At 36.5% G+C, this 64916-nt stretch overlaps 1 protein-coding gene across 3 annotated transcripts; it reads left to right on the top strand.

Annotated features, from left to right (window-relative positions):
- Positions 1-6371: 6371 nt before the first annotated feature.
- Positions 6372-43055, top strand: LOC140155479 (uncharacterized). Of its 3 annotated transcripts, none has more exons than XM_072178344.1 (16): positions 6372-6405; positions 12633-12684; positions 18322-18372; positions 20185-20373; positions 21377-21463; positions 22663-22806; positions 26953-27034; positions 28384-28427; positions 29566-29721; positions 30551-30663; positions 33956-34179; positions 35626-35702; positions 37328-37415; positions 39037-39069; positions 39703-39827; positions 41894-43055. In XM_072178344.1, exons 1-16 carry the CDS (start codon positions 6403-6405, stop codon positions 41974-41976), a joined length of 1551 nt encoding a protein of 516 aa, XP_072034445.1. In that variant the 5' UTR covers positions 6372-6402; the 3' UTR covers positions 41977-43055. The 3 variants fall into 3 exon arrangements, with proteins under 3 accessions (XP_072034445.1, XP_072034444.1, XP_072034446.1); XM_072178343.1 differs by lacking the exon at positions 6372-6405 and adding an exon at positions 11780-11979; XM_072178345.1 differs by lacking the exons at positions 6372-6405; positions 22663-22806 and adding an exon at positions 11781-11979.
- The last annotated feature ends 21861 nt before the right edge of the window (positions 43056-64916 follow it).

The raw sequence follows: 64916 nt of genomic DNA, 5'->3' as shown, positions 1-64916 counted from the left end.
GAGTGAGTCAGTGAGTCAGACAAACGTAAAGGACCCAAGACATTTAATTTTTTGAAGGTCTATGTGTGTGAGTGAGTCAGTGAGTCAGACAAACGTAAAGGACCCAAGACATGCCAAGTGTCTTGAAGGTCTATGTGTGTGAGTGAGTCAGTGAGTCAGACAAACGTAAAGGACCCAAGACATGCGAAGTGTCTTAAAGGTCTGTGTGTGAGTGAGTCAGTGAGTCAGACAAACGTAAAGGACCCAAGACATGCCAAGTGTCTTGAAGGTCTGTGTGTGTGAGTGAGTCAGTGAGTCAGACAAACGTAAAGGACCCAAGACATGCGAAGTGTCTTGAAGGTCTGTGTGTGTGTGAGTCAGTCAGTGAGTCGGTCAAAGAGAGAGGTTTTTTTCGTCAAAAATGATGACTGTCGCCCCTGACATACTATGAGACGACAGCGGCTAAAACAGTACCTTTATTCTCATTCTTATTTCTTAAACACTCCAATTCAAATGACAATATTAATCATAAAATAATATTAAAAATTATAACGAAATTAAATTAAAAGATTTATCTACCGTGTCGTATAACATGGCTAAGAACCATAAGGAATACGGGAACTTTCTCAAGAGAACATAATATAGAACAATGTGAAGAAATTATTAAATGTGAAGAAATGATTAAATGTGTACTTCCAATAACAGGCTCACTGGGCTACAAAGCATTGAGCTTTGAAACAGTGGCGTGCGCAGCAAATTGAATGTGTGGGGGCAGGTTGTTCCCACACATTTCTCCCGAATGACCAACAAAAGTGGGGGCCGTGTTGGAATGACCAACAAAAGTGGGGGCCGTGCCCCCCTGCCCCCCCCCCCTTTGCGCATGCCATTGCTTTGAAATACATATTTCACTGCGATATTTGCCATCTATAGGCATATTGTTATCAGCAAATACAACGTATCCTTTAAAACGTTTCTAAATGATTTTATTTAAACAAATTTAAAACGTTTCAATTAAAAACAACGCTTATGTCAAAAACAATTAAATGTAAAAATGTTATATTGTAAAATATTTGTTTGCGTTTAAAATCATTTTGTCTATACTTAAATAACATTATGTTGCAATGTTTTGAGGCAACTTTTCACAATGATTGAAAAACGGTTGTTTCTGGTAAAACAAAACAAAAGTTGTATTGCCCTTAAAGTATATTGTAATGTTTCTATAAAAATAGAGTTGTATGCATTTTCCACAGAATGTTAGTTTTTACTGTCAGATATGCCCCTTTTAATTTTTAGCCAAACAAATAAAGGTAAACTTATGTTTTCAAAGGGTGTAAAGAGGGCGGGAATATGGTCTGGATTCCACAGGGAGGGTACCTGTAAGAGACACAGCCGTCGAAAAGGACTAGCTCGGATCGCGCGCCAATACGCGGATTTAGGATCTCTCTACCGGAAGTCAATTTGTGCCGAAATTCCTTCTCACAATGCAATATGCGTATTGCATAACAAAGAATATTGATTAACCTCCGAACTGTATCTATTATTATGCAAAACGCTTATTGCATTGTGGGAAGGAATTTTGGCACAAATTGACTTCCGGTAGAAAACCCTAAATCCACGAATTAAGTTAGCAGTTCGGAAATAGGAATATTTTTTTTTTGTTTTAAAAAAAAATAGGCAGAGATGGGAATCGAACCCGAGACCTACCGGTTAAGAAACAATGTATTACTACTAAGCCAACTAACTATTAGCTGTATGAAGTGTGGTAGTAATCCTTGATACATATGGAAAGGTTTTTATAGACGAATCCAAATCCACGCATTCCTACACCGGACTAGCAGCCTTTAGTTGGGTAGCCGTCGGCTACAATGCACCCAAAATGTGAAATGATTCGGCCTTGGCGGAAATTTTTAACTGCATTCCATCACCCGTTTTACACCTTCCGCGAAAACACAGGTAGACAAAAGAATGATTTAATAAAGTTTACAACACAATAGGCCCTATAGTTCCCTTCGGCAAAACACACAGCTTCTACATGGTCTATTCGCTGTTGAAGTGACATAATAATCGGATTAACTACACCATATCAAACGCTACAAATGGATGTAGGCCTACTTGCGAACAAAAGGACTATGTATGAATAGATGCGCGGGATTACCTGCGGAATTAACCCTCCTCGTCCTTGCATCTTCTGTAGGTGTTAGGCGGCTTTTATTTGCACAATGGGGCGCTCAAAACACCAGGTTGGTGCTAGCGGCTACCCAAAGATGGCCGACCAAATCCTGACCATGACTTAGCTCGTTGGATTCGTCTATACAAAAACGATTCTCTTATAAACCATCATGCGCACAGTTTCCACCTCGATACACCTGAGCACACATTTTCGTCCCAAGAGCTTCCAAGCAGAGAACAACAAGCAGCGAATGTCTCCGCCACAGTCTTTGATTGCACTACACGGTTGAGTGCATAGCAATGTAGGAGCTGTGAAGCTTCTAGCTAAAAAATAACTGTTTTCACAATATTTCAACATAGAAAGTAGGATGATTTATTTACGCGCAATTTGATACCCCATTTGTCAAATGTCGTTTAATATTAACAACACAGTAGTGCTAAAACACCCGAATTTAAAAGTTGCAGTTTACAGCGATCAATGATTTATACACAAGCATTTGGCACGTATATACCGGTATTAAAACCGACCACTATATGTGCAGTACCGCATGCGGAACTGTACATTCCGTCACAAAAATAGTTCATTCTACCCAACAAAAAGCAATACTTACGTAATAAGTAATATTAGGTAAACAATCTTCACAAAGCCTTTCAAGGACAAATCTGTATTTTCCTTATTTGGCTAAGGGCCTCTTTCTGTCAGGTTCTCGATCCTTTTCTTCTTCTATCAATCGTTGAGCCATCAGTAGTCAGGTAGGATTTCCCGCCTCTTATTTCACGCACCCTTCGCTGATCTGTTGAAGGGTCCATATAAACAATGTTCGTATAAAGTTCACAATTTTACACTTTTTATCATCGATAACATTTTGAGTCATTTTTATCCATAAAACGATACAGGAATTATAATAGGCCTAATTACTGCAATACGGTTCATAGGATGAAGATTTGATTCTGCTATCAACATGTTCAATGCACTCACAACCAAATATATCGTGCTGTAGGGGAGAGCGGGGAGTGTTCGCCCTATTTTTTTCTGACCAGCCTAGCGATGTCAATTTTATGGTTAGGGATGACCTGATTAGCCCATGTGAAAGCCATATGTCTTAGCTATATACGACCACAATCCCAGAACTATAGGCCTTACAATAGCAACAGGATAGAGCAAACAAAAAAGTTTTGCAAAGTGGCGAACTTGCCCCATATTGGGGCAGGTTCGCCCATATGGTGAGGTAAGTTCACCCTAATCACAAAAAGGTTTAAACATTGCGTAACAATAACATATTCCATGCAAACATTTAGCAAGAGTATACAGGGCATTCATTCTCTTCTGGGGAGTCACTAAATTTGTTGCAGGGGTCGGGTCAGGGTAAAATGTAGGGGTCCAAAGTGAGCTTAAACGTATCATGTTTACAACTTCGGGGAGATAATGGATTAGGACATAAACGGTGGTATGAGTAATACTGATACCACATAACTTTAAAAAACATGCTTTTCAGTAGTTTTACCTTGTTTAATGGTATAATTATCAATATTTTGCATAATACGCTGATGGGGCAGGTCCGCCCTCCAGTTTGGGGTAAGTCCGCCCGGGGAAGATATAGGGCGAACATGCCCCATCCTCAAAAGGTCGAACGTGCCCCTTGTGCACATTTTTGTATTTTCTTTAGGGTATGCAAAATACAAATCGAATAAGGAGTTTATAACTGCATTAAATCTTTAACAAATCCCATATGTTCCAGATACAGATTTCCATTAAAACCATCTGTATTTATGTATCAATGATAATACAAGATTATTAATGCAAGAAAAAATTACGTTTTGGTGTAATTTTTTTGTTTTGGCTGCAGTTCGATGAACACGTCCCTATATGTCGCGTAGATAATATGAGAAGTTTATAATGACCTATGTCACCTAATTTTGCCATCACCAAATTCCCAGATAGCCGTAGTGCTGAGAAACAAGGGGTGGGCGAACCTGCCCCTAGGGCGAACACTCCCCGCTCTCCTCAGTGGGGTCAAAACCGATAAATCGGCAATAGTTTGAATAGTTTGCTCTATACGGGGCAGTTTTATACACATAGGCCTAATCGTGCATAACTCGCAAACACAAAATCGAAATCAACTAAATTTTGGGAATCAGCTTTTTTCGTGGATATCTACTGAAAATGTCATAAAAAGAGGATGCTAGGATCACGAAATCCTCCTTTAACTTCCCATTGTTAATTTCTTTTGTATAACCAAACAACCAGACTACACTCCGAAATTTGGTAATATTTTTGCCATGGTAGTGGCACTCATCTTACTCATGTGGAATTTGCACTTAAAATATAGGCCACTTGGGTGCTATGTGGGTCTCTTATCTTTTAATTGCTTTATTCATTACACCCAATGTTGGCGGAATTTATGTCTAATAACATCTTTTTGGGCTCATACTGCTATTGTTGCCAGATTCATGGCAGATTGGCATGGGAATTTGCTTAATTTGCATATGCATGAAATTGGGTTTGTCATGATAGTTGACAAGCTTGGCACGTATGTTTGTGCCTATGCTTCGTCCTGAATTCTATTCAAGTTCATTCATGCACGCCAAGCCATGGGATTCGCTGACTAGTCTGCTAGAATGCATGATAACCATGAGAAATAAATGATTTTCGCCAGCAGTTTTGTGAAGATTAGAGTAGGCCTAGGCCTATAGTAGCGGTGACTTTGTTTATTTCATGATGCAGTCATGTCTACAGTAGAATTCAACTCGACCTTTGCAGGACTTAAACCCCATTTAAAGCTATTAAACCAAGATAACACTCATTGAAAACAGCTCAACTGATTAAATCATATTTTCTCTGGTTAAATACACACAACATATGTGTCTGCTTTACACGTACAATGGAACAATGAGCTGGGATTATACTTTCAGTTGGGTGAACGATTATAAAGCGAGCGCTAGAGAACAATTGTGTGTGGTCTTTGTTTACGAAATGAGACAATACGTGCTTATTGTTAACCAGCGTTCTTGAAAATGAGAAACATGGTGGTTTGCAGACTTAACACGGTTTGGAAATAATTTCTTCATGTTTTTGGTGTTATCTGTCGTTTACATATCCTTCCTAAAACACCAAAGTACGCATATTTCCAAACATCTAAATTAGCTAAAAATTTAGGACATGTTACAAAACTATATTGTCTAGAATTTTATAAGAGTACTTTTAATATTGGCCGGTTATTTTTCACACAGCGACGTTAACTAGGCAATGTACTATTACCTATAACATTAACTAAAACACCAAAGTAGGCCCTACGCATATTTCCAAAAATCTAAATTAGCTAAAAATTTAGGACATGTTACAAAACTATATTTTCTAGAACTTTAGAAGAGTACTTTTAATATTGGCCGGTTATTTTTCACACAGCGACGTTAACTAGGCATATCCCCATACTTTTAACGTAGGCTATTTGTAGAGGTCACGCGTCAATGGGAAAGAGCACTGTGTATTGTGTATAGGAAAACGGACAGTAACTGCAGTATGTTACTAGAAGAATTTAGGCAGATATGAAATGTTCTGGATATGTTCTTTAGTTTGTGGATGAATTTTGCTAAATCTGGTGCATGACTCAATTTCAGTCCTGATTGACACCAAACACGTTCAAATTAGTGTTAACATTTTGATGAAAATATGATATTTTCTTTGAAGTAATGTTTGCACGGTATTTTTTTTCCTCCTATCAACAATAGCAATGTTATGTAATATTTTAGTAGTCGGTAGTATCCTTCTTTAATGCAAGACCACTAAGCAATCAGCAATGATCACAACATAGGGCCGTGCTCTGTGAGCAGCACAATGTCTAATAGTTATTGTACTCTATCGATTCTTCTGTCCACGACAGGTGGTGGCCGCATTGCATTCTCTAAATTCAGTAAATTTTCATCGTCAACCGTGTAATTGAATGGGATTATTTTGAAATTTTAAAACGCTTGAAATATCACAAACATTTTACAAATAGGCCTATGTTGATAAATAATATAAATACAAGCTAAAACCGGCGTTGGGGTTCGATAATGAACTCCACAAAACTAACCGACTATATTGGAAAATGCCATACGGCCGGGCGGTTTCACAAGTTGCCGGCTCGATCATGTCATCCGCCGCCTGGTCCACGAAACACGGTCATGACGTCACATCATTAATATTAATAACCTGCTCTACATTGTGACATGATTGTGCCGATGACAGACAGCTAGCCACCATCGCCCGTAAACATGGTAAGCTTAAGATTAAAAATGATACATTGGATAAACAGGTAATTGAACGCAATTGCCACGAAAATTATTTGAAAATTAACATTGTTTATTTGATGATTTGAGCGAATTGATATGACTCAGTATATCATGGTATATAGTACAACAATTACAAGTCATAGTCTAGATATTTTCTCAATTTGAATTTTGTCCACCCAAAAAACAAAATCATCGTGCGTAGATCCCTGTAGTAGCCTACAATGTACTATAGTAAGAATTCAAATTGAATGAACGCAGCTTTTAACAGCTGCATTCGATCCAACCGCGATCGTATTGCGCATTTCAAACTACAACGCGAACGCACGACCTTGGATACAATGAATGCTATCCAATCACGAGTGCGTTGGCATGGATGGTTGGGTTCACTTCCGCGTTACATGCACTGCCACAGTCGCACACGCTGGCGTTAGGGTGGTTCTTAATTTTCAAAAGTCTGAAATACCTTGCTCCATGCACCCCTTCAAATGGTGATCCTGGATGAAAACTTATTCTCTGAAATTTTCAGAAATATTGAATATGATTTAGAGGTAGCTCAAGAGCCCGCAATGTGGCCGCGACTTAGCCAAATTTTAGTTGTCGGACATTTTTGAGCAAGTTTACAAGGGTCTATTTTCAAAATAAAGTGTTTCTTGATACCCAGTCTTTGTAATTGCATTAACAATAACTAGTTTAACATACAAATAGCAAAAGATGTCTTGTATTTACTTCCATTGTGATTATAAACCAGACCAAAAATGGCATTTCGTGCCACGCAATGCTAAAATACTGCCCGTCAGCCTTTTTGGGCAATTTTGAGGGCCAATAGTTTTAAAAAAGAGAATATCATGATGCTCAAAACTTTGTAATTGCATTAACATTAACTACTTAAACATATAAATAACAAAAAATATCTTGTATTGTCATTCATTAAATGTTTTAAGCTCAACCAAATATAGTACTTTGTGACATGTATCGGCCATTTCGGGCAATTCTACAAGGGTCTATTTTCAAAACGCAGTGTCTCTTGGTACTGAATCTTTGTAATTGCATTAACAATAAGTAGTTTTACACGTTATATAACTCTAGATGTCTTGTTATTACTTCCATTATTGTTTTAAGATAAACCAAATATGGTACTTTGTACCATTTGACCCCGAAATAATGTGTGTCAGCTCAGTCGGCCATTTTGTGCAATTTTACAAGGGTCTATTTTCAAATCACAGTATCTCCTGATACTAAATCTTTGTATTTGCATTTACAGTAACTAGTTGAACACATATTATAGATGTCTTGTATTTACTTCCATTATTGTTTTCAAATGTGATGGTACATGTACTTTGTGACATTGCGTGTCAGTTGGCCATTTTGAGCAATTTTACATGGGCCTATTTTCAAAACAGAGTGTCTCTTGATATTAAATGTTTGTAATTGCATTGAGAGAAACAGTTCCACACATTTTTTAACAAAATATGCCTTGTAAAGTTGTATTGACTGCCATTGCTGTTTTATTCTAATTCTAATTTATTAATTGTTGTGGTCGTTGCGATAGATAGGTTGTTACAGGTAAAGTTCTAGGCACTGGAGAGCTTTTTTATTGTCATTCCCCTCTTACCATGCTTACAAAGGTTACCCCTCACCACCGCGAGTTAAGCTCTCTATCATCTTCCTTGGAGGCTTTCCCCCTCATGATACCCACTTCATGAAACCGGGTCCCTTGAATCACGCACATTCGTTGGCCAAGATCATTTTACTCATTGGATGTTCCAAGGGCAAAAATTCAAACTGACACACTACAACCATCATGTTTTTACAAACACATAGCACACAATCTGACAATGAAGTCCAGCTGCAGTTCCTGCTTCAAGTTGTATCTGAGCATCGGCACCAGTGCTAGTCAACCTTGGCAGATTCTTAGTTTAATGAAAGCAACTAAGGGGAATCTTTTGTTATAAATATGTTGAACAAGTTGCTGCTAATGCAATTACAAAGATTTATTATCAAGAGACACTCTGTTTTGAAAATAGGCCCCATTATAGCTCAAAATGGCTATTACTGACAGTTTTTTTTTTTTTTTCACAAAGAATCATATTTGGTTGATCTTAAAACAATAATGGAAGTAAATACAAGACATCTAGTACTATAATATGTGTTCAACTAGTTACTGTAAATGCAAATACAAAGATTTAGTATCAGGAGACACTGTGTTTTGAAAGTAGACCCTTGTAAAATTGCTCAAAATGGCCGATTGACATGCAGTATTTCGGGGTCAAATGGCACAATGTACCATATTTGGTTGATTTTAAAACAATAATGGAAGTAAAAACAAGGTATCCAAGGTCTTAGCCAGCCATGCGTCCACCCGTCTTTAAGACGGCCTAATCTAATTTTAGACGGGTGGATTTGATGGATTTTACAGATGTGATAGCTCTAAAACAGATGATTTTAAGGTTATATGAACTTGAGACTAATTCAGAGTGACATGTAAAGGCCAAATCATGGCATATTTGACCCTAGTGACCCTTCCATGGATATAGACAAGTTGTTTTATATTTGAGGGTCAAATTTTGGTGTCTGCTTGGACGGGTGGTTTCTGATTACTGGCTAAGACTCTGAAGGTATCTAATGCTATATATGTGTTAAACTACTTAAATGTTAATGCAATCACAAAGATTCAGTACCAAGAGACACTGTGTTTTGAAAATAGACCCTTATAAAATTGCCCGAAATGGCCGATACATAGTATTTTTGGGGTATTCATGTCACAAAGTACTATATTTGGTTGACCTTAAAACAATAATGAATGACAATACAAGATATTTTTTTGTTATTTATATGTTTAAGTAGTTAAGGGCTGGGGTATGAGCGACCTTGAAGTTCCGGTATCTGGAGAGGGGAAGCAATGAGTTACCCCAAATCACAGCGGCAGGTAGTGACTGGGCCGCCGAGTGCTAATATATATTTATTTTGGAAGGTTCGTGTTTGTTTTAAATTTTGGGGCGTTTTCCAAAATTTGATATTTTTAGTCATATTTCAAAAAGCGACATGCCAAAGACAACTCTTTGGGCACATAGTTTGTTATTGTTATTGCAGTTCTTTTCCACATACCTACGTTAACATTCGATTGGGTGATTTACTAATATTATATATTTTATGACTGCAATTTGGCGTTTTCAATGCGTTTTACACGTATCATGAAATTAACGCAAATATCTAGTCACGCTGCTTTTAGAAATTTTACCTGATCGTCGGCTTTTGCAGGCAACAGAATGCAGATTGGCTCACGATAGATGTCGTATTCCTCTATGTGGTTCACTCATTGATAAAATGAGTTTGCATTCCTTGTAACAACACACACATTGCCGTCTGGAAACCGGGTCTGGTACTGATTTTGGGACAGCCAATAGACTTCAGCGCCGTATCAAATCTCATAAAAACCACACGACTGACGACTATGTGTTTATGTTTCCCGCACGAAAGCTTGTGTCTACATCTATTACTATACTTCTTTGGAAACGTTGACCTTTGACCATTCTTTGTATAACGCCTGATATGACCTTGATATGTTCGCTTGATTGGGTGCGTTATAGCATCCATTTCATTGAGGTGTTAGGACTTGGTCAGTACTATACTTGCAGGGATACAATAGTTTAACATGGTGTGTGAGCATGGTGAAAGACTCATTATTGATTAGGCGCGGACATATAAAAAGGCACCTGAGGTCCTTTGCGTGTATAGCAGAAAATTATAATAGAGTGTGTGAATAGAATGTTTGGAATTTTGCAACTAAAATACTAACTGCATTCTGCATTATGTATTTATTTATTTAGTTAGGCCTATGCCTATTTATTTATTTACTGACTTATTTATTTATTTTATTTATTTGGTATATTAGTTAGTAGGCCTAGTTAGTAATATTCCATGATAGGCCTTCGTCGGTTTATTATTGATTGTTGATAACTTGACAACTTGATTGATTGATCGATTGATAGTCATTTCACATTATATTCCTAGTTTATAGGCCAATTTGAATAACATCGTACATTAGATAAATAGACCTATCAGTATTGATTTATTCTATTCAGCAATATCAAGGATTACTATCAAACTTCTCATAGCTGATTGTAAGTTGGCTCAGTGGTAACGCAGTAGGTTTTACAACACCGAGGTCCCGGGTTCGATTCCCACCTCTGCCTATTTTTTGCAAGGCTGAGAAAAAAATGAAATTTCTGGACTGCAAACTTATTTGGCGCGCGATCTGAGCTGGTCCTTTTCTGGTGGCTGTGTCTGTTACAGGCACACTCCCTCTGCATCCAAACCAGGTTCACGCTCATTACACCTCCCTTAATGTTAATGCAATTACAAAGTTTTGAGCATCATGATATTCTCTTTTTTAAAACTAGTGGCCCTCAAAATTGCCCAAAAAGGCTGACGGGCAGTATTTTAGCATTGCGTGGCACGAAATGCCATTTTTGGTCTGGTTTATAATCACAATGGAAGTAAATACAAGACATTTTTTGCTATTGGTATGTTAAACTAGTTATTGTTAATGCAATTACAAAGACTGAGTATCAAGAAACACATGATTTTGAAAATAGACCCTTGCAAACTTGCTAAAAATGTCCGGCGACTAAATTTCGCCAAATCATGCGGCCACATTGAGGGCTCTTGAGCTACCTCTAAATCATATTCAATATTTCTGAAAATTTCAGAGAATAAGTTTTTCATCCAGGATCACCATTTGAAGGGGTGGGAGCAAGGTATTTCAGACTTTTGAAAATTAAGAACCACCCTAGCTGGCGTACATCGCGCAGTGTACGCAAACATTCGTCACGCTGTTGAAAGCTGCATTCAATTGGAATTCCCACTATAAAAAAGACTCATTGACTCAGTTCCAATATTAAATTGAAACTCCGACCGGGAGTTCCAACAGGTGCTGTGTATGTGTCATGTGTCTTTATACATGTGTTTAATGTGCATTCACGTTTGATCGAGAAATCTATCTAGACTGTCCACGACGACACAATAGTTACTGTGTGGATAGAACTATAGGCCTAAGATAGAGGGTGCTAGTACTAGTAGTATAACACGGTCAGTCATCATATCGTCTTCAGTTTTTTAAACGCATTAAAAAAAAAATTTAGATTGTCCAATTTGGCTTCAATTTAGCTTTTTTTATAGCTAACATTTATGTATCTACTCTAGGCTATAGCTGAAGTGTTTGCTTACTTTTAACCGGAAACACAGGCGCTGAAGTACAAATTCCGACCATATTATGAGTCTGTTTAATTCTGCAACCTTGCTTGATCAAAGTTGTTTTGGCAACTATCAACTCCGTCGGTGATTAAAGATTTGAGAAAATCCAGTGCTGGGCAAATGATCTCAAATCGATCCATCTCCCGATTTGCAAAGGTTGACTTGTCATTGCAAACTGATGGTGATACCCTTCCGGTTCTTGAACATGTGAGCCCAGCACTACACGTGTTGATCATCTATTACAATGGGGGACTGTGTGATGTCTGGCGATCACTCGAGAAAAATTGACACAAAATGATGTTTTTCGTGAGTAAAGTCATGGTGAATTGATGAAGGAATATAGCACATGTGTCACTAATATGTCAAGAACAATTCGTAGTGTCCACTCACAAATGAGGGTCAAACGTTAAAGTACGCCCAATTGGGCTTAAACATGGTAAAAAAGAATTCTCAATATGATGGGAACATAGTCAAAAGGATCATCAGGGGTCAAACTATATTGCTATCATGCTGCTGGTACTGTAGGCTACTCTCATGGCTACAGGAGTCTTCCCAACTACAGGTGCACTAGTTTAAACACACTATGTTCCTGTGTTGTACATTGTATTTGTATTACACGGGCTTTGGATGTCGACATTTTCCCATTATGCACTGCATATTTTGACCTCTCCCCAACAAACGCTGGAGGCGCAGCGTACAGTAAACGTTCGCCTAATGGTGCACCTGGACTCCTTTGCCTTGAGGTAAATTTCATGTACAAATCGAGCTCCCTCCTCTAAAAATCCCAACACGAATTAAGGGTATGTGCCCTTATTTACTGGGAGGCCACTTTTAGTTTGTGTCTAAAATTCCAGTTATGTCAAGGTAGCCCATAGCGCCATTGGGCGAACGTTTACGGTATTATGAATCAACCGAATTGATGCTTCCAATTAAACTTGAATATATATTTTTCTTTTCAGGATATTCCAGGCAAGAGGAGAAGTTTACCACCCTTAAACAATAGTGATGGAGGTGATTATAATTTGTGTACACCCATATCAAAATGATGCATTTTGATGTCTCATTTCATATAATACATGTAGCTATAGCCAAAATAATAAATTCTCGATCATGAGAGGATGTACCTTCTGCGTCAGCGTATTTTTCATAGAATAACACGATCGCGCGACCTGCATGACCGAACCTTGACCTTGCCTAGCAACGACCGTGTGATTGGTCAATTCTCAAAAGCTGTGTTTGCGCCCGTAAGCACCGGTCTTTATGTGAGTACGCGCTTTCGGCGCAAATAACTGTGCGTTCCCAAGTTGGCTCTCATGATCGAGAATTTATTATTTTGGCTATAGGAATAAACACCAGACTCATATCAAGTGTAGATCACTTCAAATCATCCCCAAGTCAAATTGTATAATATAAGGAATGTTCTGTGTATTCCTAAACCATGTGACTTGGGATGATTTGAGTGACCTTGACTTCGGAAATGAGTCTGGTATTTATTCCTAGTTAACATGTGAAATGAGACACATGTAGCAGCCGACAAGTGCATCGTTTTGATATGAATGTACACATTTATCATTTAGCAAGTTCGATATTTCATTGGGTCAGGTTTAAATTTCATAGGCCTATTAGTTACAATTAATTGCGATTTTCAAGTTTATTGTCAATAGAGTTTTGATATCTTATCTAAAGACCATGTGGACTTAGTTCGATGGCAGAGCACTGCCTTTTTTTAAAAAGAATGTTGCATTTAAAGAACTTAACAAATTTAAAGTTATGAACATTTAAAGTTATATTTCAAGCTTTACTTTTTAAGATTCTTTACAAGTTCCTTATGTGGGCCCCACTCAGATGGCGGAGTTCTGTCAATTTTTTCAAGACAGCTTTATCGTAAAGAACTCTATCTCATGATACAGTAAGTATGTGTCTCAATTTTCAAGTTATGAGCTTTTGAAGTTGAAACTTTTACATTCAATCTTTTCATGTCATGCATTTTGTTTTAAAAGAAGCAAAAAATAGCTTGTTTGGGCACTTTAAAAAGAATACATGTACCCTAAAATCCATGGACACCACCAGGGGCCGTAAGGTGGGTCGGTCCCTGGACCCCACCCGCAAGAGCTCGCTTGCTCGAAAAATCCTCCCTGATTTATTTTATTTATTAAAACCATATTTATACAGGGTTACCCTTCAGATAAATCTGCTATTACAGGGGCCCTGTGTCATGTCATAAAATATAAAGTACATAGTAATTGGTAGAATTATACATATTAGAATGATTAAAAATACAAACATCCAAATAAAACCATATATCAAATACATCAAATATCAAAAGTCATTAAATTCATAAAGTAAAAATCTTTGGCTAGTTATTTACATTTCTCTGTGTTTTAAAATATACATGTAATACTAGTATACATAAAATAATTAATAACTTAAACATCCAAACATACATCAACTTATGCATCAAATAATATCTAAAGCCATTAAAATCATAGTAAAGACATTGGCTAGTTATTTACATATTCACTGGGTCATAAAACATAATATATGTAGAATAATTAATAACACTCAAAATATAGAAGCATACATCAAAATACATCAATCTTTAAAAGTAAAACTTTGGCGCATTATTTACATTTTTCATATATACATTTTACGAAATATTAAAAGTTCAGAAATTATTGTGAAGTGCCCGTTTGAACAAGTTTGAGTTGTAATTTATTAACCTTAAATGTTGTGGCAATTCATTCCACGCTGTAACACCTCGATAATGAAAAGTTCTTTTTCCTGCTTCTGACGACACCTTGTTATGGTAAAGACATAGACCTGAGCTTGACTTTGTTACGTGGGCGTGGTGGGTGTTAACATAGGAAAATTTAGTTACAGGTAATCTGGGGCATTCCCTGTCAAGCATTTATGAACAAGATTAATAAGATTGATATGAGAACGGTTTTTCAAAGTTTTCCATTTCAGAACATCATACATATCCAAACCACGTGCCCTTGGGCCTTCGTTAAGTACTAACCTCACAAGTCTATTTTGGAGAACTTGTAATTTGTTACTAAGTTCCTTAGAGCAATTATTCCATACAAGATTGCAATAATCAAAGAACGGCATTACGAGTGTATTGGCAAGTAATTTGGTAACTTTGGGTGGAACAGACTTTCTTAATCTACTCACAAGACCAATACGCTGAGAGATCTTTTTACAGGTATTGTGAACATGATCATCCCACTTTAGCAACGGATCAATCCATGTCCCAAGATACTTAAAATTTTCAACACGTTCAATGTCCTTACCACTTATAGATAAATTTATATTTTCACATTTTTCTATGCCCTTTTGTGTACCACATATCATGTATTTAGTTTTTGAAACGTTCAGAGAAAGCTGATTTCTTTCTAACCATTTTTCAACATTATTTAAATTGTCATTTAGTTTAGTGCACATATCATCAGCACATTTACTTGAATACATAAGTGCTGTATCATCAGCATAGAGTACAGTCTTACATGTGAGATTACTTGACAAGTCGTTCACAAAATAGAAAATAACAATGGTCCCAAGATTGTCCCTTGAGGGACACCAATAGTAATACATTTTTGATCAGATAGTGTTCCTCCAATTGCAGTAGCCTGTGTACGCTCTTTTAAATATGATGTAAACCAAGTAAGCTCCATATCACGAATGCCAATACCATAGAGCTTTTTCAACAAGAGATCATGGTTGGCGGTATCAAAGGCTTTCCATGAGTCGAGAAACACTATTCCAGTAGCTTTTCTCTCTTCCATGCCAGTCAGTATGTGATCTGTAACATCAATAAGGGTGCTTTGTGTTGAATGATTTGGTCTGAAGCGGACTGATTACTGGAAAGAATATTATTTTCCTGTATATAAGTGTACAATTGTTCATGAACTGATCTTTCCAGGATCTTTGAAATGATGGGAAGTACCGAAATTGGCGGGAAGTTATTTCAGTAATACTTGTCGCCACCCTTATGTATGGGAGTAACTCTAGCCTCCTTCCACTCGTTTGGTACTTTACCTTTCTTTAGAGAAACATTACATATGTGCGTTAGTGAATTAGAAATATATGCAGCAGCAACTTTGAGAAGATTTGCTGGGATATTATCCATACCAGTTGATTTACATATGGAAATTGATTTCAACTCCTTGAGCACATAACTTTCTGTGATTTCTGTGAATCTAAATACATTACTACCAATTGATCCAAGGTTGTTACTCATCAAGTCACAGTCGTGATTGGTACTATTCATATTATTTGCATCGATAACTTTGTGTCCAATTGAACAAAATGATCATTGATCTGATTTGCACGATCAATACTCTCACTCTCATTATCATTTACAATAATACTTTCACTTTTTTTACCAATACCACCATGATCACGCAGTGTTTTCCAAAGTTTGCGTGTATTATTTGCATTATCATTTATAACCTTTCGTAAATGTTCCTTTTTCAGATTACGGTTCAGTTCATTAACTTTGTTTCTGATTTCTTTTGCATGTTTCCAGTCGTTTGTATCATTAGATAACTGAGTCTTTCTCTTTAAATAATCTCGTTCATGAGAAAGTTTTTTATATTCAGGGGTTATCCATGGGGGAAGATAACCTTTTACTTTTCTAGTCTTAAAAGGTACATGCTTGTCACAAATACCAATAAACATATTTTTCCACAGCTTCCAAGCATCATCTGGATCATCAATGGTAGTTATATTTCTCCAATCAATACGTGACAAATCATTAGTAAATTCCAATTCATTAAAATGCTTATAACACCTACTTGTAACCGTTTTTGGCATCAGTTTCACCCTATTATACTTCTTACACATCTTAACTAAATAGTGATCACTTACACCATAATATACCACTTCACAATTTGAAATCTCTTCTGGTTTGGAAACACAAATTAGATCAATTAAAGTACTAAATGTTTCTGTAACTCTGGTCGGTTCATCGACAAGTTGTGAGAGTTGGCTATTAGTACAAAACTCATGAACTTTTTGGTAGGTATTTTCAGATAAACAATCAAGATTAAAATCACCTAATATAACAATGTCATCAGCATTAATACTTTGTACCTTTTCGTCAAACCTTTTAAAATACTCAACATAGGAACTAGGTGGGCGGTAAAATGTACACACAAGAATTGGTTTTCTATACTTGGGCTTAATTTCAACCCAAAGTGCTTCTATTGCATCATCATTAAGATCTTCTCTATGAATTGCTGTTAAAGAATCTCTTACATAACTAGCTACACCACCATGATCATCTTCATTATGTTCATCTATATGTGCAGATCTATCTCTTCGATACAATTGATAACCAGGTACATTCACTTCATTATCACTTACGGTTGAATCTAACCAAGTTTCTCTTATTGTAAAAACATCAATATTTTCATCAGCAGCAATAAGTTTTACATCGTCCATTTTGTATCTCATACTTCGAGTATTTAAATGAGCAAACACGAGACCATTACTTTTCCTTTTTTTGGCTGATATAGTACATGGATTCTTACTTGTACAATCAACTTGTTTGTTTTCACAATTTCTTTTAATTTTATGATCAAGTATATTAAGGGATCCAAAATGAGCGTTTATTGCGTTTCGACAGTATTTTTTGTGGGACATGAGAGCATCTCAGACCTATCGAATTGCATTCTGAATACAAAGCATGTCTTTCTGATATCAAATAATTTTCATTTTTTTTAAATCACAATATAATACAAATTTTATAACAAATTATAAAAATTTGATATTTTTCAAATTTTTGATATATAACAGTCCTCGAAGTAAATTATATAAATCTAATGATATATTCTTAAAGTGTATGTAGCAGGGAGGAAAAGCCGACGGTCAATTGAAAATGTTGACCTTTCATATTGAAGATATGGATTTTTTCCCAAAAGACCTAATTTTTTTTTGGTGTTTTGGGAAAAAATCCATATCTTCAATACTGAAAGGTCAAAATTTTCAATTGATCGTCGACTTTTCATCACCTACATACACTTTAAGTATAAATCATCAGATTTATAAAGTTTACTTCAAGTACTGTTAAATATCAAAAATATCAATTTTAATGATTTGCCATAAAATGTGTATTAAATTGCGAATTTCAAAAATCAAAATTATTTGATATCAGAATGACATTCTTCATATTCAGAATGCAATTCGATATGTCTGATGTGCTCTAATGTCCCAAAATAAATACTGTCCAAACGTTCATACCCCAGCCCTTAACATTATTGTCATCATCATCAGCAAAACTGGTATTTGAAACACTTAAACAACTAAAACGGTTTCTATGATTTGATAAACCAAAGGTAGCTTTAACATACTTATCACAAAAGCTATTCTCTGTATTTTTACATTTCAGTTTCTTTCAAGTTACCTTCACAAACTTGTTCACGTGACTTTTGGCTAATTGGTCAATTTTGACTGTAAACATGGTAAAGATCATTTTGATCTCTATGCCACCTGCTTTTGTGTCCGAATTCACCACAGGTTCTACATTGTTCAAAATTCAAAATTCCAATGTGGAATACAATTTCAAAATTCAAATGTGGAATAGCCCAATGAGTCACAGGGCTAAGTTCTTTTAAAGCTTTTGAACATGTCTTTTATTGTTTACAGATTTGCCATCACCAACAAAGAAGAAGACAAGGAAGAAAAGAACGCCAACGGGTAAGGGGCAAGATCTCGACTGCAGACGACAAGTTTCAATTTCTTTTTTAATTAAAAAATTTCAGAATTGTAAATTTTCATGACCATATTTGGAATCAGCATGAAAAATTCATTCAAATTAGTACAAACAAGCCATGTATGCGTATTGGTTCAGTAGTTCTTAAGATAACTTACCTTATATTTTGAGAGACAATCTCAAAACAAAGCGAAGATAGAACTTTTTCACACAGATCTCGACTGCAGACGACAAGTTTCAATTTCTTTTTTAATTAAACAATTTCAGAATTGTAAATTTTCATGACCACATTTGGAAATGAAAATTCATTAAAATTAGTACAAACAAGCCCTGTATTGGTTCAGTAGTTCTTAAGATAACTTTCCTTTAATATATTTTGAGAGACAGTCTCAAAACTTCGACTTTGTACATGTATGTGGAAGTCTATGGCGAGCAGGGAGACATAAGGCCAAAAAAAAAGGTTTGTCTCAAAGCTCACAAGAAATTTAAAAACAAATGCGAAATGCGATTTTTTTTTTTTTTATTCCCGACTTTTTTTCATGGTATTTTGAGAAAAAAGTCTGATTTTCGCCGATTTTTTTCTGGAAAAAACTATAAAAATTTTTTTTTGAAATAAAAAAAATTTCCGCATTTGTTTTTTGTCAAATCGTGGCATTTTACAAACGCGCGCTCAAGCTTTGAGACGAACTTTTTTTTTTTTTTTTTTTTAGGAGCAACAATCAGTAATTGGTTCATTAAAAATCAGTGGAAAAAAAGTTAAAATTGGTCAACATTTGTCAAAAAATGTAGTCACGCCACAGAGGCTGCCATTGAACATTGTTTGCTGTAGGAAATCCCATTTCATGGTGAACCACCGTATATATTATTATTTTAGCCTAAGTTCCCAGGCCATCATCGCGCAGCAATATAGCAGAGACAGTGTGCGTAGTGCCTACTGCTGTTTGCGTATTATTCACCTAAATATTAGGGGTCCCGCTATTGCTCAATTGCGACAACCCTCCTGGTCCGGTGTGAAAATAGAATGTAAACCAAATTTGGGATTGTCACCGAAGCACAAATCATTATCGATTACGCTAAATTTTGATTATGAAAATTGGAATTTCCTACCAGTACTGATGAAGCCAATGCATGTCACTCTATCGGTTATGCTACTGCAAGGTCCTTTGATGTGTGTATAACCATGTATGTACTGTGTTATGAACATCGGGTATGCGACTAATATTTCCATCGTAATTATTAAACTTTATTCAATCTTGATTTTTGCAGAGTATATAAAAGTAATAAAGTAGATTACAATCATGTAAAAAAACAGGATTTTAAAAATATTGCTGGCTTCCTCCCAGGGCCGGATTTACCATAGGGCCAGATGGGCCCGGGCCCAGGGCCCCCAAATTTTAGGGGTCCCCAAAATTGCCCTGTGCAGTGGGCATCTTTCATTTTAGCCGAAAAACACCATGTTTTGGGCCTAAATGCCTACAAAAATTGCAAAAGTTTGCGCGCTTCACACGTACTGGTCTAAAATAGACATTTTTTTAGCGCATTTCGCGCGCAAATAATAAAATCTAAAAACTTGGCCACTTCAGTGCACATACCTTCCTTACGGTGCATTTGGGGTCTCCAAATTTGGGCCTGGCCCAGGGCCCCCAAAAAGGTAAATCCGGCCCTGCTTCCTCCTCTGCAAATGTTACAATATGACTTTAAATTAAAAGTGTCCCATGGCTTAGCAAATTAATTATGGTCACTTTAAATTATTATGTACTACTAGGCTAATTTGATCATGATATATTTGTATACAGGTACAACTGATGCCAGTGATTCTCAGCAGTCTGGTGGAGTTGGTAAGCATCAAAACATGGATGGCATGAATGGCAGAGGAATAAATGGAAGCACAGAGAATCTAGTTCCAGATAAGATGCTGCAAACGAAGAAAACCAAGAAGAAAAAACGCAAAAGTGCTGCTCTTACTATTGAAAATGGAGGTGATGGTAAGATATAGCTCTTAATCGGCATGACTGCTCTCTAGTCCGAGGGATCGCTAGTCCGAAGGTTCTCTAGTCCGAAGGGTTGCTAGTCCGAAAACCAAATTAAGTTCGCTAATCCGAAGGTTCTCTAGACCTAATATAGGGTTAGCGTTAGGGTTAGGATTAGGGATTAGCGAGCCTTATTCTTTAGGGTTAGGATTAGCGAGCCTTATTCTATATTCGGACTAGAGAACCTTATTTATTATTCTGACTAGCGAACCCTCGGACTAGAGAACCCAATATTCGGATTAGCGAACCTTTTTCAGAATTCGGACTAGCGAATGGTAAATTACGTGTTCAGACTAGCGAACCTTTGGACTAAGGAGCCTTCGGACTAGAGAACCTTCGGACTAGAGAGTTGTAACCATTAATCAGAGCCTTGTGATTTGATGTAAGCCCAGCCTAGTGACTAGGGCACAAACCATGCATAAACCCTCTAATCAACACAGCCCCTGAGACTGCCCCTCCCCTCTGATCGCCAAATATTTAGTGACCGCTGCCAGCCGAGGCACTGGCACATCTACAGTCAGCTCAGAGAGGGTAGGTCATGGTTTTTTTATTTATTTTTTTAACATAACAAATTAATTGACTAGCTGGGCTAGGTAAGATATACCATTATTGATTTAAGCCAAAATGTACAATAGATCTTTTTTTTTTCAAATCTGATTTTTTTGGGTTATTTGTAGTGTTTACACATGCCCCAACTTACACCTACATAATAGAATCATCCAATTTCATTGTTTTCTAAGTCAACAGAGCAATTTTGATTTTAATATCATACTTGCGTTATTAAATCACCCCATAGAGCTCTACGTTAAACAGCATGTTATCATCATCATCACCCTTCCCGATAATTATTACTAGCATTATTTCAGCATTTTGAGTATATAATAAAAATTTTAAAATTTGAAGGAAATCGTACATTAAGGCTTTAATAGAGACTTGATTTTGTACCATCCATTACCAGATACAGCAGTAGATGGTGATGCGGAAGGGGAAGGTGCCAGTGTTGCTAACCGAAAACCATCGCCAGGTGTTACTAGAAGAAAACGAGGTAAGTAACTCTGAATTTATTAATTGACCTTTTTGGTAAATCCCATAATTCTTTGCGGTTAGACCTGTGATGTTGTCACGCCAATGAATTATGGAATATACCATGAAAATGACAATCCAATATTTTGTGGTGAGGCATTGATTGTACATCGATCTTGATTCTTCAAAAGGATTTTCACAGGAATCAGTTGATTCTTGCTAAGTATCAATTGAAAATTGCTTTTGAAAATTTATGAGATTCAGTTTTGATTCCGGCAATTATTTTAGCAAGAATCTTTGCTGAGAATTATGTATTTGCTACCAAATTATTTTAACCCTATGACCCATGTTGTTGATTTGTCACATTTATTACTGGCATTTGAACTAAAATTTCATCATATCGGGGGTTGAGAGCAAAGGCTGCCAGGTGTTATATATATGGAATACAGAAATGGGTCGATAGTGACAAGATGTACCTCAGTGAACAGAGCACATCCAGATCTTGAAAATATGTTTATTTCTTGACTATCGACCCATGTTTAGCCAGTCTATTGTCAAAATGAAAACAAAGGAAACCTATACAAATGTAATGAGAGTGTCATTTGATGAAATGAGGTGATGGATCATGTTTGCAGTGGAACTTTTCATTTCATTTCACATGTTTTCAGTTCTGTTCTCAAAGATTGCTGTGTTGTGAGTTTTCTGTTTGATCGTTTAGATCATTTTCATCTTTTATAATAATAATCTTTCATTATATTCATTTACCGGTAGGTAAATGAAATGGTTATTCATGTCATAGAAGTGGGTTTGTGTCAAATTTATTGAATTTAAATTAAACTGGATTTTATCTACTTCGACATAATTTTTCCACTGGGATGTGTGCAGGGGGTGTGAAGACTTTAATTGGAATAGCCCAATGCTGGCAACTTAACCCCCTGAGCACTACTCGAACATTGCCTCTGATTGGTCAATTACATGATATCTTCACTTTTTAAATCACCAATCAGAATGGAGCTTTGAAAATAATTCACCCCAATTTTTTTGTGTGGTGAAATTATTCTAACAATGATGCTGATTGGTCCAATTGATAATGAAAACTTCTTTTTGGCCAATCGGCAGGTAGTTCTCATGGGGTTAGGTTAATAAGGGAATAGAATTGTGACTGTAAAGTAACTGTTGATGTGTTTGCTGCACGCTATCTACTAATCCATTCTTGCACAGAGCACAGACAATCTAGAATACCCCGTTCTATTAGTGATGAGGTCTTGCAGAACTTAGAACCGCCACCGCTACCGCCGCCGCAATCCCTTAATACTACATCTGCAAAGAAAAAGGGGCGACGACCGCAATCAAAAATGTATGCTGGTAAGTGACATGGAGCTAATTGTAAGGTGGTGTAAGTAGCAAGTGTTTGTAGGTTGAGGCAATTTGTGGCTGTACACTACAAATGAGCCGTAAAGTCGGCACATTGTATTCTGAGTTACAGTGTAAAATGTGCATGAAGGTCGTATTCATAGGTACCTCAATTTGGTGCGACATGATTCTCATTTGATAGCGCAAGTCAATCTTCTACCTATTTCTATAGAATCCTTATATAGCTCTAGTCTTTGTTTGCTTTGGCTAAATCCTGTTCAAGTGGTGGATTACAAAGCATTGCATTTTGTCTAGGTATGTATAACCAACAATTAACAATGAGAGGACATTCCTGAACCTCATTGTCTTGGGGATGATTTGAAATGACCGCCAATTATGACTGTTTGATATTTATTACCAGCAGTGTGGAAAAAGAGACACATGTAGAACCGAAAAAGGTACCATTTTGTTGAAGGAGCACAGTTCAACAAACCATAACCTTGCTTCTGGATATCGCTCATTCTACAAAATCCGGTGCCAATAGCCTTTTTTCCATTCTTTGGTCCACAAAAACTTTGTCGAGCATTTAGGGCATCAAATATGTTGTTTTTCTGGTAGAACTCAACGAGATCTACACGGACATATATAGTTTTCATACTTTAAATGCTTTCTTCAGCCTGATTAACCCTTGCAAAGGCTCAAAAATCGCTAAAAATGCGTTTCCACAGCTCAAGTGTCACATCTAACCCTAAATATTTTCTTTGAATAAATGCGATTTCTTTACATATTTGTTGTTTTTAATTAGATAACGCACCATCATATTGTTTATCAACATTATTTTTTAGTGATTAAAATGTCTTTGTGTAATTCTAAAATAAATTGGACTTTCCACCAAAACGCTGTGAGCTACGTTACCCCTTTTTAACACACGTTATTGGAAAGAAATAAACCAGAGGTATCAATGTAATTTGCGGTTTTTGAAAGGAAACACTCATAGGTTTTTAAAAATCACAGTAAAAATCGTGATGCTGTAGCATTTTTGGCATAGAAATGTTGTAAACATTGAAATTTCGACCGACCATGTTAAGATTGGTGAGCTACGTTACCAGAATTCTATAGTATGCACTTGTATTACATGTACTTCCTAATAATATGTGAAAGCTACCAGTGGTCGAACCCCATTTATATTAGAATTAACCGACATAATGTTCTAACGTTCGCAAATCACATTAAAAACATTAAAAACCAGTGAACTACGTTACTGTGAGCTACGTTACACACTCATTTATGCATCTTCAAAACTTCTATGAAATGGTGAAATCTGTTTTACATTCACTCAAGTGATCTTTAATTTGCTTTTTATGACCTTGGATTGAGTAAAAACAGCCCATTTTATAGTCGGTAACGTAGCTGACATTACATTGAGTTTTAATGTTAAAAAACATCATGACATCCTGAAAGAAAAATATGCAAGTGGTGTTGGCCATTTTTTACATCTGAAAGTAGTGATACATTTACTTTTAAAAAACACAAAAAGCAGGTTTTTTTGAACAACTTTTATTTTTTCAATTTTTTTAGTGGATTGGCACCGGATTTTGTAGAATGAGCGATATTGTTTGAAGTCAAATGATATATACCATTTTAAAGCTTATGATATGTATTTTCTAAACACAAAATAAAACAAAATTGACCGGGCCAACTTTACGGCTGATTTGTGGTGTACGATCACATTTGAAGAAGTGCTGCCTATCCTAACCCTGATTTGAAATCTCAATGTGTTGATCATACACCTATAAATCTTTCTGCTGATCACAAACAAGATTTTCACAGCATCCCAGAATACACCATGTGTTGTACATGCAGATCTGCATGTGGGGTTTACCAAAGTGAAAAAGAGGGACAGTCCTGCTTTCTGAAAATTTCAGTGTTGACAAATTTATTTGTAAGAACAGCAGAAAATGATACAAATTTCACTTTAAAATTTTGTTATAGCATTCTCTGTAGTCTATTGTGATAAATTCAGACCTGCAAAACCTTCTCTGAATTCTGAAAGTATTGCACATCTCAAGTTTTTGAATTTGTCGGTACCTGGTTTAATTTGTGACCATGTATAAGGTTTTGGTCTCAATGTCCCTCATGTACATGTCACTTTTGTGAAATTTGAACTTCTTCAGTCAGTGCAAACCATGACATATTTTTATACACTCATGCACCAGGGAAGGATTATAATATTCTTTCATGTGCAAATAAGCAATTTCACACTCTAATGGATTTGTGCATCTATCAGGAAGTAACCTTTTGTTATGCTATAGTAGCCTTCCGAAATTTAAGTGCTGAAGTGTGGGGTCTACATACATCAATGAACATCAAAAGAGATGCTATGTTGATCTCTCTGTCTATCAGTAACTACCCTTTTGTTATGCTATGTGTCAAAAATACGGGACACCATGTTTCATTTCAAATTTCATAATCATAACCCTATCTTGTCTTACTTTCACAAGCATTTAATTTGTGAACACTTGGAATGAGTGCATAAGACCCCTAGTTACCCATAAATACCATCCAATTGCTGCTGTAAACTTGCCTTCATCAGGAACCATTTTTAGTGTCTTTTGCAAAAGCATGGTGCATTGTGGTGATGTGGGTATAATCTTCTTTGATCCTACTCCTAAATATTCCTGCTGATCTGACCCTATCCTAATCAATCATAACCATCTAGTAGAGTTTTGGTATTAAATCAAATACTGGAACTTACTTTTTGCAACTATTACAACATTGCGTCTAGAACCACCAGACTTCATCAGGCAACTGACCCGCTTGGCTGGTCATGTGATAGACGGCTAGGTATCGTCCCGATGGCCCGGTCCCATGCATGAGATAAGTTAATGGTTACTCAATGCATTCCCAAATGGCTTCTTTTATGCCTCTCCTATGCCATTGTTCCTCCTGATCAAGAATAACGACTTCCTCGTTCTTATTTGAGTGTCCAGTGTCCTTTAAATCATGTGACCAGCCCAGCGGGTTAGTTGCCTGATGAAGTCTGGTGGTTCCAGACGCAACGTCGCAAAAAGTAAGTTCCAGTATTAGATTTAATTCCAAAACTCTGCTTGAAACTACTGGATGACTAAGAACATTCACTTATAACCATCTAGTCTTAAAGGAAGTCTCTGGCAATCGCAACATTAATATGCTTTATATGTAAGAAAATTAATTATCAAGCACAAATCACATGGTTTTATTCAAAACAAGCTCATAGTGACCATAAAAACATATGTCTCTCAAAATTCCTGGGCGCCGAAATTGTCGAGTGCAATGACGTCCCAGAATACAATGAAGGCTGACGACAACTGAGCACAAATAAATTACGTCATTGCACTTAGACAATTTCGGCGTGGTCTCCATGGAAGACCAGTTAAAGAGTTTCCAAAACAATATAGGAAACAAAAGGAAATATTTTCTTTGTTTGGCTATATCTTAAAATCAATATTTCCAACTTCTGATTGATTTTGCTTGATCACATCACATATGTAAAAAAAGACATGTACCCAAACCCCACACACATCATGTATATATTTATGCAGGCAGGGAATCATTATCATATTATACTTCAGTGAATAGATTCATCATGGGTTTGTACATGTATATCAAATCAAGTAGTAATTTGTGCTTGGCAAGGTTTGTCCATCTCGTCGGAGGACTTCATCAGATGTGGGCATCTGATCCACTTTCCCGAGAAACTGGCTTCCGGTTTTGAGTAGTCTTACTTCCAGTCTTCAAAATAAATAATTTTTATAGAGAGGAAGGCACTTATTTCCAAAGTCACATATTTGACCCACATCACATATGTAAAAAAAGACATGTACCCAAACCCCACACACATCATGTATGTAAAAAAAGACATGTACCCAAACCCCACACACATCTTATTTTCTAAGTCACATATTTGACCCACTTTTGAAGACTGGAAGTAAAAGACTACTCAAAACCGGAAGCCAGTTTCCCGGGAAAGTGGATCAGATGCCCACATCTGATGAAGTCCTCCAACGAAATGGACGAAATATTAGTAAGTAAAAACTTACTGGTTTTGCCAAGCACAAATTACTACTTGATAATTATACTTCTTAAGTAATGCATTTAATGTGCTTTGTTGTCCTTTAGATGATGGTATGGAAGGAGATGGACCACTTGGAAGACCACCCCCAGGAAGCGGAAGACAGAGGAAGAAGAAAAAGATGGCAAGGTATTTCAACAGATTTGCCCTTTTTTGCCAACAGAATATTAAAGGAGACCCTGTGACCTTATGTATAAAACCTACTCCCAGAGGCGTAGCCAGCTTTTTTGGTCGGGGGGGCAAAATAAAATTTCGGGGCAGAGATGAAAAATATTACAGTTGCATCATACAATACATAGAGACTGTATGTCTTCAAGTTAAAAGGCTTTATTGGGACAATGTGCACGTGTAGCGCGGGAAAATTTGGTATTTTACACTATGTTCGCCCATTATCAGGATGGAAAGGGCTTTATCTTTACAATGTTCTTAATTAACTGCATAACCAGTACTTCTTTACTTAAGAAGGCACTCATATTGGCCTGTATGTAATGCGTAACAGCCAAGCTCTTTCATCCTCAATTATTTTCAATTTTCTTAGATAATTTGAAAATAATCCCTAACAAATAGGGTGTCACAGAAAAGCTTAGACTCTAAACAGCGTCACTGATGCAGAGATTAAGTTGTGTATTACACAATGTGCAAGGATCTATTTTTTTGTGAATAAAGTTTTTGTTGTTGAGTAATGTTATGTAATGGTTTCCTATGAAAGTTTATTAAACCCACCCTTGGATGGGAAAAATGTGAAAAATTCAGCCAAACCCTATTGTATGAAATGAACACAACTTATAATTCGAAATAAATATCTTTACGATGACAAAAAATGTGCCAGGAATTCACAGGAGATAATTTCCATGATCAGTCCACTTCTTAAGATTGACTTCAAGTCCAACAGTGATTACAAGCTTAGTTTCTGCTTAAATCACCCCTTGTAGTAGTAATATTTTTGTACTGTTGTTCTTGAAACTTTTACATACTCATGAAAATGTGATTGGCAGTAAGTACTGAAAAAATAAAGTAGATTGCTCTTTCCAATCATTTTTGTCATCATTTTTACCTGATCGGTCCATTTTCCAAGATATTTAACAATGGGCAAAAAAAATCAACTTTGCAAACAAATGATTAAATTCCTTTGGCCTTCAGGATACTCAAATGTATATGTGACTCCTCGCCACAACTGAGCCCGGATGTTGCCAGTGCCACTATTGAGATATGCTCCATCGAACTTAACAATAAACAATAGGAAAGAAAGGATTTATTGACTGTTTTATTGATTTTCACTACTTAAATGTCAAGTACTATAGACATGATATACATCATTTTAAAGCTAATTTCAAGCAGAATATTTTGGTTGAATATCTCAAAAATGATGATTGGCGACATCCGGGCTCAGTTGTGGCGAGGAGTCACATATAGTTATGTTTCTCTCACCACTGAGCGCTAATAAATACATGCTGTCTATTTAATTTTCTCTTCCATAGGATGCCAACTTCTGGTGATGAGAATTATCATGCGGATGGTGAAGGTAAGAACCTACTTTCTCCTGAAATATATTTTTATATATATATATAACATTTGGTCAAAGCCATGCAAAACCCCATAGTGCTCAGAGGCTACTAAATTATAGGGATGCCAACCGAATATGACGCGACAGGGATATGGTAAGAGGTCCAATTTTAGAAGCAGGAGGAAAACCGGAGCACCTGGTGTTCTTTTTGATAAAACAAATACTGCTTTTATATTGAGGTTCTTGTTACAACTATGGGTCCAAGGTGAGATCTATATACATTTGTATGCATAGTTTTAACCAGAACCTCAAATAAAAGCAGTATTTTAGAGTTGGGTTAGATTTAAGGTTGGGATTGAGAGATTATAGCTAGGGTTAGGAATATCATCATGGTTGTAAGTGCTGATCAATGTGCGAAATTTATTTGCTTGTCGTTTTCCCTCTTTGTAGCTCAATCGATAAGGTGTTTAAACTACAGTCCAACCTCTCTTATCCGGCCATGATGGGACCAAGCATTGTCCGGATAAGTGAAAAATCCGGATAAGTGACTTACATGTAATTCTGTATTGGAAGTTCCAAGGACTGAAATTGTGACAACAAAAGATTGTGCTAATATGGGATAATAGCACTAAAAGATGGCTTTAGAATGCTTTGTGCAATATAGATGTCATTCTAAGCATTCAGAGCATGGAATTAAGGTGTTAAATCATCAAAAACATGTTTTCATCTGAAAATTTCACAGCCGGATAACAGAGAGATCCATATAAAAGAGGTCTGGATAAGAGAGGTTGGACTGTAGTGCAAAAGGTTGCGGGTTCAAACCAGTGGTTTAGTATGCTCTTGTGGAAAACTTGAGTCAGCTTGATATTCTCCTGAACAAGGAACTTACTGCTAATTGTCTTCTTGTAACCGGTATGAAACTCAGGGAGCTGATCCTGGCAGTGTAGGTCAATTGTGCAATGTCTAGGGTCTGCGATCGTAAGCTGCCCAGTCTCAGAGTTGTTTATGTGGTTTATGGAATGATATGGGGCTGTTATAGTACGGTTGTGGTCAGCGACGACCTATAACGCGTGCTGAGGCTTGTGGATCAACATCTAGGCGTTGTGCCTGTGCGTAGCGCACTATAAATCAATGTGCTTTTTATTTTTATTTCTAGCCATGTCAGTAGACATGATGCTAGCAGCAGAAGATATCATTACTGGTGATAAACAAGCTGATGAAGAAGAAGAGACTCAGCAGCAACAGCAACAAGCCTCTCAGGTGACAGTGTTACCAAGCCAACCTGTGGAAAGACTATTTATGGAAAGAAAGAGTGAGTAGAGGGGCACCTTGACATATGTGACACAATCTGGTCCAAGGGGGCCAAAGGCAGCAACTTGAGATAAAGCCAAAAATATGGAGTAAAAAACAATAAAATACATAAGAAAATACACGTCACAAAACCTCGTAACTTTAGAACCAGGTACGCTAGACCTTTGGTGTTTTCAGAATATGATAGCCCAATGTTACACGTGGCCTGTATTGCATACTGAATGGGCATAACGTGATGTGCATGGTGAATGCTTTTAAAAACGATATATTTCTTGGCTTTACTTTTACTGCATAATATTGTAATGCAATAGGGGTTACATAACATGCATGTATGCGATAATTACTTTCAAATGTTGCAATAGTTGTGCAATGTGAAATTTGTGCCATTTGTAGACTGTCACTATGAAGTGAAGTCCATAGTAATGTCTAGTGATGGGGTTTTAGTGGCCTGTTTGGAGTGCCCAACATGAAGCACAGCTGTTATGATTAAGAATCTTTATATCTCTCAGAATGTAATGCTGGTTTTATACTTTCTGCCACTTGCTGCTGAGCCACATGACGCTTCATCTTACCACTTGCACTTTTTGCAAGCAGAGCAGAACACTGCTGAGCGGTAGCAGCATGACTATGAAAGCTAATGTTGAATATAACTCCTAGCGATCTGCCACTTCTGGCAAAGCAGTGGAGTGATTCATATATTGGCTTGCCGCTGGTCGCCATTAGTATATGGTGTGACTGCACGGTGAAGCCAAATCGTCGTCAAAGCGGTGAGCGGCAGGAAAGTATGAAACAAGTATAAGACAATTGTGTGTATTTAATGCTCCTTGCAGGTGGTTTCACAAGTGAAGACAAAGGTAGATTAGCTAAGAGAAGAGAGAAAGAGCAACAAAGACAGCAGCAACCAGAAGTTGAGTCAGACATCACCACAACACAAGCTGCAGTGGTAGGTTTTCATAGCATAAGATAATACAATTTGAAACAAAATGTTGATAAAACCGGTATGATTAAAGTTTAAAACTTTTTATCCAAACACAAGAAAGTTATTCCTACATGTACCTGTCAGACTGAGACTGTGGTCTAAGTTCAGAAAATGTACAATGTGGATGTGGTTTGAAACTTCTGATTTCGAAGAACTTGGTCTTTTATATGCTCCAGAAAGCGTGTTTTCAAGGAGCATTCTGTCTCCCCTATGTAAGTTACCTTACATTGGCCGCATGTAGTTTGGCCTTGGCAGGGAATACAGGAACAGTAGTTTTGTCTGTCTTGTGCAGACACAAGAATTTGTCTCAGTGTTCAGGTATGTTTTGAACTGACTCTGTAAAGTGCTGAAAGGCCTGCTTAGAGGAAAGTTCCGAGCGGTAGGAATAACTTTCTTTTTTAACTTTAAACATTGAATATACAAACTTAGATGAACTTTCATGAACGAATGCCGGTATGAGATTGACAGACTGCCGTATCTGGATTTGTCTCTTTGTATTAAATTCATGTTACGTATGAATTCTCTTGAATTAGTGAATCGGGGATCAGCCGTGAGGCACTGAGCTGCACTGTTAACTAGCCCTTTATGCCGCCCTTATTCACTCACTTATCACGCCGATCACCATTAAATAATTAGATATGCTGCCCTCTGTCTTTAAAGCATAGAGAATTCACAAAGAGATTCAGATTCAGCGGACTCATACTAATGCTAGCATTATTTGCATGCCTATATTATTGCATATGAACCGCTTCCATCTACTCAATCTGATTAGGGATCTGATCCTGTCAACCCCCTTCTCTCTTATACTACAGCCAGCCAATCACCATGGCCGGCATTGCGTGACTACTGCATACAAACCGCTGTATATCACTGTGCTGCTATATACGGTTTATTTCTTAGTCACATACCATCGACTCAATTGTTCTAATCCTTTTATAGGCGACATATTTAGATGGGTTCTCTCAGTCAAGAAATTTGAACCGCCTCAACAGAGAGTCGTGTGGAAGTTAAAGTCATTCATATGTAAATGAGGCAATATGGATTGGGTATACACATGTAACAAATTATGATGAACATGTGACCTTTGTTATCTCTGTACATGATTGGATGACTACTCATAAATATTCATGTTTAGCTATCAACGTCTCATTATTTTCTATGTTTGGCATAACCTCTGCAAAGATTTACCGCATTCAGGGAAATTTTCTACAGGTTCATCAAGACTTTATCATTAGCTATCTAGAACCCACACCTATGGAAGGCCATTATCGCCATAATATCATAACATACACAGCACTATGCAGTATACACTATGTGGTTTTGGGTAGACTAAATGATATATAGGGCACTATGTAATGATATTAATAGGGGAATATCAGAAAGTGCAGCCATATCTTAGAGCTACAAAATGTATGTGAAATTCACCATGAATTGTTGAACATGGCCTAAACTAATGTCTTTTTCTGCATATTTTGGGCAAAGATCGAATAGGCTGCACAATTAGCCATCAGAACCACAATCCAAGTTTCCAATGTTGAGACAGAGGAGCCAACAATTTCGTCATGAGAGTTGATTACCACTTAGGGGTTTTCTTTAATGCACAAATAGTTCACACTTTGCGTACCCCTTCAAATTTAAAAGTCCAACGCTTAAAAAATCTTGAAAACGTATCCCATGTACCGTATTCATTTCATTGCTCCTATAAGCACCCACCCAGTGACAATAAGCAAACTGATATCAGTTTATTAACTGCACATGCAAATCTGAATCATGGTCTGAAACATATGAAACACTGATGATGGTAGATGAATATTTTGGGTTTGTGAAGATTATCATTCATCCAGGTAGTAAACAATGTAATATTTTGAACTGCAATCTAGGCAACTGGACTAGAACTGTCCAAGTGTGTATAGACGGCCGAGTCTCTACAACCAGTGCTGGCTCGTCTATGTTGGTACATGCATTTTGCAAGCGTTTGTTTTGTCTCACCAATATTTTGGGCCTTTTTTACATCTTGTTGGTCTAAACAATGTAAAATATAAGCGCCCACTCAAAATGATTTTGTGAAGCGCCCTGGGCGGTTAGTGGAAAGAATACGGTATTCCATCATTTGATATAGAAATACCTGATATTTTTGTCTTGGTGTGATTTGATTTGAGACAAATATCTAGAGGGTGGTATGGGAGTGTAGTTACTAAGAGTAGTTACTAATGAAAAATTGCAGAAGGGAAATTTATGACCTCAACCTCACCGCCCCCCCTCTTTTTTAAAAAGATTCTAGAGCACCCTGGTGAAAAAAATTGGGTCAACAATTCAGTGAAATTGAAACACACATTAAAAAATTGAATATACTCAGTAAAATGCTTAAAGAAAACCCTGCCACTTAGTAGTTTGCTCTACTTTAACGGTTGTGACACTAGCCTGTTGAAAAGCTGAGAAGAAGACATATACTTTGTCTTTGTTTCCAAAACTTGTACGCATACATGTAGCAATTCATTTAGTCCTAAAAAAAGGTGATGGTTCAAATTTCTTAACGAAACAGATTATTTGATGAAGTATGATCTCCTGAGCATTTTTACACCTTTGTCATCAAAATTGGCCAAAAAATGAGTTGTTGGCGGCCAAACAAGTATTTAGAGGGGGGGTCTGTTGGAGGGTCTGAAAATCAACAAACATATGTGTACATCCCAAAAGGATGCACTTGTCGGCTGCTACATGTGTCTCATTTCACATAATAACTATGAATAAATACCAGACTCATCTCAAGTGGAGGTCACTTCAAATCATCCCCAAGTCACACGGTTAAGAAATGTATTATGTTCTCTGTATTCCTAAACCATGTGACTTGATTTGAAGTGACCTCCACATGAGATGAGTCTGGTATTTATTCCTAGCTACTTTGTGAAATGAGACACATGTAGCAGCCGAAAAGTGCATCGTTTTGATATGGATGTACACATTATGCCTGATTCTTGAGCAGGTACCACCTATGATTATCTTGCTTGATGGTGTACTTACGGATGTATTTTAGTTGTATTTACAGCTAAAAAATCATGTTCCATGTGGTTCCATGAGCACCACCATCTTGAATTTGAAGCCGGAAGTGAGTGATTCTTCCTAAATTTGCCGCCGATTTTCAAGCTTTTTTCACTGAAAATTCACTTATAATAAATGCCTCCCTTTTGGAAATTTGCAACGCCTCATTTGGTTTATTACAATTTATAACCTAATGTAATGATATTCTGTTTCTTTTCAGTCAACACACAGAACTTTTCTGACATTCGGTCTGTTCTGCCATGGTCTTCTAGCTGGTTTTGCACTTTGGCAGTGTGTTATAGTGTACATGTTAAGCGATCCCATCCCTCTGTCAGATAAGACAGGTGATCAGCAATTCTTAGAGCAATATAGTCGCATGGGGCAACCGGCACTGTCTATGTACTACTTTCTACTTGCCATATGCACAGTTTCTGTATTTGATAGGTAAGTTTCTCACATTACAATAATAAACAGCACTTTAATACTATAGTATATTTCCAAAACCTGATTAAAGCACTTTACAAAAATACAAAATAGAATATTGGAAAACAAGCAAAAAGGCCTAATACAGCAGCAATCAGTACAGGTGAGTTTTTAGGTTACTCTTGAACAGGCCCGTACGCAGGATTTCATTTGGGGGAGGGGCGATTTTGTGAAAAGTGGACTTTCTTCCCAAAATGTGGACTTTTTTTGTCAAAAAAAGCGTAAAAAACCCGATTCTAAAATTTTGGGACTTTTTGTATACTTTTTTCAAATTGGGGGGGGCCCCCCTTCCTAACGTCTGGGCCTGCTCTTGAAACCATCTACAGTGGGGGAAACTCTGACGTTTAGAGGGATGGGAGCCTGAAAGACCTATCACCAATTAATCTACTGCTCATGGGTACAACTAGATGATTACGTCTTAGGGCCAAGCGTAAAGCCTCTCTGGTTGGGATATAGGTCTTCATACAATCAGACAGGTAGATTGGTGACAGGTCACTCAATTATAAAACTATTTTGAACATGATTCGTTTTTTTGATGGGAAGCCAGTGTGAGTCAGGTGGTGATGAAGGACTTGGAATACAATATGTGCAGCTCTGTTCTGTAAGCGCTGGAGACAAGCAATATCTGTAGATCTGCAACCAGGGCATTAGCGTAGTCTAATTTGGAGAGAGTTTCTTAATCGATATAACAGCTACTACGCCTCAGGGCATAGTCATGGTTTTGAGATCACCTTGGGCCTATAATTTTAACCATGCCCATCATAGCAGTCAATATTTGTATACTATTGGTAAGATAAAAACCATAAGACAAAATAGGACATTTTAAATGAATCTGTAATTTCTTTACTTATAGCTTCAACTTTGTCAATACTGCTGTTTTCCTATTTTTGCCCAATTTTTCATTTTAAAAATACCTAATGACAATGTTTATGACTTTTTTACACTCTCCCTGGAATCACTGAATGGGCCTTCTATTCTATAATGGAAGACAAAGAAGACTAGTTTGCGTCTGACGTCATCTGTCAATCAAACTCGAACACGGTTTGTTTACAAATGTCGTGATGATATGAGTTGCTGAACGTGGCGGTAAAACCGGGTGCCTTATTGTTAATTTTGCACCTTCAAACATACAAACCATCTCAAAAGTTAGGTCTTTATGTTAGGAAACTTTCTTTCACGAAGGCACCATGTCAACAATGCCTAGAAAAGTTGCTTTTTGCCTTGTAAAAGTACGTAATTTTTCGCCATGTTCTGCTATTCCTTTTCTCCGAGTGGCACCAGATAAATCGACCTTCCTTTTACGAGCTATTAACCAATCAAGGATCGTAGGGAATTTGATTGACAGTGACGTCAGACACAACCTAGTCTTTTTATCTTTGTCTTCAATTCTATATTATTGTCTTGCAGGTTTGATATAGCAAGACCAGACAGACAGTTCTTCCGAGGCTTATTAACATTCCAATCAGGAGCTGTATCAATACTAAGTAAGCAACCTGTATCGGGCTATTCCATTTAAAATCCACACTACCCCTGTGGAAGATTTAGCTAAAGTCTGCCACAGAGGGAGTATACATTTTGAATAGAATAGACAATTGGGTAACTTCCATTTGAAATACTCACTCCAGTTGTGGAAGATATAGGTAAAGCCATAATACAGGGGGAGTATGGGTTTCAAAATGATTAACTCTGACCAATTACATTTGAAAAACATACTCCCTCTGTGGAAGATATTTCCAAAATCTTCCACAGGGGTAGTGTGGATTTTAAATGGAATAGCCCATTATATTGTCAATCTCAAGTACTTTGAAATTTTGCGGAAACTAATTTATAGTTTTTGTTTACAAGTTTGGTCGTTTAAAAATATGTAAAATTATGGAAAAGTGGAATGGAGGCTTGATATTTGTTAATTATGGTATTTCAGTATGTACTTGTGGCCCTTGAACATGTTTAAAACAAAATTACGAAGAGGTTACATACATGTAGGAGATTTTGCTTTAAACATGTTCAGGGGCCAATGACACATGGGAGGTTTTCCCTGCCCAACGATATGAAATATTGATTGTGGCTTTCGAAATTTCATAAATAAAGGTCAAGTCACGGAAAAGCAATGGAATTTTTTTTCCAAAGAGAATGTGATAATTCGAAAACTTGAAAATGTGAAAGAGAGATTCGCACCCAGGGAGGCACTTGTATATCATGTTGTATATCACCCATATACAGGGCCCTTCAAAAAGTACCCAAAGCAAGTATTTTTCATTAGTTTAAAATAGACCCAAAGCCAATACTATATGCAGTAGTTGTCCTACCATAAACAAGTATTTTACTACTACATTGTATGAGTCATGATGAACACACCTAAAACTCCTGAAAAACTAATGAAAAAGCACACACCTTCTTTTCAACTGATTTTTCAGCTGAGTAACATCTGTGCAATTAAGGTACACTTTTTGATACCCTTAACGAGATACTCACATATCGCACCCAGCCATTAAAGAAAAGACCCTTTTTGCTTATTTTTTTGTACGCGGGTGATACAGGGTGTCCCTGAAAGAACTGTATCATCAGCAACTTAATTGTTTGGATATTTTAACGCCACAACTAAACATAACTAAATAACTGGTGTGGTTGAGGAATAAATCAGCTATTACATACTTTTTGAATTTTGACAATTGACCACATCGTTCGTGAAATACAAGAATTTCACAAAACTCCCTCATTTTCAAACCTTTCCACGGATTCAAATATCAATCGATGATCTGTATAAATCACTGCACATCATTAGCGCACAAGGCGTCTTTTGTCATCGACAGATATTTGACTCCATGGAACGGGCTAAAAATGAAGTAGTTTCGTAAAATTCCTTTATTTCAAAAACAGAGTGGTCAATTGTCAAAATTCAAAAACTATGTGATAGCTGATATATTCCTCAACCACATCAGCTATTTAGTTATGTTTGGTTCATGCGTTAAAATACGCAAAAAAAACAGTTTCCGATGATACAGTTCTTTCAGGACACCATGTATACAATATAAAAACATAGAGGGCAGTGTTTCAAGTCAGTAGCCTCTAATACGTCACTAATTGTGATCTTTTATTGTTTTCTCCTCAGTTTATCTTATATCACTGATCTTCTCAGTCAGCATAGCAGCCATTGATGATAAAATTAGTTTATATTTTAAAACACATCCAACATATTGGTGAGTATCTTATTACAACAGATCACCCTTGCTATATAAGGACTAAATTTATACTTTTACATCAAGGTTTAATTTTACATCAGGGTTCAACAGTTGCCAAACACTATAGTTTCAAGGTTTAATGTAGTGGAAGGAGGGCAGGGCTTTGATAAATGAGGGAAATTATGGGGTAAAATACAAGGTCAAAACAACTTTTTTAAAACAAGTGAAAGCCACATTTTTTCTTGGAAGTTTTTGTCTCAAAAAATAATTTTAAAATAATCAGAAAAGCAAGAAATGTACCTATATAAAATCAGCATCACTTCTGTCACATGAAAAGATGATCAGATTTCTATGTCCCCTGTGATTCCCACGAGGGGTCAAAGGTCATTATGGGGCCAAAATTAAAATTTTGTTCTTTCATGTTGTAATATACCTCAAACTGTTCCTCTCATTGCTAGGAATAAAAAAAAGTCAATTGTCATTCTGCACTAGAATGCTTAGTTCAGGAGTTATAGAATAAACTAGGTCAAATGTCAAATAACTCATGCACAGAGGCCAAATTTTCAAAATGCAATGATTTAATCGCAAATTGTCTCAAAGTACTTCTTTCGGTTCCACTAATGTAGGAACAGAAAATCCCAGACCCATAGCACCCTGTACTAACGTTGAATAAATGCAGAATTGCGTCATGCAGTAAAAAATACCAAACCCGCTTGAAAATGTTATGTAAACAGCAGTGAAAACAAGTGAAGTATGTCAAGCGCTTGTGTTGTGCGAAAGCTTCGGAGCTGGTATTACCTGTTTTCTGTCAAAAATAGCTATAAAACTGTGAATTTTGGAACAAAATAAAGCTTGTTTGATGGAATAAAAGGTATATTTGTACAAACAGTACTGTTAAAAACATGTTTTTAACCTTGTTGCGAAAGTATAATGTGATAAATTTTCGAGTCAGACATCAATTTTTCCTGGGGATTCGAGTAGTGATTTGGATTTTAGTGTGTTGTTTATATCATGCCTTTGTTCATTATATAGATATTTACTCTGCTATTCTGTTTTTCTTATCAAGTGTAATTGCTTTATAATGTTTTTAAATGTGTTTACTATAATTTGTATTGGTTGTATCTGCCTATTTGAATATGTACTTTTGTAGTTTTTGCATAATGTATTTGTAGGTTTAGTATCTCTGTTCAGCGCTTTGAGGCCTGGCATAATGTGCTATATAATTTGCTTTATTTATTTTATTTATTTATAAATTAGCAATTTAACCTTATATAGCTCGGGTGATCTAAAAGTCAGGACACCCCATGTTAACAAGGCGAAACATGTGTTTAGAGGATGTGCTAAATCAATAAAATGACCAAAAATCAGTATCAGAGGATGGTGTAAAATTGTGGTAAAATTAAGCTAAATTCTACTAAATCTAAGTAAATGAATGCAAATTTGGCTAATTGTTTGGTAATGTTCCCGACTCGTTCTGCTTGATTGTATCACATTTTTGTACTGGCTGCAGTTGTATATAACTTTTGAGATATGACAGTATGTGATGCTGATGGTGATATACAGCCATTGTAACACGCATTTTGTACGCATTTCATATTGTAGCATTATTTATTTATTATTATTGATTTCCCCTGTGCAGTGAGGAGGATTGTCCTAATGGTGGAACACTATGGTAAGTATATACATGTATTTGTTGTCAAATCATATTAAATGGTAATCTTGCACAAGACTGCTTCCTGTCCTCATTTGTCAATTGTCTGGTTTGACTACTGAGAAACTAACTTATGTGTTAAAAAGTGGCAGACTTTGCAACAAGATTCTTGATGCATTGTACAGTTGTGTCTAAAGTGATCTTTTGTCAGTGTTTGTTATTGAACACATATTTATGAAAAGTGCAAGTTTCATCAGCCTATAAACTGAAATGTAATTAAGATATAGATGATGTAATGCATAATTTACATACCCTAGAGGAACCTTAACATGGTGATGAAGTATTGAAGTGTAAGTATCATGAGCAGAATCAGTTTGATTGAACTTCACTACATCTTGTCCAATATTTTAAAACTCATAGCTCGAGCAATGATCATATTTAGAACCAGTATGAAAAATGCATTAAATGAGTTAAAACAAGCCTAATATTTGTTCAGTGGTTCTTAAGATAGCTCTTGATATTTTGAGAAAATATATAAAGACTTTTTTGAAGCCTATGGCTAACACACAGAGCATCACATTAGTTGTAGACACAAACATTGTATAATGACAGTCACAAACTGTAAATTGACAAGTTTTTGCTTGAAATTTTCAGGGAAGACACAGGTACTATAGCTCAACAATTAAAAATCTGGCGGATAATCAACCTAATTAGAGCCATCGGAGCGGTGCTGGGATGGCTGGTTTTATCACTTGCTCCTACCACTGACTTCACATCAGGTATGTAAGATATGTAAGAAACTAAGGTGCATTCAGGGTGTTAGTTAGCCACATGTCCACATGTCATTTTGGACAGGCAGTTTGCTCCTGGGACAGGCAAAATGAATGCCTGTGATGTATCAAATAAAGCTTGAATAAGTTCTGTGAACTCAAAACAAAGTCAGACTAATAAATGAAGGCTATATCAATAGCTTTTTGAACTGTCTGAACCACCAGAAGGAGTTCATGGCCTGGTTCATGTTTGATCAGTTTAAATTTTGGACTGGCAGTTTTGGTGAAAATGACGGGCCACTTGTTAAATCCTACCTAAGACCCTGGGTATTTTATTAGTGACCTATCTCTTGCATACAAACCTGCCAACAGGCATGCTACGATTGCTGAAGTGTGGTGGGGCTGAGAGAAGCATTTTTCTTTTGGGGGTCAGATTTTGTGAGCTATTCTTCGCTTCATCTGGAGTTTGGTAGTGATGTTATTGCTTTTACGGGTGTGCCACAAGAGTGCCAACAAACTTGTGCGGGATTAGGTTAGCCCAAATTGAAGACAAAAACTGCCCTTTTCAAAAGTCACAAAGTATGCGTATGCTTGTCACCAAAGTTGATTCATGGCTTGTTACTAATGGGAAAAATCCATGTGGTTGAGTGCAGTTTAAAATCCTCACCAAGTGAACATTGATGCTAATGTGTATCAATTCTTGATCATTCAACCATGCAAATCCCCTTCTTGGTGCAGCGTTCAGCACAGTGAGTTGCAAATTGACCAGTCCCATTCCTTTTCCCAATACACATTGCAGTTAACAAGCATAGGCCTATTTTGTGAATTTTGAAAAGGGCAGTTTTTGTCTTTAATTTGGGTTCATTCAGCCATGAAGTCATGGACATCTTTCATTTCCACACAAAACTTAGTAAACAGTCATTATTTCAAAGATAGTTTTATATTGGTACAAGGTTTTATTTTATGCTGTTAATGTTATGACAAAATTTTGAGAGGGGGACTTATTTCTTGTGATCAAGGGTGAAATTAAGCGGGAGACGGGAGCCGTTTGGCCCCCAGAAACTCTGCAATGGCCCCTGGTTCCATCTCATTTGTAGTTGACCAGGGGACACTTTTCTCACGACACTTGCCCCCTGGATAGTGAACCAAAAATATCAAGTTATAAAGCAAATAGTGCTTATTTAACCCATCCAGCATTATCAGCATATCTTTATTTTTATTGGCCCCTTGGTAATTGGAAGTGGCCCCTGGTTTCTTCAAATCTAGGGGCCACTTTTTTCTGCCGAAGTGGCCCCTGGTTCAAGCTCTATTATTTTCACCCTTGCTTGTGATGTGTTTATCTGCATATCCTGGTGTTCTTAATCTTTTGGCTCATTGATTAGACAATAACTACGCGCCATATGTTTTGAGGTCATTTTTTGATATAAAATTGGATCGGTTGAGCCCATATTTATTGGTCGAGCTATGAGTTTTAAAATATTGGACGAGACGTAGTCGAGTCCAATATTTTACAACTCATAGCGAGACCAATAAATATTACGTAAAGCATCAATTTTATCATTATTATGTTTTGGATCCAATATTATCACAACTTGGATCCATCAAAACATAATAATGTGTGAAATTGGATAGGTTTGTGTAAGGCTGAATGGCTGAGGTAATTTTCAAAGGGAGGGTGAGCTCCTGAAGAAAAGTACAAAAATACAGAGGCCCAACGCAAACTTCATGCATCTCATATATATTTTTTTAAAGCGCAGTGATTTATAGTGCGCTACGCACAGGCAGCAACGCCTGAACGTTGATCCACAAGCCTCAGCACACTTTACAGGTTGTCGCTAACCACTACGGCCCACATCATTGTTAAAACAACAAATCAGGGACTTGAGTTTTGTACGAGTTACGACAAGACAATTAGCAGTAAGTTCCTTGTCCAGGGGAATTTCAAGCTAACTCAATATTTCCACGAGAGCGTACTAGGCATCACCAGGGTTTGAACCCACAACCTCTCGCACCATAGTCGAACGCCTTATCGATTGAGCTAACTTGACTGTTACTATTTTTTGTCTTTGCTACAGAACATTTACATGATGCTGATGAGCCTTTATGGGATGAACAACAAGATTTAGAGTTGAACAATATGCACCACACCAGTCCTTGATCTTCCTGCTTTGATGAAGTAGGGGCTAAGTATAAACAACGAGAGTTAGTTGATGAACAATATGCACCACACCAGTCTTTGATCTTCCTGCATGGATGAAGTAGGGCCGAAGTATAACAACAAGAGTTAGATGATGAACAATATGCACCACACCAGTCCGTGATCATCCCTAAGTGGTCTTTGATGCTTTCCTTGAAAATCGTAGTCTTGTTGTTGGATTTAAAGTGCTGGAAGTGAGTTCCAGTCGTTGATTGTTCTAGGGTAAAAGGAAAACGTATTAACGTCCATGTTGACTTGTTGTTCTTGGTAACTGTTTGGATGGCTCCGTTTGTTTATCTTTGAGAAAAACAACTCTTTTGAAGCTTATAAAATAAAACAAATACATGTACTAGTATGTATTAGAATTATGAAAATTAAACTAAACTCCTCAACAAAAGTTAGGAAAGTTTTTTCAAGCATCTATATCTCAGATTATTTGTGACATGTTCATATCGTGTTGCATATCAATGGATAGCTACATTAGTCCCCTTTACAATGATACCACATTTGAAGCAATCACCTTTTTCACAGCTGAGTACACGTCTTGTGAATGTAATGGGGTCTCAAACAGAAAGTGCCAAATTGACCATTATTCTGTGCAGCAAGCTGCAATCCCATATCTTCACAATGTGGGACCTAATGCAATCCAACAAGATGACAACGCTCGCCCCCATAGAGCCCGGATAGTCAGAATATGGCAGTAGAGAGAATGGAATGGCTTGCCATCAGCCCAGACCTCAACCCGTCTGAACACTTGTGGGACAAGCTTGGTTGCGCTGTGCGTGCCAGAGTAGCCAGTGCAACCACATTGAATGACCTGCGACGAATCCTTGATGAAGAATGGAATGCTATCCCACAACAACAGTGGCGTAACTAGACATTTTCATTTGGGGGGCAAGCGGGGGCAAACATAATAAATGAGGGGGCAGGAATCGAGCACCTTTTGGGGACAAAAGAAGTGTATGGTACAAATGCGCGCGAAGGGCGCGAAATTTTTTGGCATATTGAAGCTAAACTGGTGACATATGGTAAAAAGTTGAATAAATGCTTGGCATAAAGCCAAGCATAAAAATTTCTGTTTTAAGGTTAAAATGACCAAATACGAGGTTAATTAATAACTCTCAGAAGTAGGCCTAACTTTAACTTTTTCATTTGGGGGGGCAAACAGGGGCAAGGGTTCAAAATGGGGGGCTCCAGCCCCCTGCCCCCAGCGTATTTTTGTAATAGATGCAATATCTAATCCTGCATATTATGACACCACATTGAATCCAATGTGACCTCAAGAAGTAAAGTTACCAGCAATTGTAAAGGTCCCGTTTTAAAAGTGACAAACTGGCCTATACAAGGCGCAAAAAGATTCCAACAAGCGCAACAAAGAGACAACGCAGTTTCTTCAATGAAGCTTTATTTAAAGCAGTATTTATTTCAGTTTTTACTTCTCTGTACTTTTCATAACTTCCATTTTATTTGTCAGCTCTTTTGTTTCAGTTTTCTTTTGTTCCGTTTGTTTTAAATTAAAGGCACGCATAAATTAGCCATTTACCACTCTCAAACCAGATGTCTAGTCTGTGGAGTTTTGAAAAGGCCAATTTGTCACTTTTAAAACTGAACCTTAATTCGTCTAATCAAATGCTTGTAACTTTGTTTCTTGAAGTCACATTGGATTCAATGGGGTTTCACAATGTGCCTTATTAGATAGTGCATCTACTAAAAAAAACAAATTTAGGCCTACATGTACCCCAATATGGTTCAGTTTTGAAAATGTGTAAGGATACTTTTTGCAGCAGTATAATCTGTTACATGCGCGCATGCTTAACGAGTAGGGAACGCACCTTGGCTGCGGGCTTGGCTGGCGACATGGAGGAAAACAATGCATATGCATAATCAGCTTTATTGTTTTATCATTCCTAGGCATGTTACAACCTCTATGCCCACACATTTTAGAAACTAACTCTTACGGGGGGTACTACACCCCTGCCCAAATTTGTGCCTATTTTTGCATTTTTCTTAAAAATTATAGCGCATTGGACACAAGTAAGATATGTATATTATAGGGGCAAGGACTACAACTACTGCACTGTAAATTTTATTTCAGCACATACAACAGTTGTGGAGCCTACAGTCAATATTTGATCAATAAATCAATAACTATTTGCTTTGACTTGCTGAATTTTCAGTGCAGTAGTTGTAGTCCTTGCCCCTATAATATTCATATCTTACTTGTCACCAATGTACTATATAATTTTGAGAAAAATGCAAAAAAGGCAAACACAAATTTGGGCAGGGGTGCAGTACTATAAGTATAAGTTATTATTAATAAAAGTCATTTCTTTTTGACGAAACAAGTCTGAATACGAGTTGAGACTACTACGGGCGACACAGATTTGGCATTTTGAACACTTTATCGGAGAATGTGCCTCAAGGTCCCCTGAAGATGAAAACATCAGGTCTCTAAAACTTTTCCAAATATTAAGTTTTTTCTTAATATCTCAAAAACAATTATTTTGATGGAGTTGGGCCCTTCTTCTTCAGGTATTCATTATTTACACTCTTACTTGCATTGGCGATGTTAAAATAAAAGTCTACTCTCAACATAAATACATGCATGGTCCAACCAAAACAGCACACTAGAAACTTTCGCTTAAAAGTGTTTGACCGTTAGTACATTGACCCTGGTCATAATTTGTCCATATGAGTGAAATGACCCATGGTATTGGTCTTAACACCTGTAGAATTTCAAGACAACCTTTTCTTTCATTGCAATGACCAATTATGCGTTTACGTCTTCCAAACTTTTCTGTTGGAATATTTCCGTGATCGTTGGTTCGGTCATTGAACATGGGTGTTAAACCTTCTTGTGATTTTTGCAATTGATCATTTTATTGGTATCTTTTGAAGTTGGGCAAACAAATTGTGTTGGTGGTATAATGGATACAATAGGTGGAGTCAGCGTTGGACCTCTAATTGCTTCAACGCCTTCGGGCAGGCTTAATACTTTTTCACAAAATGCGCCTGTAAGACAATTTATTCACAAAACGTATCCAATATTCTGTTTTCTATCTAAAATAACAAAGATTATCTTTAAAAACAAAATTGGGGTTGTTTGGCGCTAATTTTATGAATTTTAATATAGCATAGATTTAAAATGTAAATGTGGAGATAGGCCTTTTAAGGTTAAAACAGTAAACACGAATTTTCAAGATTCATTTTTATCCCAGTGTTTGGTCTCGGCATTCGCATATAGAGGGTTGTCGCGTTGATATATTTTGAGGGGGAATTTAAGGGTGTTTCAGGGGAAGACTGGAGTTAGTCGCCAATCGTAATTCACGTAACACACACAAAAAAACCGCCCATAGCGGGTCAACGACCGAGCGACCACCCGTTTCGTGCAAACGGAACATCGCGGATACAATCAAATCTTAATTTTTGCCCATTTTGTGCATATTTTTATATTTTGCTGCATATTTATAAGTGATTTCAGGTTACGTGCAATAGGCCTACAATCGTTCAAATCATGTTTGGCAGAGTAGGCCTACCAGTCCCGTACGCAGGGTTGTTACTTTTTTTTGGCGGGGGAGGGGTGCGGTTTTTGCAAAAGTGGACTTTTTTCCAGGACCCTGACGGAGGGGGCGATTTGATGAAAAGTGGACCTTCTTCCCAAAATTTGGACTTTTTTGACCAAAAAACATAAAAAACATGATTTTTGATCATTTTTATAACTTTTGCAGCACCCATTGGGAAAGGGTCATTGAACTTTGCACAGAGGGTCAAGTTCAACATTACTCAAACTTGTTCAAATCTCACACCATCGTGATCCACTGGTAATATAAGTATTCTGAAAAATTAAACTTTTTGAAACCAAAGACAATTACAAAACTTGGAACGAAACTTGCTCATTCCCCGGGCTCATTCTTGGTTTCAAAGTATTATATTTTAAATTGAGCAAATAATGATAGTGTTTTAATGCATATTATTCTATTGTGATTTTAATCAGAAGCATCAAATAATTGGACTTTAATTGTATTATAAATAAACTCTTGGTATATAATTCACTTGGGAAAATGATGGTTAGGTTTGCTGGAACCAAACGGATCAGCAATTATGAAGAGCAATCGGGTTGTTATACCCTTTTTGTTGTTGTTAATGGTTCGTTTCATTTTGGGGCCAGAGGCGTGTTGTCCTCCTCCTCTGATTGCATGCCAACTTTGTACATGAATACAAACCGCGCTGTACCATTATCGTAAACTGCGCCCGCCATCGACTGAGCACTATTACCTTTATTTGCACAAAAGTGTATTGTGTATTATTCCTATTATTATCTCGAATTAATGTCCCTTTTTATCTTTAGTAATTGCACGTGTATTCATTCAGTCGGTCTGTTCGCTATACTAACTCGATAATTGCCCTCATTTGCTCCGTATGAACAAGAGGAGTTGTTGTTTGAGTGTATTTATTCAAAAAATACCAATTTTCTTTTTATTAAATAGCAGTTTAGATGTTAGCGATGATAAGACCGTGCCGGTCATTTTGTGAGAAAGAAAGAAGGGAAGGAAAGAGGAAGGAAAGAGAGAAAGATTTTCCACCAAAGTACGTTTACCTCTTCGATCGTTTTGTCGCCCTTTTATAACACATTTATTTCGTAAACTAATGTTGCGTCACGTATGATGATAGCGAATTGCACTTTTGCTAACAATTAAATCATGGATTTAATCATTTACTCATGTTTTGTTAAGGGGCGCAACACTAAATAAGCGTCCCATAGGATAACGTGTGATTTTGGCCTACTTCGAGCGCCATTCCTGGCGTCCCTGCAATACTTGGCACAATAAATTTGGTATCATATTAAAGCTCTGTTTCTGTAGATTCCAAAACTTTTGTCGGCATATATCGATGACCGTTGACTTTTTTCGCTATTTCGCGATGCAAAAATATGGCCTAAAGATATACTAAATTCACCACTCACATTTCAAAATCGGAAGTTGTCTTCATCCGCCACAGAGAATTGCTTTTGAGATAAAATGTCCGGTTTTTTCTGCATGTTATCATTGAAGACACTTGCCGAATTCATATGAGCTGATATTGAGTGATTTAAAGTGAACATGTCGGTAGATATGGTCGCTACAATCTCATACTCACTATGGACTATATTAGCCGAATTTCGTTCTTACATAAAATGCGTAGTGATTTAGTGTTGCGCCCCTTATAAGGATTTAAAAGTTTTCAAAATCCACATTTGTCACTTATTAATTAAATTAGAGAAAATTTGTAGCTCAACACCGAAAATTTCATGTCTCTGCGACATTTCGTTCAAGAGAAATGTTGTTTTAAAGATCAGTGCCGAAACGCGGAAAATCGCATATTTCGACTTTTCCTCCAATATGCGAGAGTTTGCACAAAACTCACTAAAACTAGTGACAGGCAACAATTTAAGCACGTCTTTGAACCAAGTTTAATTTCTTTCTAGATTATCTGTCTTGCCATTTTGTTTTGGAAAACACTTGTTAATGAGTATGAAGTATAAACACCCCCCCTGTTTCAGTAGCAACAATTATGATCTTTTTGCATAGGCCTACTGAATATGCAGCAAAACGGCTTCATGCAGATTAACAATGCCTTTTAACTTTAAAACCCACTTTTGAGCCTTTTTGAAGATTTTTGGATACAATTTCTAGACTTTGCAGGCGCCTGCTCGGCCAATAAAGCATTTTTCCCAATAATAATTCATCAGGGTGACTTTTTGTAATCCTTGTTTATCATCATGATTGAAATAGAACACATTTCATGACGCGCATTTCTTATTTTACGCGAAGAATGTAAAAAGAACGCGTTCATAACGACGGCCGTTACAAGGGGCGCAACACTAAATAAGCGTCCCATAGGATAACGTGTGATTTTGGCCTACTTCGAGCGCCATTCCTGGCGTCCCTGCAATACTTGGCAAGATAAATTTGGTATCATATTAAAGCTCTGTTTCTGTAGATTCCAAAACTTTTGTCGGCATATATCGATGACCGTTGACTTTTTTCGCTATTTCGCGGTGCAAAAATATGGCCTAAAGATATACTAAATTCACCACTCACATTTCAAAATCGGAAGTTGTCTTCATCCGCCACAGAGAATTGCTTTTGAGATAAAATGTCCGGTTTTTTCTGCATGTTATCATTGAAGACACTTGCCGAATTCATATGAGCTGATATTGAGTGATTTAAAGTGAACATGTCGGTAGATATGGTCGCTACAATCTCATACTCACTATGGACTATATTAGCCGAATTTCGTTCTTACATAAAATGCGTAGTGATTTAGTGTTGCGCCCCTTATAAGGATTTAAAAGTTTTCAAAATCCACATTTGTCACTTATTAATTAAATTAGAGAAAATTTGTAGCTCAACACCGAAAATTTCATGTCTCTGCGACATTTCGTTCAAGAGAAATGTTGTTTTAAAGATCAGTGCCGAAACGCGGAAAATCGCATATTTCGACTTTTCCTCCAATATGCGAGAGTTTGCACAAAACTCACTAAAACTAGTGACAGGCAACAATTTAAGCACGTCTTTGAACCAAGTTTAATTTCTTTCTAGATTATCTGTCTTGCCATTTTGTTTTGGAAAACACTTGTTAATGAGTATGAAGTATAAACACCCCCCTGTTTCAGTAGCAACAATTATGATCTTTTTGCATAGGCCTACTGAATATGCAGCAAAACGGCTTCATGCAGATTAACAATGCCTTTTAACTTTAAAACCCACTTTTGAGCCTTTTTGAAGATTTTGGATACAATTTCTAGACTTTGCAGGCGCCTGCTCGGCCAATAAAGCATTTTTCCCAATAATAATTCATCAGGGTGACTTTTTGTAATCCTTGTTTATCATCATGATTGAAATAGAACACATTTCATGACGCGCATTTCTTATTTTACGCGAAGAATGTAAAAAGAACGCGTTCATAACGACGGCCGTTACAAGGATTTAAAAGTTTTCAAAATCCACATTTGTCACTTATTAATTAAATTAGAGAAAATTTGTAGCTCAACACCGAAAATTTCATGTCTCTGCGACATTTCGTTCAAGAGAAATGTTGTTTTAAAGATCAGTGCCGAAACGCGGAAAATCGCATATTTCGACTTTTCCTCCAATATGCGAGAGTTTGCACAAAACTCACTAAAACTAGTGACAGGCAACAATTTAAGCACGTCTTTGAACCAAGTTTAATTTCTTTCTAGATTATCTGTCTTGCCATTTTGTTTTGGAAAACACTTGTTAATGAGTATGAAGTATAAACACCCCCTCCCCCTGTATCTGTAGTAACAATTATGATCTTTTTGCATAGGCCTACTGAATATGCAGCAAAACGGCTTCATGCAGATTAACAATGCCTTTTAACTTTAAAACCCACTTTTGAGCCTTTTTGAAGATTTTTGGATACAATTTCTAGACTTTGCAGGCGCCTGCTCGGCCAATAAAGCATTTTTCCCAATAATAATTCATCAGGGTGACTTTTTGTAATCCTTGTTTATCATCATGATTGAAATAGAACACATTTCATGACGCGCATTTCTTATTTTACGCGAAGAATGTAAAAAGAACGCGTTCATAACGACGGCCGTTACAAGGGGGCGCAACACTAAATAAGCGTCCCATAGGATAACGTGTGATTTTGGCCTACTTCGAGCGCCATTCCTGGCGTCCCTTCAATACTTGGCAAAATAAATTTGGTATCATATTAAAGCTCTGTTTCTGTAGATTCCAAAACTTTTGTCGGCATATATCGATGACCGTTGACTTTTTTCGCTATTTCGCGGTGCAAAAAATATGGCCTAAAGATATACTAAATTCACCACTCACATTTCAAAATCGGAAGTTGTCTTCATCCGCCACAGAGAATTGCTTTTGAGATAAAATGTCCGGTTTTTTCTGCATGTTATCATTGAAGACACTTGCCGAATTCATATGAGCTGATATTGAGTGATTTAAAGTGAACATGTCGGTAGATATGGTCGCTACAATCTCATACTCACTATGGACTATATTAGCCGAATTTCGTTCTTACATAAAATGCGTAGTGATTTAGTGTTGCGCCCCTTATAAGGATTTAAAAGTTTTCAAAATCCACATTTGTCACTTATTAATTAAATTAGAGAAAATTTGTAGCTCAACACCGAAAATTTCATGTCTCTGCGACATTTCGTTCAAGAGAAATGTTGTTTTAAAGATCAGTGCCGAAACGCGGAAAATCGCATATTTCGACTTTTCCTCCAATATGCGAGAGTTTGCACAAAACTCACTAAAACTAGTGACAGGCAACAATTTAAGCACGTCTTTGAACCAAGTTTAATTTCTTTCTAGATTATCTGTCTTGCCATTTTGTTTTGGAAAACACTTGTTAATGAGTATGAAGTATAAACACCCCCCCCCCCCTGTTTCAGTAGCAACAATTATGATCTTTTTGCATAGGCCTACTGAATATGCAGCAAAACGGCTTCATGCAGATTAACAATGCCTTTTAACTTTAAAACCCACTTTTGAGCCTTTTGAAGATTTTTGGATACAATTTCTAGACTTTGCAGGCGCCTGCTCGGCCAATAAAGCATTTTTCCCAATTATCATTCATCAGGGTGACTTTTTGTAATCCTTGTTTATCATCATGATTGAAATAGAACACATTTCATGACGCGCATTTCTTATTTTACGCGAAGAATGTAAAAAGAACGCGTTCATAACGACGGCCGTTACAAGGGGGCGCAACACTAAATAAGCGTCCCATAGGATAACGTGTGATTTTGGCCTACTTCGAGCGCCATTCCTGGCGTCCCTGCAATACTTGGCAAAATAAATTTGGTATCATATTAAAGCTCTGTTTCTGTAGATTCCAAAACTTTTGTCGGCATATATCGATGACCGTTGACTTTTTTCGCTATTTCGCGGTGCAAAAAATATGGCCTAAAGATATACTAAATTCACCACTCACATTTCAAAATCGGAAGTTGTCTTCATCCGCCACAGAGAATTGCTTTTGAGATAAAATGTCCGGTTTTTTCTGCATGTTATCATTGAAGACACTTGCCGAATTCATATGAGCTGATATTGAGTGATTTAAAGTGAACATGTCGGTAGATATGGTCGCTACAATCTCATACTCACTATGGACTATATTAGCCGAATTTCGTTCTTACATAAAATGCGTAGTGATTTAGTGTTGCGCCCCTTATAAGGATTTAAAAGTTTTCAAAATCCACATTTGTCACTTATTAATTAAATTAGAGAAAATTTGTAGCTCAACACCGAAAATTTCATGTCTCTGCGACATTTCGTTCAAGAGAAATGTTGTTTTAAAGATCAGTGCCGAAACGCGGAAAATCGCATATTTCGACTTTTCCTCCAATATGCGAGAGTTTGCACAAAACTCACTAAAACTAGTGACAGGCAACAATTTAAGCACGTCTTTGAACCAAGTTTAATTTCTTTCTAGATTATCTGTCTTGCCATTTTGTTTTGGAAAACACTTGTTAATGAGTATGAAGTATAAACACCCCCCTGTTTCAGTAGCAACAATTATGATCTTTTTGCATAGGCCTACTGAATATGCAGCAAAACGGCTTCATGCAGATTAACAATGCCTTTTAACTTTAAAACCCACTTTTGAGCCTTTTTGAAGATTTTTGGATACAATTTCTAGACTTTGCAGGCGCCTGCTCGGCCAATAAAGCATTTTTCCCAATAATAATTCATCAGGGTGACTTTTTGTAATCCTTGTTTATCATCATGATTGAAATAGAACACATTTCATGACGCGCATTTCTTATTTTACGCGAAGAATGTAAAAAGAACGCGTTCATAACGACGGCCGTTACAAGGGGCGCAACACTAAATAAGCGTCCCATAGGATAACGTGTGATTTTGGCCTACTTCGAGCGCCATTCCTGGCGTCCCTGCAATACTTGGCAAAATAAATTTGGTATCATATTAAAGCTCTGTTTCTGTAGATTCCAAAACTTTTGTCGGCATATATCGATGACCGTTGACTTTTTCGCTATTTCGCGGTGCAAAAATATGGCCTAAAGATATACTAAATTCACCACTCACATTTCAAAATCGGAAGTTGTCTTCATCCGCCACAGAGAATTGCTTTTGAGATAAAATGTCCGGTTTTTTCTGCATGTTATCATTGAAGACACTTGCCGAATTCATATGAGCTGATATTGAGTGATTTAAAGTGAACATGTCGGTAGATATGGTCGCTACAATCTCATACTCACTATGGACTATATTAGCCGAATTTCGTTCTTACATAAAATGCGTAGTGATTTAGTGTTGCGCCCCTTAAGGGGTATAATCCACGCGTCTAGTACGCACTCGTTTCTAACTGAAATTTCTGTGAAATCTTGTCCGCGCATTTCTTGCCGCCACGCGCGCGTCAAACTAAAAACTGCGTGGAGTGTGCGCCAGGCGCTGGTAAGAAGTTCAGCTACGCGAGAGTACCATGTTTTTATCGCCATTTACCGGTACCAGTGATTTTTGTAAAAGAAAGAAAGATAAACAAAGAAGGAAAGAAATAACTAAAGAAAAAATCAAGAAAGGAAAAGTTCAGGAGTGAAAGAAAGAAAGAAAGAAAAACAATAAAAGGAAGATAAAAAAAAGAAAGACAAAGTGAAATAACAGAAAATTAAAGAATAAAGGAAACTGAAAAAAATTAATGTAATCAATCAAATAAATAACAACGACAGAAAGAAGTGACAAAGAATAAAAAGAAGAAAGGAAACGAAAAAAACAAAACAAAGACAGAAGAAGGAAAGGTAAGAAAAAGGAAGACAGAATTAAATAATGAGGGAAAATAAAGATAAAATAATAACCAAGATAACAAAATATATAGACCTAGGCCTAATTAGACTAGGGTGAGCCCATTTCAAAAAAAAAAAAAATGTATTATTTCATGGAAAAGAAATTATGATGTCATTAAATGGTATTAGCGTTACACATCTCTCATTTGGTTACCTATACTTCGTAATGTAATGTAACACAATTTAACTCAGTTTTGGTAACGGTTGGGCAAGAGGAAATCAAGAATACGTAAAAATAATATAGGCTATAGGTATATATAATTATTATAAAACTAGGCCTATATTTTTTCTTATGCATACTGTCCATTTAAACAGGCACAGTAGGCCTACGAAAAAATATATAAAAGGGGTGATGTCAAACGGCCTTTTTTACTTGTCTTATTAACTAGTATTATATAACTTTGATGTTTAATTAATGTTTTTTTATATATATAATTCCCGTCGATCATGCCACTGTTTTTCCGTATTATATAACTTATTTATTATAAAGTAGTTTCTTATTTTACTGATTATTAATATAATGAAATTATTTCAATAGTATTTTAATGTAAAATTCTGTAATTTGAAATATATATCACATGAAGCCAATTTTATTTTTTTAATAAAATGTCTATTTTCACATCTGACTTAGGGCCTACTTCGCGTGCAACTGACTTTATAACTTAATCATGTATGATAAAACGAGAATGATAAGTAGATTGAACCAAGTTGCAAACACAAAAAACGTTAAAACGTTTTAAACATTTGGGTTTTGATTTAAGTAAATTAAATGTCGGGTTATATAAAGGTTATGAAAAAGTTTTAATACGTTTTGTATGAAAACACACTACAATAATATTTCTAAATTGTTTTCAAAGTGTTATTGTAAAAAATATGTTTTGCAAATAGTTTTTGCAAAATATTTTGTCAACACCAAAATAACATTATGTTAGAATGTTTGCAGTTTAACGTTTTTGAGTGTTTTGAAAACGTTTTATACCCTTTTTTATAACCCTTTAAATAACCCGACATTTAAACGTTTGCAACCTTTTCTAACCTTTGCGAATGATGTCGAAAATGTTTTGTGTTTGCTGGGTACATGCCCAAAATGAGATGATATTTGAGTAATATTAATATCATTTTAAACATGATAAATAACGGGATCCGCTAATATTTAAGTTAATAATTAAAGGCCTATTCAGTGATAGCCTGCAAAAAATTAACATTGTTTATAAATTGCATAGGAGTGAAGAATACGTCATTAAAGTTGTCATAGGTAGGCCTACAAGTATTTTTGCTATGCAAAACAACGAGAAAAAACGGCAGCATTGACAAAGTTAAAATTCAATTCAATTTATGTAAAATATCTCATTTTGTTTGTTGGCGCATGGCTTAACCACTTTTGGTTTTCGATTTATAAAGAACTTTTGAATCAAGAGGGTTAATAAAACCGAAGAAAATCACCCCACTGTCATGTTGCAGGTGTTTGCGATATCACCTGCATACGCGGACAATATAGCGCGTATGAGATGCGACAAGTTTTTTGCGAGTGACGCGCTATGATATCGGACTGGTATTTTGAACCAAAAAATATGCCATTTCTGCTCAAATTGCAAAAAAAGTAACTCCGTGACCCCTATTTTTTATTAGCTTTAATGAAATATCCCATCAGTGCGCATATTATATCAAAAAATAAGCAAAATTGTTCGGGTAGATTTTTTGTTATAATCGAAAACATGTCTAAAATTTCCATTTTCCCATAGACGCCTGTACTAATTTTTCCCAAAATTAGCATTTTTAAAATGGTTATTTCTCGAAAACTAACTCCGTGACCCCTCTTTTTTATTTTAGATATTCGAAGTATATCGATGAAATTTAATTGGTACGAAGTTTAAGAAAAATCGTTCGGCGGGATCTTGTATGGATTATACCCCTTAAAATAATTAAATATCTGCTGATGATAGTTCATTTGAGCATATATATCGTGATGCGACGTACATTAAATATTAATAGACATACTAAACATAAAAGGAACATTTTCTAAATAAACATGAAATGTTGCCTTATCGGGCGTGTAGGCCTATACGTGTGCCGACATTAAAAACAAAACTTCTGGTATTTTAATACCAGAACTAACTTTAAAAGCCCGCCAAACATGCCAAAGAGTGTTTGTTTGTTACTAGTGCCAGCTATGATATAAAATTGGATCGAATGAGCCCATATTTATTGGTCGAGCTATGAGTTTTAAAATATTTTAAAACTCATAGTGAGACCAATAAATATTGGGCGTAAAGCATCCAATTTTATCATTATTATGTTTTGGATCCAATATTTTTACACACTTGGATCCATCAAAACATAATAATGGTATATTGGTCTCGTTTACGGTCCGGGTTTACAGTATTTCTGTGTTTAGTTTTAGGACTCTTTTCCTGACTCGTTAAAATATTTGCTATCTTCAGTAGACGAAAGTCAATTGCGGGTAGGTATCCGTGTTACTATAAACCCAGATGGAGTTGTATGATTATCATACCCATCCAGACCATGCACGTGAGGACCATTTTACCCCCAATTTAGTCTATGACATTATTTAAAATATATCGAGGATAAGATTAAGAGTTGGTATAACTTTAAACGTATATCGCTTGCAAAAGAGAGACATGAGAGAGAGAAGAGCTTGATTGATTTCTCTCCTTGTCTTTGTTATCTTAGGGCATTTCGGGATCCATAGCCTCATCCCCCCACTTTTCTCAAAAAAAGTTGAGATTTTTATACCACTGGAAACCTCTGGCTACAAAATGTTTATGTACCAAAAATTTCTTGCAGATTAATTCGTTTAGCAAAAATATCGTCAAATTTGAATTACGTTCTGGTATACCAGATTACAATACATTGTCTATGGAGCTTATATACACATCATGCATAACTCGCAAACGCAAAATCGGAATCAACTGAAATTTTGAGAGTAAGTTTTTTGTGGATATCTACTGAAAAATGTCATAAAAAGAGGATGATAGGATCACGAAATCCTCCTTTAATTTCTTCTTTCGTCTTTATTTGTCTTCTTTCTTTCTTTCCTTTCCCTCGGTCTCTCTCTTTCTTTCCCTTTCTTTCTTTCCTTTCTCTCTCTCTCTCTCTCTCTTCTTTCTTTCTCTCCTTTTTTTCTTTTTCTCCCTCCCGCTCTCTTTTCTTTCCCTTTCTTTTTTCTTTCTTTCATTCTTTCCTTCCCTTTTCTTACTTTTTTTACTGATTGATTGATTGATTATCTGGTTTTTACGGATTTTATTGGCTGCTCAAAACTTTTTGAATTTTTAAGATAAAAAAAGCTGTGTGTTGTCTCGTGATGTCTGAACATTAAGGAATCGGATATCAACGTTTGCACACGGTGTTTTCGTGGCACCTGAGAGCACATCAGATACGCCAAATTGCATTCTGAATACGAGGAATGTCCTAATGATATCAAATAATTTTTAATGGCAAATTATTAAAAATTTATATTTTGTATATTTTCAAATTTAACAGTCCTCGAAGTAAACTTTATAAATCTAATTATACGCATTTAAAGTGTATGTAGCTGGGAGGAAAAGCCGTCCATCATTTGAAAATCTTGACATTGCGTATTGAAGATTTACATTTTTTTCTCGAAATTAAAACCTAACATTTTTAGGCCTTTGGGGAAAAATGTATAATTTCAATACGAAAGATGACAATTCTCAAATTTTCATCCCAGCTACATACACTTTAAGTAGCCCCCCCCCCCCTACATATCATTAGATTTATAAACAGGGGCGTCGCTAGACCAATATGATTCGGGGGGTGTACAGTATGGTTTGCCGACGTAAATTTTTTGTAATTTGTTGACCCAAATTTTTTTACCCAGGACGGCGCTCAAAAATCTAAAAAGTCACACCCCCATACCCCCCCCCCCTCTAGCGACGGCCCTGTTTATAAAGTTTACTTCCAGGGCATTTCAAAAATTATTTGATATCGGAAGGCCATTCCTCGTTTTCAGTGTATCTGATGTGCTCTCATGTCCCACAAAAATACTGTATAGACGTTGCTATCCGATCCCTTAAGCATTTCGTCGTAATTTTTGGCAGTACTAATAAGTTATCTTCAGTAGATAGCATTTTGCATCCATGATTACACTCCATTAGCAGGTTATTCATTTGTTAATATTTCCAAGTATTTATTTCTATAAACATGATAAAGTGTTTGTAAAGTTACAAACACTTACACTGAAAATTACATTAGCTTCATGGGTAGCCTACTGTGCTTCATGGGTGTACTGGCCTGGCCCCAAAATACCCTTTATTTCAATTTGCATGAATGCTATTCGATGTTAATGACCTTGTTCACTATGATATTTACAAGAACATAAATAAACATTTATAAACTAGATCAAAATTTATAACTTTTTTAATTCATATGCCACGCTCTGACGTGACGGTACCTAGGCAAGACGCTAAGTATGCGAAGGAATTTCACCGTATACTGCAGCAGAAAGTATACTCACTCAGTCACTGGGGGAATCAGTTTTCATGTTTTGCTGATTTGGGGACGATAAATATTTCAGATCTGTCCTTTCCTGACAGTTTTTCTTGGCATCGCTTCGGCACCAAGTCCTGTAACTTGACCACGCATGGGCCAAACTGTACCATTCCGGTATTTGCGGACTAACTCATGACCGGAGTAACCTTGACAATGAAGTCTACCGGTGTAACTCATCCGAGTGCAGAGGAGGTCCAGATGGGAAAGTACGTCTCCGTCTCATCGCCAAGGTCATTGATCTCAAACAACATCACATCACCAGCTGGAAAATCTGGGTAGATGGATGGTGCTAGTGACGGCAAATCATATTGGTCGCGCTAGGCTCCTTGCGTGCGTGGGTCTGATGTGCCGGCCGATTGCCTACCTATGATACACAGAGCAGAACACCGCGTAAGAATAATGTAACAGATCAAAATTGACAGTCCATATCGTGTAATGATCTGCCCTATAGCTAGACTAGACAACATTGCTTGTTACTGTATTATATAGGCCTATATTGGAACGAACGAACGCCGCAATCAATATGGTCTGCTATTATATTTTATTTTTTCTGATGATTAAGAATACTGAACTAAAGGATAGAAACAAAAGACATGCCTACTTTAATATTAAAGACGCCGACAAGCTATTGGATTGATTTTGCTATAAAAATTTCCATTTCAATTTAGCTGCGAAAGCATTACCATTCTAGTATAGTATTAGTAGTAAGTATTGTTTACTGTTACTGTCTACATCGTATAGTGATATAGGCACTACCTTCCTCTTGATAACTGAGCGTGTATGGCCTATTATTGATTAAGAGCTCGACTCTACACTACATCTCATTAAATAATTTAAAATAATTTAACACCGTCATGTGGTTGAGCTTGAGGTATGCTTTGAACAGGGAATCATAGTTGATGGTTGTTAACTCGCAACCCAATGTACAACGTTGTGCATGGAACTAGAGTACAGGCAATGAAGGTCTAGTTCCAATATGGTGTGAAATAGGGGGTAAAACAATTTCTGTATATTTTAAAAATTTGACACATTTTAAAAACTCGCGATTCGAAAGAACTCACAAAATGTAAACTCACAACTCACAAATTTAAACTCGCAAATTTAAACTCGCAAATCAACTCGCAGCTGCCCTTGGCAACTCGCAAATACCAACTCGTAACTCGCAAATAAATACCAACTCGCAAATCCCATTGGCAACTCGCAAATTTCATCTCGCAACTCTCATCCCGCAACTCGAACTCGCAAAATACGTTTACCCGTCGCCGCTATTATGAATTCCGTATATCGCGATTTATCGTTTATCGTTATCCAACCTGCTACCACGTCCAACAATCCAAAGTCGTCGCTCTTGAGCCGCAGCAGTTCTTGTTGTTTTGTTTAATTAGGGACCGTTCACAAACACTTGTCAGGGGGGGCCTGATGCAAAAAGGGGGACCTTCCAAATGTTGACCCTCCTAAGCTAGAGGGGCTGAAATAAATGACCACAAATTTTCCTGGGAAAATTGAGTTTATATGCTTTTCTATGGGGTTGACCCATAATTTTCATGTCAAAAAGAGCGGCCCTGGAATTTTTGAGGTCTGAATTTTTTTTTGCATCAGGCCCCCCCTAACAAGTGTTTGTGAACGGTCCCTTAATGCAATTTTGTTTCCAAACCTTGATCAAATTGTACTGGTTTAGATGTCCCATTGATCGTGATACATGTTTCATGTTGAAGGTTAATTATAATAATACATGCACATGCATCCCCCGGATGTATCCGCTCCTCATATTAAGTATCCTAATTTGTTTGCAATAGTCATTTTCATGACCCAGATATGAAATTAAACGAAAAACCAACTCTCATGGCATTCAAAATATATAGTTGACTTGTTTACGCACGTCAAACTTCTGACATGTGGATTAATAACGTAGTAAATTACGTTTTGTTAAAGTTGACCGAAAATCTATATAGGCCTATATATAGAACGGGTAAATTAGACTAGGGAGTTATGGCCTAATTTGAAATCATGACTGTAGATTTCCCAATTGGAGCACGGGGGCAACTGGGGTTATGTGACCCCTCCTTTTCGCCCACCCATCATGACTTTAGGGTATGTTACGTGGTAACTTTGAGGCGTGGAGTTGTAATCAACAAAACTGCGTATGTTCTGGAATTGAACTCTTAGCATGTTCGGATCAAGTACATCTACAGAATCACGTTTAAAGGGGCATTTCGTGATCCACAGCCTCATCCCCCTACTTTTCTCAAAAAAAGTTGAGATTTTTATATCACTGGAAACCTCTGGCTACATAATGTATATGTACAAAATATTTCTTGCAGATTAATTCGTTTAGCAAAGATATCGTGAAATTTGAATTTCGTTCTGGTGCACCAGAACGAAATTACAACGCATTGTCTATGGAGCAGTGTAATACACATAATCATGCATAACTCGCGAACGCAAAATCGGAAGCAACTGAAACTTTGGGAATAGGTGTTTTTCGTGGATATCTAATGAAAAATGACATAAATAGAGGATGCTAGGATCACGAAATACTCCTTTAAAGCACTAGGATCCACAACATGCTCATCTATCAGGGGCACAGTTCTTAAACCCCAATACATTTGTACATTCATTGAATGACCTTTGAAGATTTGGGTACAAAAACTCATACTCTGCAACTTGAGGTCAAATTTTGGACTATGATTATGTTTGTAATTGAGGTTATTGGACTATGCCATTGTGATGAGGCTTTTGTGGTCCATAGTGAAGGTCTATCAGTGATCCCAGCGGAAGTGTAACAAATTTGAATTATGCATAAATATCCTAAAAGTGAAGAAGGATAAGTCATAAAATTGTAATTGTAGGTCTTTTTTGAAATGAACGGGGCAAAAACGGGGAAAACAGTAAGGCTATTGACGAAGTTGAAGCACCATTCAAATGGGCCCTACATGTAACCCTGCATGTAACTAATATTCCTGTAAAATGTCTTATTTTGTCTTGAATACACGGCTAAACACAGGACTTTGAGCAACTCACTGAATAGGCCTTTTAAATCCAAGCCAATGCAATGTTCTCCGTACGCAATACGCTCAGTACCATCCATACCAGTATGCAAATTGGGGCAATACATGGTGTGAACGTGAAAAGTGAATTCGGGATCTAAATATTGATACTTAGAGAACATCATTATCAAGGCAACTGTGTATTTCAGACATAGTAAATTGTCATAATTTTGTAATTATTCACGCAAAACATATCAATTATACATTTTTTTAATGCAAGACATCAAGGAATCTTAATAGGCCTAAATAGTTGGTGTAAAAACAACAGGGTCATTCCATGTCAATTCAACAAAATTTTCAGAAGTTTCCCGTACTACCCTCTCAGAATTTCTTTTAAAAATCATATTATGACCATTTTGGGGGTCAAAATCCAACTTAGATTTTCATATTACTTTATTTTGTAGAGAAAAGTTTCTTTTGTAATATCCACCATGTCCCAGCGAAGGTATTTGCCTCCTTTGTATCAAACGAAAAGGCCAAAGTTGACACTAAGATAGTAAACGATTTTTGCCGAATTCAGCAACCTTTCACTCAAATTTCGGAAAATATCAACTGAGACGAATATAATGCTTATTAGTTGTATTCGTCAGACGAATACAGGCATACGTAGGGAGGGGGTGCGGTCTCAAAAATATCCTGCGTACGGGGGGGGGGGGCGGTCTCAAAAAAATCCTGCGTACGGGGCCTGGACGAATATATATACCCAGCAAACACAAAACGTTTTCGACATCATTCGCAAAAGGTCATAAAAGGTTGTCAGAAAACGTTTAAATGTCGGGTTATATAAAGGGTATATTAGGAGTATAAAACGTTTTCATAACCTTAAAAACCTTTTTTGAAAATCTACTGCTCAGCAAACAAAAATATTTTACAGAAAACGTTTAAATGTCGGGTTATATAAAGGGTATAAAAACGTTTTAATAACATTCCAAAAACATTCTTGAAAACTTGATACAAAACATTCTAAACAGAATGTTATTTTGGGGTTGAAAAAAATATTTTGCGAAATATGTTTGCCCAAAATATTTTCAATAACGTTTTAAAAACGTTTTCATGACCTTTATATAACCCGACATTTAAATGTTATTAAAAGGTTTTGAAAAAAACATTTTAAGAACATTTCTGTGTTTGCTGAGTTCAAATATTTTAACATAATGTTATTTAAGTATTGACACAATATTTGGCAAGAATGTTTGCAAAAATAGTTTACAATAAAATTTTTTGAAAACATTTAAAAATATTGTTGTCGTGTGTTTTCATACAAAACGTTTTAAAACGATTATCATGACCTTTATATAACCCGACATTTTAATGTTATTAAAACGTTTTTACCTAAACCAAAAGCCAAAATATAACTTATTTAAAACGTTTTAAAAACATTTTTGTGTTTGCTGGGTAGGGCCTAGGCCTATATTCGTCAGTATTTTCAGCTGATTTTGACAACAACAAAAATTCACTCTTACCGAGTGGAATCATCATCATCTGAAATGCACTCACGCAAGAATCTATGAGACACGTCAGGTGAAAAAAAATTCGGCAACTTTAGACTAAAAGTAAAAATCAGTTATTTTTGTTTTCAACTTTGTCTGATATGAAGGAAGCAAATACACGTACTGGGGCATAGTGAATATTACAGAAGACACATTTTTTCTACAAAATAAAGCAATAAAATGAAAATGGCTAAATATGACTACATTGGATTTTGACCCCCCCCCCTCCCCCAGGAAAAAATCTGATATTTTCGACTGTGAGGGCGCTGTTCATAAAGTAAACCACCGGTATTCATACAAGTACAAATCTGTGACATTTCAAACATGATATTAACATTCATTAACAATAAAAGGATCAATTTTGTCAGAGAATGTGATTTTAGGGGGTCAAACTTGCATTACTGCACACAACATTCAAAGGTTGTCGATTGCAGTGATTTGCAACAAAGTGTCAACTTTAGCCTTTTCGTTGATATAAAAGTGGCAAATACGTACCCTCGCTGGGATATGGTGGATATTATTACAAAAGATACTTTTCTCTACAAAATAAAGTAATCAAAATGAAAATCTAAGTTTGGCCACATTGGATTTTGACCTCCCCCCCCCCCCTGGAAAAAAATATAATTTTTTTCAACTTTCATAATGTATGTGGTAAATAGGGAACTTTGGCCACTTGGTATTTCATTGAAACAAATTCCTATTGCCAACTTGTTAACTTACTCGTAGTACACTGCCCACCCTGACCATCAATACGTCTCCGTGTGCCGAGCGACTTGATCAATGTGATTTTATCATCACTTAACCACGTCCCAAATCACACACACTCCAACTAACACGCACATATTTGATATTACCACACCCACAAACGAACATACCCCTCACGCCTATCCCCCAACACCCCGCCCAACCACACACCACCCTACACTCACGTTTCTTCCAGATCCGATTGCATCTTCTTCTTGTACTGCACAAGAAAACATTTTTGCTTTACTTTTTTTTACAAATTTGAAACCCGGGATTTGAAAATGCATACTTGATGACAGTGTCCTTAACCTTTTGGCCGTGAATCTGGCGATCAATTCGGACAATCGGACAAATAACTGGACTTGTAATTCCATGAAAGCCCCTTGTCCGAAGAAGCTCGAAGATTTGATAATTCCCCATATGCGATACAGACTTTATGCGTCATGCAGGATTTCGAATGGCATTGAAATGAAACCATATACATGAGAAATGTCAGGCTAGCTCATGATATAGCTATAGGCCTACGGTTTGACGGCGATCTAAAACTTAGAATAGTGTTAAGGGATATAACACATCGTATGCCCTAATGATTTCAAGCTATAGCCAGCTAGCTGGATTTAGGTGTTTTTATCCATAGTGGTCATTACATTCTGTCAATTCGGTGAGAAATACGATCCGCTGGATCTGTGTAATATTTTTCATCGCAAGTTTGACCACTCACATGAATTAAATACAGCGCTTGGAAAAATGTAATCTTTGTTCTTTTTCGTTTTTTAAACATTACATTTAAGCTATATAAAAACAAGAACGTTTTGATATTGATACAATTTAAGGGTATACACGGTTGTTGGTCGAAGCAACCAAAAAATCGATTTTCATTTTTTAAATCGATATATTATTGAAAAATAACACTTTGATATTTTGCAAAAGTTCATGCTACAAAATCATATACTTTGCTTGCTTTATTGTTGTTAATGAGTTTATGTACGTTTTACAAAAGCGTTGTTGTTTCAACCCTCTTTACAACATAACTCAAGAACCATAGGACGTACAAAAGTATATCTGTGATATTTGAATTCTTCTACACACTCGCTATGAAATGATCAATGTAATTTTTGCCAAAGCTCACTACCATTCGCAAGATGCTGTGAACTACCAAATCGCAACAGTTTGAAATAGTTGCTAACGTTATTAAAAGGGGTCGACATTTCGTGATCCGCAGCCTCATCCCCCCGCTTTTCGCAAATAAAGTTGAGATTTGTATACCACTGGTTGCGTAATGTTTATGTACAAAAAATTTCTTTTGAAAATTAATTCGTTTAGCAAAGATATCGTCATATTTTTTCAACATAGTGGCCATGGAGAAATGTAATACACATAATCATGCATAACTCAAAATTAGATTCAACTTAAATTTTGGGAATAAGCTTTTTTCGTGGATATCTACTGAAAAGTTTCATAAAAAGAGGATGCTAAAAGCCGCGATACTGCATGTATAAAACGGTCTGGCAACCCACCGTTGTTGTGCTATCTACTGAAGATAACATATCAATTGCAGCCACATCCCCCGCTTTTCGCAAAAAAGGTTGAGATTTTTATACCACTGGGAACCTCTGGTTGCATAATGTTTATGTACAAAAATTTCTTTTGAAGATTAATTCGTTTAGCAAAGATATCGTCAAAATTTAATTACGTTCTGGTACAGAACGTAATTCAACATAGTGGCCATGGAGAAATGTAATAAACATAATGCATAACTCAAAATTAGAATCAACTTAAATTTTGGGAATAAGCCTTTTTCGTGGATGTCTGGCAACCCACCGCTGTTGTGCTATCTACTGAAGATAACATATCGCGGGAATTTTTTTTAAATCATGATCAGCTGGTGATAGGGTATAAGTTTCTAAACTTTGTTAACTTATTCATAAAGAAGAATTTAATTGCGTTATGTAATAAATTAAATTGATTCTTAGAGCATTGTTTTAGACCATTTATATATTTTGATATCAATTAACATGTAAATGCTATGTCCAATGAAGTTGAAGTATTGATCAGCCACGAATGCTATATACAGAGAAAAATCCTGTTGTTCTTTGTTCGTTAATGTTATCGTTTTAATAATAAATAATAATAATTTAATAATAATACATAATGAATGTAAATGAAAAAGCTATATAAGCAAAAACGCTTTGATAGTGAGACAACTTTAATATTAATATTAAGGACTAAGGGAAACGAAAAACGTATTTACGT

Source organism: Amphiura filiformis, chromosome 6 (genome assembly GCF_039555335.1).
Source record: "Amphiura filiformis chromosome 6, Afil_fr2py, whole genome shotgun sequence".
NCBI lineage: Eukaryota > Metazoa > Echinodermata > Ophiuroidea > Amphilepidida > Amphiuridae > Amphiura > Amphiura filiformis.
The sequence above is the reverse complement of the archived record's forward strand: the minus strand, read 5'-3'. Positions and strand labels throughout refer to the sequence as shown.

Bases quoted from the DNA above. Each gene is read 5' to 3' on its own strand.
- LOC140155479 (XM_072178343.1), top strand. The intron at 21,464-22,662 runs GTAAGTAACTCT...ATTCTTGCACAG, and splicing joins TGTTACTAGAAGAAAACGAG to AGCACAGACAATCTAGAATA. The intron at 34,180-35,625 runs GTAAGTTTCTCA...ATTGTCTTGCAG, and splicing joins ACAGTTTCTGTATTTGATAG to GTTTGATATAGCAAGACCAG.